The sequence below is a fragment of the Cupressus sempervirens genome, chromosome 10, assembly GCF_028749045.1.
Source record: "Cupressus sempervirens isolate cs-2001-9-10 chromosome 10, ASM2874904v1, whole genome shotgun sequence".
NCBI classification, from domain to species: domain Eukaryota; kingdom Viridiplantae; phylum Streptophyta; class Pinopsida; order Cupressales; family Cupressaceae; genus Cupressus; species Cupressus sempervirens.
In genome coordinates, this window is record NC_143127.1 from 142,013,759 (window position 1) to 142,085,847 (window position 72,089).

Consider the following 72,089-nt stretch of genomic DNA (forward strand, 5'->3'; position numbering starts at 1 on the left):
GAAGAATGATCATATTGATAAGATATAAAGAGCTAAGAAAATAGTTAAATAGAAGTTGAGTAACAACATGAAAGTTTATGCATGATCGAGTGTCAGAACACTCAAGTGTCAAATAGTTTAGTTTTGATATGAGAGTTTGTAATGGCACAAACTCATATGTAAACCATTTTGGCCAAATTTTCTATGAAATTTAATATTTGAGGACCAAAATAAGATATTGATCACACATCATTGCAAAAGGTACTGATCACTAGGCAAATGATTCAACCAATCTAAAAAAGGGATGTAAATGACAAAAATTGATAAAGTGTAAGTCATTGATCAAGATCTAGAACCTTCATAGAACATCCATTTTAGGAGGATTCAAACCTTAGAATTAATATCTAGAGAAATTTATCTATGCATAAGGAATGTATGTACATGTGAAGATGTGAAAATGAAGTTTTAGAGATAGATCAAATAGAGAGAAATCAGAGTAGTGAAGCACTAAATAGAGGTATCATATTAGGAGAATCATATAAGTGATATGGCAAGGAGGAGAGCCAAGATCAGCTTGCAAAGCATACCAAAGGTCAATTACTAAATCAGTTATTGTTATTTGAGTTAGAGTAAATATCTTAATAGAGTAGTCCTAATAGATCTATGTAAACCTTCTAATAGAGTCCTTACTTCATTGTAAGTATAAAAGCCTTTAACAAGGTGAGATGTGATAGTCCCTTAAGCTTTTAATAGGGTAGACCACTCATGGGGTAGATCATATTTTATGATCAAACATTGTAACCTTAATCAGTTAACTTTATTGTTGCAATAGTGAAAATTTTTGGGTTTCATCCCCACCCCAGTTTTACCTTCATCTTGAAATGTTTCTAGGTAACCAAATCATTATGTTATGTGTTGACATTTTCATGGATTTGATGTACTTTATTTATGTTTCAAATTTTTTGTTTTAATAATAGGTAAGTGACATAAAATAGGTATGAATGAAGTAAGGAAAAGAGGAGTTAAGAAAAACCCTAAAGAGAAGAAAAAAGATAACTATTCTAGTAAGTTGATATTGGAGGACTATTGGACAATGGAAAGAATGGTAACAATAATGAAGAAATGAAAAAATTGTTAGAGAAGAGTAGTGTTGTAATGAAAGAAGTAAAATATCTCAAGAGAGAACAAGAAATTCAATTAGATACACTCTATGAAGTAATTGAAGAAAAGAGGAAAGAAATGGAAGACAAACTCGTGGCTAAAGAAGAAAAATGGTTGATGACTAAAACCTTGAAGAAAGATCATTTGAAGTATAGAAGCTTACAAAAAACTAGCTAGATATTGTAATTCAGTTAGTAATTGTAAATGAGGAAGAAAACAATAAAAGGTGTAGAAATAAAAAATCTAAAAGTATAGAATGAGAAATTGAAAAGTGAGTTAAGGCATGAAAAGGAACTCATGGAGTTAATGAACAAACCAAATGAAGCAATCAAGAACTTTGAAATCATAATGAATTCATCTAGAAGAAAGGACACCTTGGGACTTGGATACAACAAGAAATTTTCATCTACTTAAGAATGAGAATCATCCAAAAGTGGAGAACAAAGGAATATCAAATGAAAAGGAAAGCCTACATGTGATTACTATGGGAAAATTGGACACACAACCAAAATCTGCAAGAGCAAAAAAGGTAAGATAATTTCTAAACCTAAACCAAGTGGTAATTGTTCTAATTGTAAGAAAGGAGGACATGAAGAACATGAATGTAGATCAAAGAAAAATGATTCAACCAGAAAGGTATCAAGATTTCAAGGTCATTGATACAATTCTCAAAAGTATGGACATAAATCTCATGAGTGTAGAATTAAGAAAAATTCAAGCTAGTTACCTTAAAAACAAACTCATACAAAAAGGAAAGGAAATTTCTACAATTGGGATTACAGTACATGGTACAGTTGTCACTATTGTGGAGAATATGGACATATTTCAGAGAATTGCATCAAAACACAATTCAAAGGAAATTATAAGGAATGGTTAAATGGGTAGATATCATGTTTCAATTTTCTCAAAGTTGGAGACATAAAAAAGAACTACAAAACTAGAACATCAACATCGACTAACAAAAATGACAAACATGAAAGGAAGAAAACTTGGATAGAGATATTAAGAGATAGAAATAGTAAAGTAGAAGAAATTGTGATCAATTAATTTGATGGATTAGGTGATCATGCCACATATCACTAAAAAAATGATGTATCTAGGAAATGAATATTTGAATGTTATATTTTACATCAATTCCTATCATAGAAGTGATGAAAATTTATATGTACATAACAAAACATGCAATAAGAAATGTTAGAAATAGAAAATCATAAAGTACTGAGCATCAATGGTACAATGTATATTAACTGAGTACTATAGTATAGATTGAGATATCAAGGAAGATAACATATTGACCTAGCGAATTGGTTATGACTAAGTGAATAAACTTGACTAAGCCAAAGTGAAGGCTAAGCTAGCTATCATACAGAAACCAAGTATGAAGACATTAATTGCAAACATTCAATTGAAAGATCAAAGGTATTTAGCTATACCCACCAAGTGATCAAAGAGCTTAAGAGATGATTTCAAGGAAATCAAAGTGATTTCAGTGACTAGAGAAAAATAGTCTTAGTAGATTATAAATAAAAATTTCTGAAGCAAAGTAAGTATCATTCTTAATGCTAAGTAAAGTATTCAGTAAAAATATTTGTAAAAGCTTTGTTGAAAAACCCTAGTTGGAGGTGCAATCTAGAAGTGCAATAGTAAAGGGTAGTAGTGAACAAATCACTAGGAATAATCAAATTTCACCATCAATGTTTAGAAATACAGTTAACATTGAAACCACAATTGATGATGTTAGAGTGTTGTCATCAATTCCACCCGAAGTCTTGTTGTAAGGGCCCTTCCCTAGTACCTTATTACAAACCCTAAATGTTATGAATATGATTAGGATTCAGAAAGAGCAAGGGCATTAGATGATATGTTTTAGTTTCTTGTGAAGAGGATGTGAATTATATATATATATATATATATATATATCCTTACATCTTATAATAAAATGAGGGTAAGGAGGTCTTACAATTTATGTACATCATGAGCGATAATTTACTTATAAACAATGAACTATGATATGTTGCTTGAGATGGATATAGATTTTAGTTATTGTTAGGTTAAATAACCTATTTGGTTGCATTAGGTTGATGAGTTAAGACTATATGGAATGAAGGTTTGAAATGTCATAACCTAGAAACTAGGTTAATGGATTCATGATATTTTGTGATCTACTAGGATAATCAATTATTTAAGAAAGATGAGTCAACACCACCTTGTAAGAATTACCAATAGTGTAGATGGAAATTGTTATCAAAATTGGATAAGGATCTACATGGTAGAACTCAATATGATGTAAACATAATAAGCCAATTATTGTGAAAGTATTATTAGGTGGATATGTTGATATTTACTAGGACAAATTTTATAGCTGAATAAAATGTACTAAATTTGTTCAATGATTGATTTTGAGAACTATACGACTATGCACACATCCTGATTGCCTAACATAAGTGATACACTTTATAATGCATTATCTCATAATGATAACAAGATACTATTAGTAATCAAACTATATTTAATTGAATCAAAGCATGCTAGTTCTGATGATTACATTTAGGTGATTTTGTTCTAAGACATGTATTTAGAACTAATTTTCATGTTGGCTGATTTAACATTGTACATTCCACATTTCATAAATATGATCATAAATGGAATATGATGTGGTTAAGAATGTTAGTTGGATAATTTGATTAGATGGTAATATTGATATGTAGATTTTGATATCCTAATGTTCTAGATACCTTATATGAAAATGATTAGAAAATAAAGTTGGTTAGGACAATTGAGTATGTTAATGTGAATTATTCATAATGAAATTGTCGTGCACCTGTAAACATGCATTTTGTATGGTTTTCCATTGGGTTACTGATGTTCGAGTTTAGTGTGTAGGCAATTGAACCATGGAATTTTATTGGGGAAACAATGTGCAAACTCATGTAAACATAGTTTAGCTAAGGAAAATCTTTGGAACATTCAAAAGCCTCGTTATGATGTATTTTATTTCATAAATGTAAGCTTGCATGTGTGTGAAAATTTTAACATCAAAGATGCATTAGGGACATGTCATGGTGATGTGTAATGTGGTTTAATGTCTCACTTGACACTTGTAGATTGATTTGTGTTAATGATATGTCACTTAGGGTTTTGGTCATGGTAGCATTTAAAACTTAAACTAATTTTTTAAAAAAATGATTAAGTAAACCCACTTGACAAGAGATAAGATGAGTCAATATGGAAGGGAATTTCGAATTCAAACTTGATAAGGATGTTAGAGGGTCAATAGGTGGTCCAATAGTGGCTTTTTTTGTGAAAATGAGCTACCCATATGTTATCATAACATGTTAGTGGCCTAATTTTGACCATTTTACTACTTACCTAGCCTAGGGGATCCACTAACTAATGCATTCTACCACCAATTCGAAAATTGAGTTGTCCCATGAGTCCATCCCCATCTTCCCACTTTGTCAAAAATAGAAAATTTGGTAAGGACAGAGTTTTAAGAGATGGTGGCTTGATGTTTTTGCCAAAAAGAGATAGTGGGAGAGTACTTTTAGGGAACTTTAACAAACTAGTGGGGTTTTCACCCAATCTCTAAGTTTAGAGATAACTAGGGTTGGGAAGGAGCTGTTGGTGTTTGAAAATGCTGGAGGGTTTTCAATTATCCCATTGAGAAAGTGACACATCTAGGGGTAGCTAACTCCAATTTTCAAAATGCCATTTCTGACAACAAGCCAACTATAAGGTAACGCTCCTTCTGAACTTCAGGCTCTGCAAAACCTAGGTGGGTATACCTCAGATTCAATTGATACCATACCAGTGCAAAACATATCCCTAAATCTATTAAGTAGATGAAACCATTATATCTCTTAATAACTCATGAAATGACACAGATCTGTAGTAGCTAAATGCAGATCTAGAATATTCACAAGCTGAGTGAGAGCATTCTATTTAGGTCCTTCAACATAAAATGGAAATAACATTTGATTAAAGATGTTGAATTCAACAAACCCTCAAATATGCAGCAGTAAGACGTAATGATCTTGTAGCTGATCAGTGCCTTAACCATTGGGCAAATCCATGAATCAAATGCATACATATGGATATCTGATACTTATACATATATTCAGATACACGATCTATCTATTCAAATTATAAATAGACATCAATGTTCAATCTAAACCTCATTCTTACATGATATCCCCATCAACAAACTTGCAACCCTATTAATTCCTTCAAGCATTTACATAACTTCTTGAGTCATAAGCAATAATGAAGTACATACAACTTTAAGGGAATGCAACTACAACCTAGGCTCTTTGTTCAAAGGCCATAAAACACTGAAACTCACTGATAAAGGAGACAAGATTCAAGATAAAACTAATGAAATTCTGTTGCTCTTTGTATTAATTTCCTTAAAACTTATACAGTCATATGCATGAAAATGAAAACATGGAAAACACCTAATAGATCTGGACTATCTATATTAACCTCCTTAATGCTGTTCATACAAGAGAGAAATATGCTAAAAGAAAATGGTCTAACAATGCAAAACTAGAACCTTGCTGGTATTACCTAGAGAAAACTGCCTTCCTATTGGTTTCTCAGTAACAAAAACTGGAACCCTTACAATGGGTTAGAGAAAGAAAGATATAGACAAGAAAGAATTCTCAAATTGAATCTACAACTGACATCTATCCACTGGGAATTCAATCTTTTGCAACTGAAAGCCTCTTTCATTTCTTTATCCATTTGATCTGATTTGATTTCATCATCACACTCTAACTGATTTGAAAATATCCTCTGCTCAATCATGAAAACCTGTTTGCCAAAATATCTTATTTGACTCATGAAATGGCAGTGAAATTGGGTTTTTACTGAGTGAACCTGATTAGAATTTGACCCAAATTGTATTTTTACTACCCTTTAACCATATTCAGGTCATCACCATGTTTTAAAAAAATAGTTTTAAACTTTGATTACCAGAATACAGTTACAATTTGAGTACTTGGTAGAAAACCTCCTGTTGCTTGAACAGACAGACTCTTGTGTAGAAACTAACCTCATATTTGGAAATTTTAGATCTTCTCGATTCTGACGGTATATTGGAATGCATATCTAGCCTCCCAAAAACACCCAGAAGGTCCATTTGAAAATGAGTCCCCTGTTATAAATGTTCAGGTTTGAAATTGATTATTTTTTAAATTTTTGAAAAATTAAAAAATTTCTACAGCTAGAACTCTTGATAAAACCCCTTTTTAAAATAAAAACTCCTGAGCATTCATTTTTTCCTAAGAAAAGAATGAAAATATTTTTTATGACTTCCAAATTTTCTCTTGGCTTTTAAATCTGAGGTCAAATCTTTATTGACCAAGCACCACGTGGTGCTTTGTGATTGGCCTACCATCAGTACAGTCACCATCCTGCTCTAGGCCCAGTGCCACATGGCATGATTTCACATTCCCACATAACTTATCTAATGTGCATCTTATTTTTGTAGGGAAGCGCCATCTGTCAGATAGTGACACGTGTTACGATCTGAGCACCTCCTATCTCAACTTGCTTCTGATCACTGACTGGGACCCATCGCCATGCAAGATGCCACCTGGCACTTTTCTACTAGCTGCCTGATTTCTTATCCACCCATCTTGTCAGCACCACTTCACCACTAGTTTGGGCCTCGTAGCCACTTGGCAGAAATCTGCATGCCCACTTTATTTAACTTCCTCAAAGCTTATTTTTGCGGGCATGTGAGCACCACATGATCTCGACATGTGTTAAACTCTTAATGCATCTGGATCTAGGTGCCACATCATCATGCCTATGGATTCATTCAAAATTTTGTAATTAACTCACCTATAACTGGCAACCACCTCCACCCTGGCCACGGGGTCCACCTCACAAGCATGCTTTGTCTTATGAAAGGATGATGTCTTAAGACATTAGATTAGCTATGTGTTATTGTATTTAAAGACAGAGATGCACCCTCTCTCGCTCCATGTGGGATAAATGCAATTTGATGGCTTCTTTCCCTTTGCATGAACTTCCTTCATTCAGTGGTTCACTTTGCATTAGGCTAATGCTTGGCAAATTCTTCCTTTGATGTGTGGAGTGAGAATCCTTGTTGCTTCTTTATACTGCAGGTGCGGACTTCATTTGTTGCATCGCTTCCTCTTTTATAGAGTGCATGGGAGCTCACCTTTACTGTGTTGCTGGCTACATGCATGGCTTTATTTCTATGCTATGGCATCTTTTCTTGTCGAATGAAGAGTTAATTTTCTACCTTAGAATGCGTGGGCAGTTTCTTCCAATGTTGGTACGATCTTCATTGCCTGCACTAGGTGTCTTTGCACTTTAACTAGAGATTACTCCTTGTTTAACTACAAGTTTTACCTTTTTCACCAAGCTGACTACTCTTGCTTTGATGGTTTACTGCGTGAACTTCTCATTGCTTGCATGGGGAGAGCCCTATTCTTTAGCATGAGCTCTGCTTTGAACATGCATGGATGCATGGGAGCTCATCTAGCCTTTTATTATGTGCATATTCTTTATACTATAGACGTGGGCAAAGCTCCCTTTAAAATGTTCTTGCAGTTCCTTCTTAACATGATGTCCTTCAATGTAGAGGTTATTTTCATTGCGTGGGATCTACTTTAAAGGCTACAGTTTTTTCTTTTGTTCACAACGTGGGCTTCTTGTTTTTTCTAGCCGGCTTCTTCTTATGGTGTTGACTGCCTTTGTGATGAATGCATGTGTGGATCTTTTATATGGCATCCTCTACTTAGCAAGCTGTGGACTTTGCACTTAAATGGCGTCTTCATCTATTTCTTTGCACTACCCAGTCTCTTTAACAGAGCTACTCCTATTTTCTTAGTGTGAATTCCTCTTCAATCATGTCGTTGGTTTTGTCTTCTATGCATGATGCATGGGGACTAATGCTCTGCATTTTATTTTGAGAAAAAACCCTTGATTGGCATGATTTTTGTCTACTTTACATCGTGTTTATTCACTAAAAATTAATTTGTTTCATGGTGAGCTTTTGGCCATTGGATATCAAAAATTGTTTCAATACTCTACACAATAAAACCACATAACATGCAAACTTTACCAAGATCTTCTACTATAATAAAGCCATGAACACAATCTTCGGCCTCATCCTTGTCATTTCTGGAAAATTTTCACAAAATTTCATAAATCTTGATAAATTTAGCTGAGCCTCAAAGTGGGTCTGGCTAAAAAAAAAATTGTTTTCAAACAACTAAGCTAGAAATTGATCAACTAAACACTTTGAAGTGATCTAAATCAAGTTTAATCATTGAATCAACATTTGAAACTCTAATTCAATCATCTCTACAAATTGTCAATTTCATGCCAGGGGGTCATTTGGCTGACCTTAAAAACTGACCCAAACACCTGACTAGGCTCCAAAATCTGACCCACTGAATCTCTTTTTTGCATATTTTAACCCCATCAGATCCCATCTTATGATGAATTCACAGTCAAAAGATATTCAATTTCAAAGTCACCCCTCCAGAATTACTTGCACAAAATCATGTTAGAAAGCAATAAACTAGGTTTTGAATTGGCTTGGAAAACTGGGCAAACTGACACTTGGGAAGACGAAAATTGGGACACTAGTTCTCTTTCATGAGGACATTATGAATCTATGATTTTAGATGATGATGAATAATTTGACACAAATGGTGAGCATTCAAAGTGGGCTATTTGGATTTTGCAAATTAGGAACAATGACAAATCAATTTTGGCAAACGAAAATGACCTACAAAAGTGTGCAAACAGATTCATCATGAATTCAAAACTGACACACTTGGAGTATTTTTAGTGGACAACATAGTGGTATAATCCATTCAATCCCACTAATCATAGGTTTCAAGTTATAATATCATGAACAAGGGTTCCAATCAATTTGTGAATACTGACACTAATAAAAAGTTAGAAATTCCATTTGGAATCACGTTCGGAAACTGATCAAACAGATCCATCATAAGCTGAAACTTGAGACATAAAAAGTCTCTGACATCTAAAATGCAATGCAATAGGAATTTTAGTATTTGGGTCAACTGGTCAACAGTTATAGCACGTCAAACAGGGCTTCCTAAAAATGTGTGCAAATTGTAAAAGCATGAAAACAGTAACTGACCAACTTTGAGAGATTCAAAACCTAGTCAAATGGACTCAAAATTTGAAACATAGGTTCTCGAGTATGGACACTAGACACTCCCAAAGTAGAAAGTCACAAAACATTTTTGGGTGTGAGATATTTACTGGAAAGCACAAGCTCCTATCACTATTTGACACTTAGGAGAAAATGCAAATTAGACATTGGCTCAAAACAAGACTTTGCCAAACAGCTCGTAATATCTATTTATCATTACAAAATATGTGAACAAGCTAAATGAAGGGTGTTAGAAACATTAAACACCATTTATGCATTAACTCAGCAGTGGGGTACATAGGCTTCACAAATCATTTATAGGCCTGATTTTCTCAAAAAATTTGAAATGTGACTAAAAATGAAGGATGCAATTTTTAGTCGTAATAGTGGCTTTGTCTGGGGATGCATGCCCCCCACGGACATGGCAAGATTTTAGATCTTTGGGAGAAGTAGAACACACTCCTGAACTTCAAAAACTCTCCTGAATAGCTTTATTGAAAACAAGGACACAACTACAACTACCAAGATTATGTACACATGATGGCTCCAGGCCACCAAACTTTAACAAAACTATTTACCTCTATCATAGACATAATTCTCATCTGAACTTTCATGAGGAAAACTAAAATTTCTTCTCCTATCAGTTTCACCAATCATATTATCATCATATAACAAATCACTTGGCAAAACAAAATCATCACTCTTACTTTCATAATGCATATAAAAACTTGCTTCATTCTCAACTATTAGCTCATTATGAAAATACTGATCAACATGCTCATGAATACTGGTGTCAAACTGAAACTCATCATTACTGACTGATTCATGCATGTTGTCTACTAGAAATGCAAAGTGCTCATTCTCAACTTCACAGAAAAAGTGATATATATCATGCATTTTTAACTCACCTTGACTTTGTATTTCCTCAAGTGTTGCTGTTTGAATTTCAAATGAACAATCAGATTTGTATTCACACATAACATCATCATCACAATCTGAAAATATTTCATAACCTTTTGATGCATTCTCATAATTGAAGTGCTAATTGGCTTTTACCTCATTTGAATCATCATAGAACTTACCATGAAGTGTTGGTTTCTCTTCAAAGACAACTCTGTTGGACACTTCATCTTCACACTCACCAAATACAACATCATTAGAAGATTCAACATCAAAAATAGAAGAACAATAATTTGATATGTTACAGCAACATGACAATGTATCACAATTTGCATCTAACCTCGCTAAACTTGAAACCTCCATGTCATCTTCAAACAATGGGTTAATGACTCCATGTAGTGATCCTTTCTGAGCATTAGGAAAAGCATGCATTGCTCATCCTTAAAAGAATCATCATATAAAACATTATTATAGACTCAAAGTTCACTACCCACCCTATCCTCATGGAAACTTTCAGCGTATGAAGAAAAGTCAGAACTATATGAAGAATCCTTTTCTATTTCTTCTACCAAACATATAGTGTTCATAGTTACACTCTCTTCATTAGCTTGTTTAGGATAACCATTATGAACAGACTTTGATTCATTCCTAAACACTTCACTAAATGCTCAATTTTTATTGTTTGATGTAAAAGCATTTGACAACCTTCTATTGAAGTCTTTATAATCATTAACCTTAACTAGACTCAACATTCTTTTATCTTCATACCTTGGAGACAGATCACTATAAAAATCTTCATTGGCTAACTGATTTGTATGACACAAAAACTGAGATGCACTTTCCTTTTCAGAATCATAAGAAGAAATCATACCTTCACCTTGGGATGAATGTTCACTACCATCATTGCTTTCTTCTTCCCAATCAAAGTCAGATTCATATGACGGTGAACATATAGTGTCTTTTTCCTCACTATGATTCAAGCAACCACTCTCATCATCTCCTTCATATGATGTTTCTTCATTGTACATCAGATAAACAACTTCATTGTCATCATTTGGAAAATAACTTACAACTTCTTCATACCCACTTTGAGATTCATATCTTTCTAATTCATTATTAACATAATGCAACATCACAATAAGAGAATTCAATTCTTTCCTATCTGACTGATTAAAAGAATACATCTTACCATTTATTGCTGAAACATTATCAATATGTACATTCTGTTCTTCTAATTGTGACTGAGATGATTGTTACTCATGCTCTTCACTTTGTGTTAACTCTCCATAACATGTGTGATCAACAACCTCAAACTCATGATCAGAGAGATAACTTTCAGCCTTCTCACTTGCACAAAACTGAGATCTAGGTTCAACAACTTCCAATTCTAAAATGTTAGTTACATCATCATACATATAATTATCATGAGAAGAACTTACTGCTATAACCAAAGCTTGATTCATAAAATCAAGATAATGCTGAACCTTATCAAAGTTTGAGATATTATTCACTGCTATAGCATCATGAAGATGCGTGTTTCTATTTGCAACTGGACCAACCTTTCTCATGCACACATTCTAATTTGAATTCTCAATCACATTATAACTTACAGTAGGGGTGTTGAAATTTTGTTTTGAAATTGAAACATCAATAGTATGTTCCAGTTTTCTTTCAAACACATTATATCAACAATCATTCAAGGAAAAATGACCTCTAGTCAATCCATACTTCATATTATTCTCGATATCTCTAGTGGTCATAAAAGCTTGAGATAATGTCTGTGGTTCTTTATCCCTTAGTAGATAATTCATTTTCTTATCAAATGCATCAAAATAAATAGCTAAACGCATTTGATCATAAGGTCTATAACTCTTAGAGATTTCATTCAAAACTCTTGCAAATCTAATATTAAATTGAGAGACAAGTTCATCGCTCTGAATATGAATCTTCAAGAACTTATCATAAGAATCAGATATGCTTACCCATTCTCCAAATTGCTCCATGAAGGCTGAATGCAACTCACTCCAAGATGAAATAGAAAGTGTTGGTACAAAAGAAAACTAGTCTCTAGCATCACCTTCTAAGGTCTGAACAAATAGCTTCATGTGCACATCCTCATGAGCAATTCCGTAGTCACCCATCAAATCAATGAACAACTCAATATGATGACTGGCTGAAACAAGATGGTTCCCACTAAACTTAGGCAAAATTTTCCTAACATCATTAGGAATGACATTTGGGAAACCATGAATACCATTGAAATTCAATGGCATATACTGCTTGGTAGAAATGGATCTAGGCATTTCATTAATTGGCTGCATCCTAGGTGAAATGAATCTTGACATTCTTAACAAATTTGATCCTCATTCACCTATAACAACTTCTGATTTATATTTTGTAGTAGATCTACACCCTTCTACCCATTTCAACTTCTAAAATACACTTCACCACTTTTAAAACAACCAACTGAAACCGATCTAATGAAATGTATAACCATAAAACCATTCTCCTCTTCTCAATGCTGAAACTTCACTTGATGAAGAACATACTTGTATAACAATCAATTTTCATGAAAAGAAAATACATGAAAATGAGAATACCTTTAGTGTTGTTGCATGAAACCACTTTTCTGCTGATTGGCCTAGTGCTAACATGAATTCCTCACACCACTGATCATAACCTTACAAAGTTGCCATCTCTTTGAGGAGAGAAATGAAATCACAATAGTGATTCACATTTACCATATCAAAAAAATTTAATAGCAAATCAAACAACACTTTGAAACTTACTAGTCAAAAACTTATATTGATCTCTCTTCTTGATTGAAAATTCACACAACTTTCAGATCTGCTTATTTCAACTAAAAACTCTTTGAAAGCAATTATACAACAGATCTACATTGGTTCAAAGATCCTTTAGATAGAGTCGCCACTCACCTATTGTGAGAAATATTTTAAACATGATTCATAACACTACAGATTTGAACTGAATTATCAACTTTGTAAAACTTTGCAAAACTTTAAAAACACTTAAAAGAAAGAAAACATCTTTCACCAATTCTGACTCTAGATTACAATAGTATTTTGAAAACAACAACTGGTTGACATGACTAAAGATGAACACTCTTAGCAACACAATTTGTATTCAACCTTGAAAAATACTACTACAAATGGATAAAAACTTACTGGGTGCATGAATCTTCAGCAAGGAAATAAGAAACACCTCTTGCTATATATTTTTTGTATCCAATCTATTTCATGCTAGAGATTTTAGCTCTTTATATATGAAACTCCCCAAAAAAGTACCCATTTTGTTGGTGTTTGAAAATGCCAAAGGGTTTTCAATTATCCCACTGAGAAAGTGACACATCTAGGGGCAGCTAACTCACATTTTCAATGTGCCATTTCTGACAACAGGCCAACTATAAGGCTACGCTCCTTTTGCACTTCAGGCTCTGCAAAACCTAGGTGGGTATACCTCATATTCAATTGATACCATACCAGTGCAAAACATATCCCTGAATCTATTAAGTAGATGAAATCCTTATATCTCCTAATAACTCATGGAATGACATAGATCTGCAATAGCTAAATGCAGATCTAGAATATTCACAAGCTGAGTGAGGGAATTCTATTTAGGTCCTTCAACATAAAATGGAAGGAACGTTTGATTAAAGATGTTGAATTCAACAAACCATCAAATATGTAGCAGTAGGACTTAATGATCCTATAGCTAATTAGTGCCTTAACCATTGGGAAAATCCATGAATCAAATGCATACATATGGATATCTGATACTTATACATATATTTAGATATACGATCTATCTATTCAACTTGTAAATAGACATCAATGCTCAATCTGAACCTCATTCTTACATGATATCCCCATCAGGAAAATTGTAACCCTGTTAATTCCTTGAAGCATTTACATAACTTCTTGAGTCATAAGTAACAATGAAGTAACATATAGCCTTAAGGGACTGCAACTACGACCTAGGCTTTTTGTTCGAAGGCCATAAAACACTGAAACTCACTGATAAAGGAGACAAGATTCAAGATGAAACTAATGAAATTTTTCTACTCTTTGTATTAATTTCCTTGAAACTCATACAATCATATGCATCAAAACGAAAACATGGAAAACATCTGACAGATCTAGACTATCTATATTAACCTCCTTAATGTTGTTCATACAAGAGAGAAATATGTTGAAAGAAAATGGTCTAACAGTGCAAAAATGGAACCTTGTTGGTATTACTTAGAGGAAACTGCTAACTTATTGGTTTCTCAGTAAAAAAAAATGGAACCCTTACAATGGATCAAAGAAAGAAAGATATAGACAAGAAAGAATTCTCAGATTGAATCCGCAACTGACATTTGTGGACTGGGAATTCAATCTTTTGCAACTGAAAGCCTCTTTCATTTCTTTACCCATCTGATCTAATTTGATTTTATCATCACACTCTAACTAATTTGAAAATATCCTTTGCTCAATCATGAAAACCTATTTGCCAAAATATTTGATTCGCCTCATGAAATGCTAGTGAAATTGGCTTTTTACTGAGTGAACTTGATTAGAATTTGACCCAAATTGTATTTTTATTGCCCTTTAACCATATTCAGGTCATCACCATGTTTAAAAAAAATAGTTCTAAACTTTGATTACCAAAATATAGTTACAATTTTAGTACCTGGTAGAAAACCTTCTATTGCTTGAATAGACGGATTCATTGTCTTTTAAATTTTTGAAAAATCTAAAAATTTCTAAAGCTAGAACTTTAGATAAAACCCCTTTTTAAAATAAAAACTCTCGAACGTGCATTTTTTCTTGAGAAAAGAATAAAAATATTTTTATGACTTTCACATTTTCCCATGGCTTTTAAATCTAAGGTCAAACCTTTGTTGACCAAGTGCCATGTGGTGCTTTGTGATTGGCCTTCCATCTGTACAGTCACCAAACTACATCAGGCCCAGTGCCACATGGCACGATTTTATATTCTATATAAATCATGACATGCAGATCTCATCAGTGCCACTTCACCACCGATTTGGGGCCCACTACCACTTGGTAGAAATCTGCATGCCTGCTTTATTTATCTTCCTTGTAGGTTATTTTTGTGAGCATGTGGGCACCGCATGATCTCGACACATGTCAAACTCTCGATGCATCTAGATCTAGGCACCACATCATCACGCCTATGGATTCATTCAAATTTTTGTAATTAACTCACCTACAGTTGGCAACCAGCTCCACGCTAGCCACAGGGTCCACCTCACAAGCATGCTTTGCCTTATAAAAGGCTGATGTCTTAAGACATTAGATTAGCTATGTCTTATTGTATTTAAAGACAAAGATGCACCCTCGCCTACTCCATGTGGGATAAATGCAATTTCATGGCTTCTTTCCCTCTACATGAACTTCCTTCATTACATGGTTCACTTTGCATGTGGCTAATGCTTGGAAAATTCTTCCTTTGATGTGTGGAGTGAGAATCCTTGTTGCTTCTTTATACTATGGGTGCAGACTTCATTTTTTGCATCGCTTCCTCTTTTATAGAGTGCGTGGCAGCTCACCTTTACTGTGTTGCTGGCTACATGCATGGCTTTATTTCTATGTTGTGGCATCTTTTCTTGCCAAATGAAGAGTTCCTTCTCTACCTTAGAATGTGTGGGCAGTTTCTTGCAACACTGGTATGATCTTGATTCCCTGCACTGGGTGTCTTTGCACTTTAACTAGCAATTACTCCTTGTTTAACTACAAGTTTTACCTTTTTCAACATGCGGACTACTCTTGCTTTGATGCTTTACTGCATGAACTTCTCATTGCTTGCGTAGGGAGAGCCCTGTTCTTCAGCGTGAGATCTCCTTTGAACATGCATGGATGCATGGGAGCTCATCTAGCCTTTTATTATGTGCATATTCTTTATACTATAGACATAGGCAGAGCTCCCTTTAAAATTTTCCTGCACCCCCTTCTTAACATGACATCCTTCAATGTAGAGGTTGTTTTCATTGCATGGGATCTACTTTAAAGGCTGCAATTTTTGCTTTTGTTCACAACGTGGGGCTTCTTATTTTGTCTACCTGACTTCTTCTTATGGTGTTGACTGCCTTTGTGATGAATGAATGTGTGGATCTTTTATATGGAATCCTCTACTTAGCAAGCCATGGACTTTGCACTTAAATGGCATCTTCATCTATTGCTTTGCACTACCCAGTCTCTTTAACAGAGCTGCTCCTCTTTTATTAGCGTGAATTCCTCTTCAATCATGTTGTTGATTCTGTCTTCTATACATGATGTGTGGGGACTGATGCTCTGCATTTTATTTTCAGCAACCACCCTTGATTGGCATGATTTCTGTCTTCTTTGCATTGTGTTTATGCACTGAAAATTAATTTGTTTCATGGTGAGCTTTTCGCCATTAGATATCAAAAAATGTTTCAATACTCTACACAATAAAACCACATAACATGCAAAATTTACCAAGATCTTCTACTATAATAAAGCCATGAGCACAATCTTCAACCTCATCCTTGTCATTTCTAAAAAAATTTCACAAAATTTCATAAATCTTGATAATTTTAGCCGGGCCCCAAAGTGGGTCTGGGTAAAAAAAATTTCGTGTCCGAACAACTAAACCATAAATTGATCAACTGAACACTTCGAAGTGATCTGAATCAAGTTTAATCATTGAATCAACATTTGAAACTCTAATTTAGTCATCTCTGCAACTTGTGAATTTTATGCCAGGAGGTCGTTTGGCTAACCTTAAAAACTTACCCAAACACCTAGCTGGGCTCCAAAATCTGACTCACTAAATCTCTATTCCACATACTTTACCCCGTCAAATCCGGTCTTATGATGAATTCATAGTCAAAATATATTCAATGTAAAAGTCGCACCTCCAGAATTACTTGTACAAAAACATGTTAGAAAGAAATAAACTAGGTTTTGAATTGGCTTGGAAAATTGGGCAAACTAATACTTGGGAAGTTGAAAACTAGGACACTAGTTGTTTGTCATGAGGATATTATGAATCTATAATTTTGGCTCGTGATGAATAATTGGGCGCAAATGGCGAGCATTCAAAGTGGGCTACTTGGATTTTGCAAATTGGGAACAATGATAGAAATCAATTTTGGCAAATGGAAATGACCTAGAAAAGTGTGCAAATAGATTCATCATGAATTTGAAACTAACACACTTGGAGTATTTTCAGTGGACAACACAGTGATACAATCCATTCTATACCACCAATCATAGGTTTCAAGTTATAATATCATGAACAGGGGTTCCAATCAATTTGCAAATACTAACACTAGTAAAAAGTTAGAAATTCCATTTGGAATCGCATTTGAAAACTGATCAAATGGATTTTTCATAAGCTAAATCATGAAACATAACAAGTCCCTGACATCTAAAATGTAATGCAATAGGAATTTTAGTATTTGGGTGAACTGGTTAAAAGTTACAGAATGTTAAACAGGGCTTCCCAAAAATGTGTGCAAATTTCAAAAGCATGAAAATAGTAACTGACCAACTTTGAGGGATTTCAAACCTTGTCAAATGGACTTGAAATGACTCAAGATCTGAAACATAGGTTCTTAGGTATGGACACTAGACACTCCCAAAGTAGAAAGTCACAAAACATTTTTGGGTGCGAGATATTTACTGGCAAACACAACCTCCTATCACTATTTGACAGTTAGGTGAAAATGCAAATTAGAAATTGGCTCAAAACAAGACTTTGCCAAATAGCTCAAAATATCAATTTATCATTACAGAATATGTGAATGGGCTAAATGAAGGGTGTTATAAACATTAAACACCATTTATGCATTAACTCAATAGTGGGGTACGTAAGCTTCACAAAGCATTTATAGGCCTGATTTTCTCAAAAATTTTGAAATGTGATTAAAAATGAAGCATTCAATTTTTAGTCACAATAGGAGCAAGGACTAAGGAGAAGGGAACTCTGCAAAAACTTTCATTTTTCCTTTAGGTTGTATCAAGGTTAATGCCCATGCCATAACTCTCATTCATGTTGTGTTAAAATTCATGTCATGTGTTTGTGTAGAGATTTTTGGATATGTGTCATTGTTGTGATGGATTTCTCTTGCATATTTTTTCTTGTTTTTATGTGTATGAATGTTTATGGGTGTGAAGGCTTCACTCACCCTTGGGAGGGAAGAGATACCTTGGGTGAAGGGGTTAGTTGGGCTCAACATTGAAGTTGATAGATCTTCCCCTTGGAGAGGGCTTTGTTGTTCATGGAGTATGGGCCCTATTGAAGCCATATGCCTTGCTGTCATTATGAAAGGTATAAGCATATTGATGTATCGAGAAGGAAGTATTGATAGCCTTGAAGACACATTTGTATTATGAGGAGGATATATTATGATAGCCTAGAAGAGGCATTATACAATTGCAGATGTATATGTGTATATGAATATGGATATGAAATTCTCCTCTTTCGAGAGCCCACCTTCACCCATTGTTTCATGATTCCAATGGTGAATCATTGTGTTAAAACTTTGAAGGAAGTTTATATGTGTTGAAATGTCATATTTTATGCATTGTTATTACTTGAGTGTAACCTATTTGAGCCTTATTTCCCTAGCTTGGTGGGTGGCCTCTTTAGAGGCCTAGGTTGGGAGGTGAGCCCCCATGGTTTTTGGTTTTGTATTCTTGTTGTATGTTTGGTGCTCTTTGGATTCAAGGAAGAAGTGTGATATCTTTCCATGTGTTGATGAGGAATAAAGGGGGGCCCATGTCAGTTGAAAGGATGAAATCCTTCTTTGTGTTATTGAATATCCCCTTGTAAGGGTAAACCCTTCCTCTATGTCTTTGTGCATTGCATTGCAAAAGTGGCCTCTTCATTGTGTGAACATTGTTGTGAAGGATGAAACTAGGATACATTCCTATATAATTGTCTTGTAAAATTTAATAGTATGCTTAGTTGCATGGGAATGTAACATTCATGTATCATAACTAATGGGATGCAAAGAGTTTTAAAAAAAATTCATTTAGACACTCTATTACTCTTAAGTTTCATAGAAAAGATTAGATATTGATTTACATTGTGCTAATTTTTAATGTTATGAATTGGTACATATAGATGTAGAAAAATACAATAGATCATATGAGGAAAAGGGCTTATTATATATTAGATCAATAAGTCAGTGCATGTAAAACTCCATCTTAGATATGAGAGTGAAATCTAATGGTTTCATATTTGATTTTGATACAAGTGCATTTCATGTGTTAAACTCTTTTCCAAGTGCTTTTGAATAGGTTGAAAATTCTATTCATGTGTAGAAGAGTGTCTAAATGGCATTTAACTTATCACCTAATGAATCACCTTAATATTATAGTTGTAATAGAAGAAAACAAACCAAATATGTGATGTAGTCTAAAGTTCATAAGAAAACATATGTTGTAGATGCACATTCTACTTCTCTAAATTTTGTATGAGAAAAGGAAAAGTATTCCAACCATTATAGAGTAATAAAATATTCATAGGGAATATTCTCTAGAATCTCTAACTTCTAAATTAAGAATATGAACTTTTCATATAAATATTTAACATTCATATGAGATCCCATGAGAAGTCAAAAGTCAAATCTATATAAATCTCAAAACTCTACACTTTTCCCTAGCACAAGAAGTTGACCACCATAATATAAAAAAGTAACTTTAAAAAAGGGGGTAACAATTACATATATAAAGCCTTCCCTAGGAGGGCCACGTGATTCAGATGGGTAACATGACATTGGCTTATAAAAATCAAACAAGCTAAAAAAAATTTAAAAAAATAAAAATTACTATCACTTACTTTATTTTCACTAACCTCTACCTAATCCCCATGACCCTTTCCCATTAATGTACAACTCTCTAAAAGGACACACAATTTGGAGACCATCTTAGAACTTGTGTGATGTGCCATATCTCCACTAAGGAGGGAGCTTGGATTCTATGCAGTAAGGAGGAAGGTGCAATACATTTCAAGGTTGTGAGGTGAGTGTATGGTAAGCTAACAAGTCACCCTCCCTCCTCACATGTGCATCCAACATGGAGATTAATAGGCCTCCACATGCTACTCTAGACTTGATGAGGCTTAGGTAGCACACTTTCCCATGTGTGGAAGTGTTAGGTGTTTGGCGATTAGGGAAATAACATAAGAAGTAGATAGAGTTAAAGTTTAGGTTATGTAGTGTAATTTAGGATTGTTGAATGCTATTTTGTCATTACTATTATTTGCTAATTTTTTTAGTAGGAATTATTAGAAAATAAGTTAGAGATATATGTGGAGAAACAATATAGAGTGCAATAATAAATTTAAAATTTATATAGTGGATGGTAGTCAGTATTAGAAAATAATAGTGGCTTAATAGTAAAAGGTGTTAGGTATCTATGTTTATAAATTGATAATATAATTGTTTTTGAAGTTGAGTAAGTAGTTAGTGATAATGCATTTGGAAGTCCATTATCAAAGTTAAATAATAAATATTATTGAAATTATAATAATACTATATGATATGAAGTGTTCAGTACATCATGTATAGATATCAATTGTAACTATAGATAAAAGATATGACATCCTATGGATTTGTTAGCAACTAGCTTGTTGTTATTTTCTTGAATTGTATCATAACCCTTAAGTAGTATGATATACATCCAATAAATACATGAATTACACTCATAAAATAATTATTAAATCTAAATAAATATATGTGTAAAATAAACTTAAGGGTGTTTCAGATAACCTATGAATGCGTCAGATTTTATAAATATACATTCACAAATATTCCAAGGGAGAAATTCGAGAATGAAGATGTGGAAGCAAGTTGCAACCTTTAGTCTAGTGAAGTGTAGTATGGATGACCTAATTTATCAAAATTGAATTTAACACATGTGCACAAACTCAAACATTTTAGTGAGGCCTTCAAAAAAACTGAGTATGGATCATCTTAGTTAGGGGAATAGTAGCATATTGTCATCTAATGATTTAGTGGATTCTGTAATGTTCCTTGTGTGGATTTCCTAAATGTGCATAAAAAAAAGAGAAGGGAAATGTTAGTAGGGTAATTAAGATTAGTATTATTCAGTTTGCATTTGGTATTTAGGTTTTTTTTAAAGAATTAATAAGCTAGCATATGTTATTGGCTTTTAGATAAATGATGCATTAGAGACAAATAGTGTTATGAGAAGGAATAGTATTTGGGGTTTGAGGTATATTTTAATATTTTTGGGGCAACATATCCTAAATAATAATAATACATAATTAGAAGTTGCCTTAGTTAGTAACTTTAATGATATGAGATGTTAGGAAGTTTTGTTGAGTTAGAATTGCTATAGACAAGTCAGTAATTGATTATGGATATGCTAAAGGTTGAATTAAATGTTGTAATTAGCTTATGGTAAGTAATCAATGTTCTATTTTGTTCAAATATGAACTAATGATGTCATCCAAATTAAATGACATCTAACGTGATATAATAAAGCTATTAACCTCATAATGGTTTTTGACATTTGAGTGCCAATACACTTAACTACTTTCTATATTGGAGCCGAGTACACCATGTATGCTGAGCCACAACAAAAGCTGAGTTAGGAAATACTTCAAGTGCTGATTGATCTTCATGTGCCGAGTAGTCTTCAAGTGCTGAGTGATGATCAGGTGTCGAGTAAAGTTCAAGTTTCGAATGACTTTAAGTGCCGAGCAGATACAAGTGTCGAGTCATAGATGATGTCGAGCAACACAGAAATGAAACAAGTGTTGAGTAAGCCAATTTTTTATTAGTGCCAAGCATCTGGAATTAGCAAGTGCCGAGCAACACAGAATGTACATATGAGTTTGTAACTTCATTGATTCATATGTAAATCATTTTCATGGCCGACATGTGATGAATCTCAAAGGATTAAATGATAAGATCGAATCTTTTATTTTTTCTATGCAATCTACATGTAGCCAATAAGAAAAATGATGAAGGAATGCAACCAATGGAAGAAGTGCAAACAATGAGTGGGAAATAGAGATTGAATATGGATCGTAGATCCATACCTAACCCTCAATCCTCGAATGTCTTTATAAGGAAGACAAAATTTCATTGCAAAATATATGAGTGGATATACAAGGGTGTGTAAGGAAAACTACTTTCAGAGTAAGGACTATCAGATCACAAAGGATCAAGATTAGAGAAAGCAAATCAAGTGCCTATATTCAGCAAGCGAAGGATTGTAATCTATCAGGTTTATTGTACCTAATACTTTCTAGCAATTGTATTAGAATGAAAATCCTATGGTAATAGGTTAGCTTAACAGCTATTTCATAGATCCTTTAAATAGATGATTAAATCCTTTAATAGGGCAACACTTCATGTAAAGTGTTTGTAAATCCTCTAATTAGGTCACTACTGATATAGTGTAAAGCGTTTAATAGGCCAGGCCTTTAACAAGGTAGACCATCAGAAGTGGTTAAAACCTTATTGCTGTAGCAAATTTTGTGGGTATCATCCCCACCCTAGTTTTACCTTCTTATTCCTAGAGGGTTTCTAGGTTACCAAAATCTCAAGTGTTATGTGTTGATTCTTATGTGTTTCTCATAATTGTTTGATAGGTTTGTATGTATGCAATCTACTTTCAATTTAAAAATTTTAAATACATTACTTCTGATTCACCCCCCCTCACAAAAGCATTCTTCCCATTTGAATATTCCAACAATTGGTATTCGATCAACTAGCTCTCACAAAAAGCAGTCTAACAACTTGAAGAAAAAGATCTAAAGATAGAAGTCTTCAAACTTGGGAAGATTATTGAAAATCAAGTGATTGATGTGCAATTGGCTCTACACAGAGTAGAAGAAGCAAGGGAAGAATTGAGAAAATCCTTGAAGAAAAGGAAGGATATAGCCATAGCTGAAAATGATATAAACTATAAGGAGATTGACACCACAAAACTGTGCGCCAATGGAGACACTAAAGAGTTTGATGCAGTAATAGCAGAACTGATGGAGAAAAACAAAGTTCAAGAAAATGAGATAAGATCTCTCAAGATGGAACATGAATCACAGGGCATAATGATATGTGAAATCACTGAATAAAAGAAAAGAGCAGTTGAGGATAGAGTCATGATAGAAAATGACAAAAGAAATCTTGCAAACAGGCTTGAAGAAAAATGTACTGAATTAACAAGGATCTCAAATATGCAAATGGATACACTTGCCCAAATGATGAACCTTCATCATGAACTCAATATGAAAGATATTGAGATCTCTACTTTGAAGATACACAATGAACAACTACCAAATGAATTGAATAGAGAAAAAGAGGTAGTTGAGAATCTCAACAAGTCAAGTGAAGCCATCAAGTATTTTGAACAGTTGCTAAAATCCCCAAAATTTGCCCATGATACATCAATACTAGGATACAATAGCACTGAGGTTGGAGAATCATCAAAGAGTGTCAAGCAAAAAGATGACATAGGTAATAATTCAAAACCCACTTGTCATTACTGTAATAAGAAGGGGCATACTGCTAATATTTGTAGGAATAGGAAATTCAATCAGGCAAATACACTCAAGAGCAAGAGTTACTGTCACAAGTGCAACATGCAAGGAAATATGACACAAGATTGTAGATCTAGAGTTACAAGGACACAAAAATTTGATGGACACTATCATAATTGCAAGAAGTATGTGCATAGAGCATTTGAATGCAGATCAAAGCCTATATGGACATCAAATAAACCAACAAAATCAAAAGGGAATGAAAGTCACTATCATTGGGATTACAACACTAGGTATAGCTGTCATTATTGTCAGGAATATGGACATATACCATAGAACTGCATAAGAACACATTTCAAAGGGAACTACAAAATATGGTTGAATCAAACCACATGTTTTAGTTGTTTGAAAGTTGGTCATATCAGCAGAAACTATCCTACAAGATCAAAGGCACCCAAGACTGAAGAAAATAAGGGCAAAGAAAAGATTGATGTCGAAAAGATAAGGGGGCAAATGAATAAGACTTGGAAAAAGAAAGATGAATGCAACACATCAAGTAGAGGGATCAATTCACCCAATAGGTCAAGTGATCACACTTCATCAAACTAAGCATGAGAAGTATACGGGATTGATATACAAAGCTATATCAGACATTAGTCCCAAGACAAAGAAGCAATGCAAAGTATAAATCTGCATGAGACAAGATGTCAAGACAAAATCTAAATGATGTTGCCAAGCTATCGTTGGATGTCGAGTTAAACTCCAATGCATGCCAAGCTCCTAACAACAACCGAGTTGATAACTAATGTCGAGTTAGGTTAAAAATTTTCAAAAGCTGAGTTGGTAGTTGAGCATTTAATGCAATGAAAATAGGGTATATTATCGTGATTCTAATCAGTTTTCCTCATCGTGATCAAGAAGCAAAGAAGAGAAAGAAAGTAGAGCAACTTCACAGCATAGAATCCAACATTTCAAGCAGATTGCAACATCTCTCAATGTGTTTTCATCGATCTTGAGGTATTTTTCATTTGTGCCGAGCTATGCAGTTTCATATTTTGTAAAAAGGAAACCCTAGTTTGCATAAATGGCATCAAGTTCCAAGAAAAGCGAGCACAAAGAGTCATTTGAAGTTTAGTTAGTGTCCAATGAGGTCAAGCAACTTGATTTTTGCCCCATCCCTAAAGTTGCATACAAAAATGACCCAGTCGGAGCTCTCTCCCAAATACCCCCAAAAGTTGTAATGGTTCAAGACGTGAGGAGATGCTACAATTGTAAGATAGGAGCCCTAGGAGATATGGAAATAAGGCAAGGCTATGAGAAATTGTGCATAGATGGAGTCTTAAAAGATGAATTCAAAATTTTTGAAAGAAAGGGTTTGACTCGAGTTTTGAGCTTTCCCACCATATTCAAGACAGAATGGGTTAAACTTGTGTTAAGAAAAATTCATGGTGGAAGTTTATGGTTAGAGGATAGTCCCATAAAATTAACCAAAGAAATCATACATAGAGTAACATGGTACCCTACCCTAGATCTGTTCAAAACCTTGAGAAGTGAATCGAAGGAGGTTATTGAAAAGAACACTGGTGCTCAGTAGAATAAGAGAGAAATGACAATTCACACAATTCATGATCCTGTAGTTGAGTTTATTATTAGAGTCATTGCCCATAAGTTCTATCAATCTAGTAGACTCAACAGTGTGCCATGTATTGCAGTAGATGTAGGTTACAAATTGGTGAAAAAGGATCATACTTATGATCTTGCAGAACTACAACTACAACAGATTATTGAAAACCTAGCTTCCATAAGAAGGACAAAGAGTGCTCAATGCAAATTTGGAGCAATCTTAATTTGTATATTCTTCTATGTTCAAAATGAGTTTCCCTCTTTTGGAAAAATTAAATGGAGGAATGATAGAACTATCATTGCCCAAATCAATGAATATATAGAACAAATGGGAGAAAATTTTGATACCTTGACGACAAGTTATTTTGAAGATTTCAAGAAATCCATGAAACAAAGGGTGAGAATACCAATTTCTTTGGTAGAATAACATGTTAATGATATATGCTTCTTGGTTGATATTGACTTCACATACATTCAAGTTGCAATTCCAAGAGTGAGATGGCTAAGGCCATTTGGATATGAAATCAATGTTGATGAGGCATCTGCAGCAATAATTGCATTATTCGCAGAAGAAATAGATAAAAGTGCTCCACATTTTGGCACTTATGATTTAGTAAGGTCAAAAATAAAAATGGAATTAAAGACTGCTTCCACATTAAAGAAGAAAGAAAAATTGTTAAAGAAGATTAAGAAGAAATTTGGTGAAGAAATTGAGGTTGAAGTAGAAGAAGAAGAAGATGACAATGATGATGAAGATGAACAAGAACAAGGCCCAATGGAATTAACTCAAGGCCTGGGTGAAGACAAGGAGGAAGGTGCAGAAGAAAAAGATGCCAAGGAAGCACCAACTGAAGCTGAGACAAAGAAAAGAAAGGCAACAGAACAACCTCCATCTTAGCAAAAACCAAAGAAATTTGCCATGCCATCACCTCAAAAGCCTGCAACATGAGCTGTAACAAGGGCCTCGACTCAAAAGGCTAAAGAGGAAGTTACAAAGAAGAAACCAATCACTGAAACACAGGAAGAGTCGAGGAAAAGAAGATATGTGGCTCAACCTAATTCTAATGAAGAAGATCAATCTGAAAAGGTAAGCCATTCTTTAGTTGATACTTTATGTAAAAAGATTGGAAATGGTGATTTAAGCAACTTAAATAAAGTTGATTTCAATAAGTTTACTAAAGAAGAACAAAATAGGATAGAAGAAATAGTTTATGGAATGATCGCATAGTTCAAGTACACTCCAGTTGAACTAGATGTACAATTTCCAAAAGAAATGTCTAAAATTGTAGAAGACAGATGACATTTTTGTTTGAAAATGGAAAAGGAGATGAGGGAATCAACCCTAGCAAGTGTATTGCTGGATTTGACTAGGGAACGAATAAAGAAAGTAGTTAAAAGGCATAATAATAGGTTTACACCTAAGTATAGGGCACTCTTCATACTCCAAAATATGATGGAAGAAATTGTTCAAAGAATAATGAAATCATGGAAAAACTTGTACAAATAGATTTAAGATTTTCTTGAAGAAGAATACAAGGAACAAGCTACTGCTCCACTAGATGAGAGGAGAAAAAGGACAAAAGAGAAGACAATAGTAGAGAAGGGAGAAGAAGAAAAGAAAGTAGAAGAAGAAAATAAGGTAGAAGAAGAGAAGAAAGAAGAAGAAAAGAAAGATGGAGAGGAGGAAGAGACACAAAAACAAGATGTATTGGAAACAGCTGAGAAGGAGCAGCAACAAGATCAAAGTGTGCAAGATAGACAACTGCCACCCTCTAGCCCTCCTCATGTACCCATCACACTTGTAGAAACTATAACTATTGTTGATGTTCCTGATACTTCTGGTTAGAACATCAATCCATTAACTGTAGAAGATCTCAAAAGAATCCTTGACCAATCTACACAACAAGCAATATTATGTGCAGAGCCAGTATTGGTCAGTATGGATGAATTGGAAAAACTAGTAGAAAGCATAGTTAGAGATAAGGTGAATCCACAAGAACCACCTTCCATCATCTCTACAGCTACTAGTGGTCAACTTCAAATGCTAACAGTTATTTCAACAGGCATAGTTGACACTACAATATAGAAGCCGAGTGCAGCTGTAGAAAAAGGAACATAACAAATAGGATAGACTATTACATCTGATCCTATAGCAAAAACACAAGGTGCACTTCCTAAGATTACCATAATTGATCAAGATAGTAGACAGCAGGAGGAGAAAATAGTGGAAACCCCTAAAGAGCAGGAGGCAATACAAACATTGATAAATTTGCCTACCTCGAGAACTCCTTCACAATAGCCATTGCAAATATCTGTACCAACATCTAGTACTACAAAAGTTGCAAGGGTATTTCACTATGGAGACCCTGAATTAGATGAGGAGATAGTCATACCAAGTTATGACTCAAAAATAATAACCATTGATCAAATAAATGAGGTGCAGGAAGCACTGAATAGAAGAAAGAGACAAGAGATACCTAGGAAGGAGTATAAACAAAAGAAAACACTACATGAGATTAAGGACATCTTTATGGATGCTTTCAGTTTGCAATCACCGAATGAGTCAAAGCATATCACAAAGCAATTATCAGATACTGTTGACCAGGTGATGAATGAAGACCAAAAAACAAATGCAAAACTTATGGAATGGTCTGAAAGAAAATTTCAAGGGAAAGTGAATGAGAAAGTATCTAGTGAAATAGCACTTTCACAGGTTGAATTGGAAAAGTTAGTAGATAAAGTGAAAAAGTTACTTGAGAATATATTCTCATTGTACAAAAAGTTGTGTGACTTTTCATACTTCACACAAGAGACAAGCCAAAAGATACTGAGCTTGGAAAGAAATTTAAACATTTCAAGCATACAGTTACCAAATGATCCAGCTCAAAGTGAGAAGTAGTTTTCTCAATCACATCACACTCACAAAGAAATAGCCATATTAATAGTAGATGAGGCCAATATCAAAGCAAAACTGATACAGCTATAGTCCTCCATTACCCCACATTTGAAATTACTCCATAAGGAACAAGTCTATGTAGAAACCATTCTCAAGAAAGATTCTAATATTTCTACATCACATGAACTTATTCATCTTGCTGCAGAGACTGCCATCCAGCATAAGTCACTAAAAATTGCTTTGAACAATTGGGATGCAGCTCTTAGGATGATTATGGAGGTAAATAGCACATTTTTGGCAAAATACGGTCTTAACCCTTAAAATCCTTTGACATAAGTGTCAGAAAGGGGGAGATAAGAATAAAAGGGGGAGATAAGAATAAAAGGAGGAGATAAGAATAAAAGGGGGAGATATTAGCTAAAGAGGAGATACTATATGATGTATGAGGCACAACCAACTCAGGGGGAGTTACAATAATTTTGAGGTATATATTGTAAGTTACAAATTTTGATCAAGTTTTCATTAAAAACTCTGTATATACCAAATAGATTAGTTAATGTACTCAGAAGGTCAGTTAAGTGTTTTTGTCACTCATGTCAAAGGGGGAGATTGTTAACCTCATAATGGTTTTTGACATTTGAGTGCCAATACACTTAACTACTTTCTATATTGGAGCCGAGTACACCATCTATGCCGAGCCACAAAAAAAGCCAAGTTAGGAAAGACTTCAGTTGTTGAGTAATCTTCATGTGTCGAGTGAAGATCAAGTGCCAAGTGAAGTTCAAGTGTCGAATGACTTTAAGTGCCAAGCAGAATAAAGTACTGAGCAAATACAAGTGCCAAGTGATTTTCAAGTGTTGATTCATAGATGATGCCGAGCAATACAGAAATGAAACAAGTGCCGAGTAAGCCAATTTGTTATTAGTGCCGAGCATCTAGAATCAGCAAGTGCCGAGCAACACAGAATGTACATATGAGTTTTTAACTTCATTGATTCATATGTAAATCATTTTCATGGCCGACATGTGACAAATCTCAAAGGATTAAATGATAAGATTGAATCTTTTATTTTTCCTATGCAATCTACATGCAGCTAATAAAAAAAATGATGAAGGCATGCAACCAATGGAAGAAGTGCAAACAATGAGTAGGAAATAGAGATTGAATATGGATCATAGATCCATACCTAACCCTAAATCCTTGAATGTCTTTATAAGGAAGAAAAAATTTCATTATAAAATATATGAGTGGATATACAAGGGTGTGTAAGGAAAACTACTTTCAGAGTAAGGACTATCAGATCACGAAGGATAAAGATCAAAGAAAATAGATCCCTATATTCAGCAATCGAAGGATTGTAATCTATCAAGTTTATTGTACCTAATACTTTCTAGCAATTGTATTAGAATGAAAATCCTATGGTAATAGGTTAGCTTAACAGCTATTTCATAGATCCTTTAAATAGGCGATTAAATCCTTTAATAGGGTGACACTTCATGTAAAGTGTTTGTAAATCCTCTAACCAAGTCACTATTGATACAGTGTAAAGCGTTTAACAGGGCAAGCCTTTAACAGGACAGACCATCAGAAGTGGTTAAAACCTTACTGCTACAACAAATTTTGTGGGTATCATCCCCACCCCAATTTTACCTTCTTATTCTTGGAGGGTTTCTGGGTTACCAAAATCTCAAGTGTTATGTGGTGATTCTTGTGTGTTTCTCATAATTGTTTGATAGGTTTGTATGTATGCAATCTACTTTCAATTTAAAGATTTTAAATACATTACTTTTGATTCAACCCCCCTCTCAGAAGTATTCTTCCCATTTGAATATTCCATCATCCAAATTAAATGACATCTAATGTGATATAATAAAGCAAGATCAACTAAGTTGCTAACTAGGGTTAAACTTGATTGTGACCATGTTGAGGTAGGTTTCTATCCCCATGTCAGGAAGTGATACCATATGAACCTAACTTTACTATTTTATATGCAACATATTTGGGAAACCTAAGGGACTCATTGACTCAATGAAATACCCTTGTAATCAAGAAACTATAGTTTAATCAACCAAACTAAATCTACCCATGCTAGAAGTTCTTGTAGAACTATCACACATGGTTATGAACTGGTGCAGTATGTTTGATAACTGACCCTTCACCCTTATGTAATGTAAATTGAATTTAACTATCTCTCACAACCATGAAAAAAAAATGATTTCTTTTAGTTGCACCCTAATAACACCTACTTACCCTTACTATAATCAAGGTCTTTTATTGGAAGAAATAATAATACTAAATAAATAAGTAAATAAATAAATGAATGAATAAAAAATTTGTAGCTATGTTTTTTCCTTGTAAATTTTTGGCATGACAATTGTCAATTCCAGACATAAGATCTTGCTACTAATGTAGGGTTGGAGAAATTGGAGATTTTTCCATATGACAAGCTATGCAATAATGGAAACCTAAAGGATGAATATAAGATAGTTGTAGAGAAAGGGCCTACCCATTCCCTAGATCAAGATCGTGCTCAATTGAGTTCATCAGATGAAAATATGGTTAAAAGATGAGAGAGTAAAGATTGACAAGGAAAATATTTAGAGGTTAATTAGGTTCCCTACATTGGATCAAGCAAAGAGCATAAGGAGAGGAACAAAGAATGAGATTGAAAAATTGACCAAGGAAAAGTGGAATGGTCATGACATGTCAATTGATGTCATTGCGTATCCATTAATTGAATTTTTTATTCATGTTATTATACACAAATTCTACCAATCAAGCATAATGAACAATATGCCCTATGTTGTAGTTGATCTAGACAACAAAATAGTGAAAAATGATCATTTATATGAGGTTGCTGAGCTATAGCTACACTAACTTATAGAGAACCTAGAGCTAGAGAGAGAAAAAAAGAACACCTCTTGTATGGTTGGTTCCCTACTAGTTTCAATATATTTCTATGTATAAAATTATTTTCCTAACATTGGAGCAATTGGATGGGATAGGAATAGGAATCCTATGGAGAAGCTAAGTGACCTAATAAATATATTGGGAGAGAATGTTGAGGTAGTAATAGATAACTACTTTGAGGAGTTCAAAGTATAAATGAAGAAAAAGAATGAGGATTCCAAAGTCAATTGTAGATAGATATTATGATGAAATATGTTTCATTGTGGACACAAATTTTATGTATGCAGAGGCATTATTACAAATTATAGCATTGCTAAGGCCAATTCCCTATCAGGTAAATGTTGATGATGTAATTGAGGCATTTATTGCGCTCTTGGCACAAGAGATTGATGCCAGTGTCGAACAATTTAGAATATATGAGATTGTTATTACTGAACTGACTATTGAATCTGCCACAACTAATGTAAGAAAGAAAAGGAAAAGAAAGGTTTACAAGGTTAGTATGATGGAACAAGGAGAAGGGTCTAGACAACCCTCAGAGGGTGAGGAAAGAAAAGGAAAAGAGTTTGCAATTGTCAAGCCAAGGGAAACCAAATAGAGAAAGGTTGTTATAATTGAACCTATGGTGTAGGAAGACTTGAAGAAGGACATACAAGAAATGGTCACCCCTCAAAGACTAGAGGGAAAGGCGACCATCACCAAGAAGAGGTCATCATAACCTTGAATTGAGCTATTACATAGAAGTCCCTCAAAGATGAAAAAGAATGTAGAAGATCAAGATAAGTTGAAGAGAAATCTAAACATTGCAAAAGAGGAGGAAGAACATGAATAAAAGATCAAGTTTGATGAGACTACCAAACTTCAATTAGTGACTAGAATCCCTCCAATAATTGTGGATCATGTGTGTGCAAAACTAGTTGAATTAGAAAGCATAATGGGACTCAATGACATTCAATATGAATCTTTCCATAGCAATGATTAAGTTAATCTTGAATGTCCAATGATTGATATGATGATCAAGCTCCGGAACACACCCCTCAAATTGGGAACTAGATTTCTAGTGAGATTATACAAAAGAGTGGATGCAAAGTGGAAATGAGAATTGCCCACTAAAAATAAAGAGAGAGACAACATTAACACAAGTTATTCTAGATTTATGGAACACACACATGTCTATAGCCCTTAAATATTTTGTCAGGAAGTTTATGCGTAGGGATAGGGAATATGAAGTTTTGAAGAATAAAGATTATGATCTTGAGAAAGATAGTATAAGAGTAAGGAAAGAACAATTTGGAGTGCTTACTCCATCTATAGAGGTTAGGGAAGGTTGATCGATGCTATTGAATTTAAAGATGATTATAAAAAAGAAGTGGCTAAGCTAACAGAGGAGATTCACCAACTTGATAATGAGTATTCAAAAAAAAGAATTTGTCACAACTAAATTTGACATTGACATCCCTGCACCTAATCCAAATGTATTGACTAAAGAGGAAATTCAAGGTTTGAAGAATAATTGAAGAAAACTCAATACTATTCCAATTTTGTTACATATAGTTGAATATCCAAAGCATTATTTCAAGAAGATTGATTGAGTCATAATCACATTAGTAATAGAGGCTACAACTATTGAGCAACCTCATAAGGCATTAATTTCATATACACCAATGAATTGTATGCCAATTTTGGAAAAAGAAGAAAAAAATGATAAAGATTCATGTAGTAACATGATAGAAATTGAAGGGAGATAGAAAGAAAAAGAGGATACTATTGTTGAGTGCAAAGGTTGTAGAACCTACCAATGTGACACCTATGCAATAGTTGATTTCTACACTAGTGCAAAAACCAAAGGTTAGATCAACTAAAAAGGGGAAGCAATTGAAACTATCACTACCCAATGATACATCCTTAAGATCTCAAGACATTACTCATACATAAGAGGAAGATGATGAGCCATTGAACCTTCATAAGGTAATTGGGTAAAAGTGGAAAGTTGTATGAACAAAAAAAATTAGTATTTCTATCTAAAAATATATTTTGTTCAAACGTATGATCTAGATAAATTCTGATGTAGGAGCATCTTAGGTTTCCTTGTTACCCTGCACATTTTTTTCACCTAGTAATTCCTTCATGTGCCTAGCAATTCCTTCATGTGCCAAGTTATTGTAGCACTGTTCATGTACTGAGTTATCGTAGAATTCCTTCATGTGCCAAGTTTCTAGTTGATGCTGAGTGATGCTGTGTGCTAGTTTTTAGTTGATGTTGGGTGCTAGTTTTCTAGTGGATGTTGAGTGATGTCGAGTGCCAGTTTCTAGTTGATGCCAAGTGATGCCGACTACTAGTTTTTAGTTGATGTCGAGTACCAGTTTCTAGTGGATGTCGAGTGTCAATTTCCTAGTAGGTGCTGAGCTGTCCAGTGGGTGTCAAGTTGTCTATTTTTGGTTCTTAGTGGGAGCCGAATTGCCTATTTAATTTTGATCATGAATTTAATGATATGATCTTGTGTTGGCCTTCCTCTTATGTAATTATTCTAGAATGATTTGTAAGCCATTTTGGCAACTATAAATAGAGAGTTTAGGCTTAGAGTTAAGAAAGTTTTGAAGAGAAGAAATTTTGGAGAAGCTTTTAAAAAGAAGATCAGAGAGCAGAACTGAAAGTGTGAATTTGCAGTTGGATCATTGAATGTGATTATATTTGTAATTGGCCATAACCCAAAAGGCCTTACAGCTAGGCATGTATGAATATATCTTGATGAATCAATAAAAGTAATTCACTCTTCTTCGTCCTTTGGTTGTTGTCCACTTGTGTTTTCTTCCGTTGTGTTAACTCTTGCAGGGTGGTTTGGATAGCTAGGTGAGCCTTTGGCCCTAGTTATTCATCCTCTTGCCTTGTGTCAAATTCATTCTAGCTAAGTTATATATTCTATGACACTTTTCCAATTAGAAATATCTATTAAATATATATTTTATAGTAGTTTGTATCCAATTACTAAAGAAATAATTTTTTTTAGAAAACTGTTGTTTCAATAACTACTACTATTTTTTATGATTTTTTTTAATAACATATAAACACCATTTGATAGAGCTTAGAGTCAAGAATGTTCTCATACATAGCTTATATTATTGTAATTAGATATAGTATATTTTAATTAAAAAATTCTACAAGCACATATTTTAACACTTGAAAAGGATGTCAACATTGAGAAAGAAAATAATATTAAATCATATAAAAAAATTAAAAAGTATATGATGTTCTAGAGGAGAGAGTTCTCTTATAGAATGTATAATGTTTTTCCTCATTAGAATATATATGTTTTGAAAAAGTTGGTGGGAGATGAAAATTATTGATTTTGGGTGAGTTGGAATTTGAATCGTTATAAAAGAGAAAATATAGGTCCAAAGCCAATTTTTATTTTTAATTGTTCTAGCTATTTATGTTATCTATAACATTGTCTGAGATAAAAGGGAAATAAATTTATTTCTATATAGTTTTGTGGTTTGAACTAGACCCCTAATTTTTAGTGTTTTTTAGTAGCTAAAAAATTATCTATAAAAATTAGGAAAATATATCAGTGATTATTCTAAATAATTATTAAAAATAATAATCCTAAACTTCATCTATTTCTACACATTTCATTAGTTTACATTATTTTCAAATTCAAAGTAATAATAACAATTTTATGTCATTGAAGGTGAATAGTTATACTTTTGTTAGCCTTTTACATTACCTAAATATGTTTTGAATAATCTTACACTAGAGAAAATGAAAGAATGACAAATCTTGTTGAGTCGTAAGGAAAAATAAGAACAACTAAGAAAAAAGAAAAAGAGAAGACATGTATTACATACTATCAATGATATTTTTATAGATGTCTTTTGAATCACATATGTAAACAATTAGCATAGAATTATAGATCAACTAGTGTATATAGTTGACAAAATTTAGACAAATGATATAGAGAAAAATGAAAAGTTATTACAATGAATTGAAAGGAGAATGGAGCATAAGGTATTATAGAAAGTCTCACAAGAACTTGTACAAAGACAATTTTGAAAATCATCAATTTTTTTATATTTGAAATTGTGTCATATAGATTTCTTTATAGAGGATACTACATGCTCATTAGAACTATTTCATGTAGATATAAGAGGAAATTTGATCACATTAGGAAAGAACACAAGTTCAAGCTCATCCTCTTATAGTGAATTGACATTTAGTCAAAAGAGGTTAGCCGAGCTCGTGATTACAGATGCATAGATAAAGCACAAGTTAGCATTGATTCAACTTGAATTATTTCCACATATGGAGATAATTTTGAAGGTAATCTTTTCTGCTAGAGATATTTTAAAGAAAGAGACAATTTTTTCTAATATTCCCATAATTATTGATCTAGCTATTGATATATAAATTCAATTTCAAATTTTGGAATAGGTATAATAGAGATGGAATAAAGGCTATTCCTATATTCTTGCAAGTCATCAACTAATTTTTTACAAGTATTAGTTAACCCCAACAACCTCAAGTTCCATCAGTGACAAAAACAAGGGGGGATGAATATAAATGGGGAATGAGAATAATTATGAAGGGAATGTAGAGATATGAGGATATAAATGAATAAGAAAAGAAGAGTCAACATGCAAATCAAAGATAAAATATCATTATGGTCTCAAGCGGAGTACTCAGTTTTGAACAAAATGATTTCATAACAATGCTTTTTTTTCTACTAATGTCAAAGGGGGATGTTATTAATTTATCTAATCCTCTTTCTTTCAATTAGTAAACAAACACTTAGTTATTTACAAGGAAATATTACAAGTTCATCGCTATGACCGAGTTATATAGTAAAGGTCAAGCATACACTACTTATACCAAGCAAGATAGTGATTGGCAAGCATTTAGTAGAGACTAAGAAAAATAATGAAGTATGAGCATATTGATAAGCTATAGAGAGCCAAGGAAATAGTTATAGAAGTTGAACAAAAAGATTAAGGTTTATGCATGACTAAGCATTAGGATACTTACTACCAGGTAATTTAGTTTTGATATGAGGGTTTGTAATGGCACAAACTCATATGTAGACCATTTTAGAGAACTTTTATATGATATTTAATATTTAAAGGGCCAACTAAGATGTTGATCATGGGTCATTGAAAAAGGTATTGATCCCTAGGAATATGATTCAACTAATCAAAAAAGGGATCTACATAGAAAAAGTCGATGAAGTGTATGTTGTTCATCAAGATCTAGAACCTTCACAGAAAATCTATTTAAGGAATATTCTAAACCTAGAATAAATATAAAAAGGAGTTGAGATGTGTAAGGGATGTATGTGCATGTAAAGATGTGAAAGTGAAGTGTTAGAGATAGATCAGCAAGAGAAACAATTAGAGAAATGAAGGACTAAACTGAGGTATTGGATTAGGAGAATCAAATTAGTAAAACAATAAGGAGGAGACCCAAGATCATCTTATGGATCATACTAAGGGTAAGGTACTAAATCAGTTATTGTTAATTGAGATAGGGTAAATCTCTTAACAGAGTGGTCCTCATAGGTCTATGTAAACCTCCTAATAGAGTGCTTACTTCATTGTAAGTGTAAAATCATTTAACATGGTGAGACCTAATAGTCTCTTATGATTTTTATAGGGAAGACACCTCATAGGATAGATAATATTTTATGATCAAACATTATGACCCTAATAGGTTAAATTTGTTGATGCAATAATGAAGATTTGTGGGTTTCATCCCCACCATAATTTTACCTTAATCTTGGAGTGTTTCTGGTTAACCAAATAATTGTGTTATTTGTTTATGTTTTCAAGGATGTGATATATTTCATTTCTATTTCAGCATTTTAGTTTTAATGATAGATCTATGACATGAATTAGGTATGAATGAAGTAAATTAGTTTTCAAGATAAAAGTTTAGGATCCTAATTCACCTATCAGAAGATTAGGGAGATCGTTAGAAGATTGGTTGCAAGCATGAGTGATGATGATATTCCTTTGAGGGAGTCTAATAGATATGCTACTATGATGATATGTTACATTCATGACTATCTTTGTCATTGATGTCAACACAACAGATTTTTGTGGTATTTGAAAGAAGAACAATAGAAAGATCAAGTTTTTTACAGATGGCTAGTTGAGTATTATAACTATCTAGGGTTATGGGAGTTACTTTTGAGTATCTAGTATATGTAGTTAATGTTAAATGAAGAAAGGATAAGTCTAGAAGAAGTTATGAGTATCTTGGTAATGTCTATTTTGAGATAGAGTTCGTAGAGGCATGTTCTGGTAAGCTTGTTATATCTCTTAGCAGATTTGATATTTTGAGGATTGAGGTTGAGGACATGAAGAATACATGTTTCTAACAATGTGGCTAAGCTCACTCAACATAATGTTTCATGTACAAAAATTTATTCAAGTTGCAAGATAGAAGATTAATGTTATGGCTAAGTGTAAATTGTTCTTAATGAGGTCCTATAAAAATTAATTGAGAAGGTCTAACAACTAACTCAGGGAATTTTTTTATGGAATCAATATAAACAAAGCATATTTATCTTTATCATGGGGATGTTATAATGTGTATTTGAATTGATGATAAGAAACCATGAGTACAAAATGTGAAGTTAAGAAAAGTAGTGTGGAAGTGACAGAAACTTCATTGTCGAGGTTGTGATCTGAAGTTTGGTAATTGGATCTGAGGTTTGTGACCTGGTCTACAAGATCTTACAATGATTGGTCTAGTTGATAGGATAGAGGAAAGAGGAAAGGAAAAGATAAAAATAAATTACTTGTTTGAGTAGCAAGCTCTTCATGTAGTTTAAATTGAATGTTTGGGTAGTGGGCTCATCTTACATACATTGTACTACAACTCCTAATAGGGATTCAAAGTCTCCTAAGAGGGACTTATTGTAATAAATGTTCTAATAGAATCCTAATAGGATCCATCTTCTAAAAAAGAATATTTATATTAGTACATCGTATTGTGGGCATGAGTCCCACCAAGGTTTTCCCTCTGATCAAGGGTTTCCCTAGTCAACATATCTGGTGTAATTGTGTATGAACATTTTATAATGGCTATTGTTTACTTTGGTTGAATGGTTAAGTTTGTTCAAAGAAGATAAATCTTTTAATTGTTGGATAACTAATTCAACTCCACCTCCCCCCCCCACACTCAATTATCTTGGTTCCAGACTATTGTTTCTAATAATTGGTATCAAAGCATAAGGTCCTTGAAGATAAAGTTTTTCAACTTTTTGAGATCCATGGAAAATATATTCAAGAAATTGGATCAAGAAGTTATATGGAACAAATTATGATAGCTAGAAGGAAAAGATGAAGACACATCTATTATGTATGGGTCTAGGATATTGGATCCTGACAAAATTGGAGAAGACAATCATTGCTAAAGAAGACTTGGAAACTTCTACTGAGCTAGAAAGAGATCTTTTCATGTGTGACATGAGAGCTAGAGAAGCACTATTGACTGGACCTTCTGAAATTGAGTACAATGAGGTAAAATCATTTGTTACTTCACATTTGACTTGGAAAGCTTTGGAAAATAGTTTTGAAAGTGATGCACATTCTCAGAAGTTGAGGCTATAATGTTGGATTTGTGCATTTCAAGATGACAAACTAATGGAAGATGAATCTATAAGAACATATATAGGAAGGATATCATAAATTACTATAGGAATTAAATCTAAAAGAGAAACCAAAGAAGATGATGAGGTTATATGGAAGATATTGAAAACTCTAACACCACCATTTAAGTCAACAATTTAGATGATATAGTTGTTGATATCTTGTACCAAAGATTTTACAAAAGAGAATTTTCTTGGAAGACTTGAATTAGTTGAGAATGAACTTAGATAGTTTAGAGAATTGACTAGAGTAGAGACAACATTCAGTGCCTTGAATATTCAACCTAGTCTATCAAGAAGAAAAAATCCTAGAGGAGATTTTTCTAGTCGCAATAGATTTGAGGAGGACAAAAAGATTGAAGAAGGAGTAACCCTTGTATTCAGAAGAGAAAAAGGAATTAAGAAAATTTTTTAATGTTGGACTTGTGATGAATATGGTCATTATGCATCCAAGTGTCCTAAAAGAGAGAAAAATTATAAGGGAAATCATAAACTTAAAGAAGATATAGAGAGTGTTTGTATGTAAATGAAGATAATGATTCTAACGAATAAGAATTAAGTGCTAGTGATGATGAAATAGGATTTGTGGCAATTAAAAAAGAAAGTGCAGAAAGGGTAGCTTTGGTATCATAGGTTAAGAAGAAATCTAATTGAATAATTCAATAATTGAATAATTAAAAAAGAAAGTCCAGAAAAATAAGCTTTTGTATCATATGACTGGTGATATGAACAAGTTTGTTGACTTCAAAAGTTAGGATAGAGGAATTGTCAAAGTTCAAAACAATGCAACATGCCAAGTTAAAGGTATGGGATCTATATCTCTTGATGGTAAGACTAACAGTGATGATGTATACTCTGTTGATGGTTTAAAGTACAATCTTTGGAGTATTGGACAACTAGTAGACAAAGGTTTTCTGTTATAGCTCACAAAAAAGATGTGCATGCTCAAAGACGAAAATGGAAAGGTAATTGGAATAGGAACCATATCTAGAGATAATGTATTTCAGTTGAATCTTAATGAAATGACATGTTCGGTTGCAAAGGTAGATGATGGTTGTGGAAGAAGTGATTTTTTCATATAAACTTTGACAATATTGTAAGTACTAGTAGAGTGTTTGCAGTTAGAGATTTGTCAAAGATTGTAAAGCCTACTAACACAACTTGCAAAGACTGTGTTTTGGAAAAGCATAACAAAACTTATTTTCCTAGGAAGAAGTTTACTGGACTATAATGACTAAAGGATTCTATGGTGAAAGGTATTTTATGATTCTAGTTGATGGTTTTTCTAGAATGATGTGGGTTACATTTCTTAAAGAGAAATTTGAGGCATTTGATAAGTTTAAGATATTCAAGATTAGGGTAGATAATAAATTTGGTATGAAGATTAATTTTTTAAGATCAGATAGAAGAGGAGCATTTTCTTCAAATGAGTTTGACATGTTCTATGAAGAAAATGGAATTAAAAGATAGCTATCAACTTCAAGTACCCTTGAAAAAAATGGCATTGTAGAAAGAAGAAACAAGTTAGTTACAAAAGCTACAAGAGCTATCTTAGCAGTGAATGATGTAACCAAGATATTTTGGAGAGAAGCTATGAATACAACAGTCTACACTATGAATAGAGTGCAAGTTGGGAAAGACACAAACAAGACACCTTGTGAACTATGGTTTGGTCACTTGCCTACAATTAAATATTTCAAAATCTATGGGAGTTTAAGTGTTATATCAAAAGAGATGATGATATTGGTAAGTTTGATGCTAGAAGTGACGAAGTTATGTTTCTTGGTTATTCATTAAAAATAAAGGCTTGTAGATGTTATAATCAAAGAACTAAGACTATTATGGAAAGTGCAAATGTGAGAATTGATGAGAAATTCAAGATACAAGAGAGAATACTTTATTACAATTCAGAATGAAGGAGAGCCAAGGTAGGAACAAAGCTCAAAACCTTCAATAGAGCCAAGAGTTGAGATAAAAAATCCTACTTTAGGAAATAATATGATAAAGAATCACCCATCCAAATAGATCATTAGAAGCAAAGACAAAGGAGTAATGACACGAAATAGATTTAGTGAAGAACTATGCTCGATATCTCAAGTTGAGCCAAAGATGCAGATGAAGCATGCAAAGATGATTACTAAAAACAAGCTATGAAAGAGGAATTGGATTAGATAGTAAAGAATGAAACATGGGAATTGGTCTACCTATAGACAAGAATGTGATAGGAATGAAATGGGTATTTAGGAACAAGATGACTGGACAAGGAAAAATTGTAAGGAACAAAGTAAGATTGGTATGTAAAGGTTACTTATAGCAAGAAGGAATAGATTATGAGGAGACTTATGCTTTAGTGGCTAGAATAGAAGCAATAAGATTAGTCTTGAATGGAGAACTTGAAGAAGAAGTGTACATTAAGTAACTTCAAGGATGTCCTTTGAAAAATGACAAGGACCTAGTGTACAAACTAAGGAAAACATTGTATGGATTGAAGAAAGCACCAAGAATCTAGTATGCGAGGTTGGACAAGAATTTGACAAAGCTTAGATATATAAAAGATATGGTAGGCAATAATATGTATTGGAAAGAAACTAATGATGGCTTGATGACTTTGGTAATATTTGTTGATGATATCATATTTGGAGGAAATGATAAAGAAAGTGAAAAGTTTACTAAAGAGATGAAGAAAGAATTTGGAATGAGTATTATAGGAGAGATAAAATATTTCTTATGATTGGAGATTGTACATAATAAAGAAGGAATATTTATTTCTCTAACTAAGTACTTGAAGGATTTACTAAAAAGGTTTGGTATGGAAACATACAAACTCATTGGAACACCAATGTTAATTGGATACAAGTTATCTACAAAGGATGAGACACCTATTGTTGAATAGAAGAAGTAAAGATCCATGATTGGAGGATTGCAATATCTAACTCACATAAGGCCATATATAGAAAACATAGTTGGAATTGTTGTGAGATTCTAGGATGATCCCAAAGAAGCACCTTATGCAGTAGTAAAAATGATAGTTAGATATCTGAAAGGAACTTTAGAATTTGGATTGTGTTATGATAAATCTAATGATTTCACTCTAAGTGCTTATAGTGATCTAGATTGGACAGGCAATATGGATGATAGTAAAAGTACTAGTGGTGGAGCTTTCTTTCTTGGAGGAAGATTGGTTTCTTGGTTAAGAAAGAAGCAAGATTGTACATCACAAATTTTAGTGGAAGTAGAGTATGTTGCAGCAACAAATAATTACAATCAAGTCATTTGGATGGAGTAGATGCTAAAGAATATAAGGGTAGAAATCAATGAACCTATTGTCATACATTGTGACAACACAAGCATGGTAAACATTTCTAAGAATCCAACATTGCATTCTAAGACTAAGTACATTTCTATCAAGTATCACATGTTGCGAGAGAAATTTTGTAGACAAGGAAATTAGATTGGAGTATGTGAGCACTAAAGAGAAGATTGTAGATATATTAACTAAGTCTCTTACCAAAGAGACTTTCGAGTATTTGTGAGGTATGCTTGGGATTATTCCCCTTCCTACATTAGAGTAGAAGATGCAAGAGTGCATTATTCCAGGGTAACTAAGCACCATTGTTTGTTTGAACTGAATGTTGATGCTTCCTATATGGGGGACTATCTATGATGGATAGAGTCATCTTGGACTATTGTTGGATATTGTTTTAAATAGTATATTTTGACACTCAATATAGTAAGTATCAATTTTTGTAGAGTTTGATGTAGAGATTTTGGTTGTAGAAACCTTTGACATTGATTTCAATGCAGGAGAATATTGTATGAAATATATTATATTGAGGAAGATGTTCTACCTAAGCATAGCATGGAATGACAATTTGGAATAAAGTACATTAAGGTATATCAATGGGGTAGAATGATTGATGAAGAGGATTTGAAAAGATGATTAGTTGTCTTTTGTTGGTATTCTTGGAACTAGATGTTTTTTCATCTATGTTGCCATCAATGCCGAAGGGGGAGATTGTTGGAAGATTTGGGAGATTGTTAGAAGATTGTTTGCAAGAATGAATGATGATGATATTCCTATCGGGGAGTATTATAGATATGCTACTATGATGATATGTTACATTCATAACTAAGTTTTTCATTGATGTCAATGTAGCAATTTTTACTGGTATCTAACAAAAGAAAAATGGAAAGATCAAGTTGGTATAGATAGCTAGTTGAGTATTATAACTATCCAAGGTTATGTGAGATACTTTTGAGTATCTGGTATATGCAATTAATGTCAAAAGAAGAAAGGATAAGTCTAGAAGAAGTTATGAGACTTTTGGTAATGTCTATTCCGAGATAGTGTTTATAGAGGCATGTTGTGGTAAACTTGTTATCTTGAGGATCGAGGTTGAGGACATGAAGAAGACATGTTGGTAATGATGTGTTTAAGCTCTCTCATCATAATGTTGTGTGTAGAGAAAGTTATTCAAGTTGTAAGAAAAAAGATTAATGTTATTGCTAAGTGTAACATGTTCTTAATGAGGTCTTATAATAATTAATTGAGATGGTCTAACAACTAAATTAGGGAATTTTTTTATAGACCTAGTAAAAAGGAAGGAAATTTTCCTTTATCATGGGAATATGAGAATGTGGATTTGAACTAATGATAAAAAGTAGTGAGTAGAAAATGTGAAGTTAAGTAGAGTAGTGTGGAAGTGAATGAAATTTCATTGCTAAGGTTTGGTTGAGTGATCCAAGGTTTGGTATTTGTAGCCAAGGTCTGTGAGCTAATCTACAAGGTCTAATAGTGATTGGTCCAGCTAGAAATATAGAAGAAAGAGGAAAGGAAAGGAGAAGATAACAATAAGTTACTTGTTTGAGCAGTGAGCTCTTCATGTAGTTGAAATTGCATGTTTGGGTAGTGCGCTCATCTTGCATACATTGTACTAAAACTCCTAACAAAGTTGGAATCTCCTAAGAGGGAATCATTAAACTAAATGTTGTAATAGACTCCTAATAGGGTCCATCCTCTAACAAGGAATATTTATATTAGTACATCATCTTGTGGACATCACTCCCACCAAGGTTTTCCCTCTGACCAATGGTTTTCGTAGTCAACATATCTGGTGTAATTGTCTATGAGAATTTTATTATTATTTTTATTTACATTGGTTGAATGGTTATGTTTTTTTAAAGAAGATAAATGTTTTAATTATTGGATAACTAATTTACCCCCCCCCCCCCCCCCCCCTCTCAGTTATCTTGGTGGACTAGTTTTTCCAACATCACTCCATTCTTCCCTCTTAGTATCTTAATTCTCATATACTAATTTGAATAAAGAGGAGGGAAAGTTAATGTCTAAAGATAATACTTCTATTGGATGTGATGTTTAGGCTCTCACAAACCAGCTCAATAAAGAGAAGAAATCTAAATTGAAAGGGAAAAAGAAACATATAGATTACTCTAAAATGTATGCTTTGGATGTGACAACTATGTTCACTTAGCATATAATTATTGCTAATAGAATAAAACATCAAGAAAAATTTTCTAAAGTTGGTAATTCTAATATATATCAAGAGAAATGTCCATTCTAAAAAAACTTCAAAATTTCCATAACATGTGTGAAATATTGGAGTAAGTTGGAGTTCTCTATTTTTCTTTGTTGGAAATATAAGATAGGCTAGTTTACTGAGAGGGGAGGGGTGAATTAGGAATTGATAAAGCTTATTCTTAATTCACCAATTAATCCTTTATATGTATTATGATATAATTACATACATGAAAAAATAAAAGCATTAAAGCATTAATAACACTTTAACACAAGATATGGTGATAAAAAAACCTCCCTAATAGAAAGTAAAACTGGGGTGGGGATGATACCCACAAGCTTCAGTACTATAGTATAAATTTGGCCAGTTAAGGCTCACAATGATCATTTCTAATGATTTTCCCTATTATGAGCAATAAGTATAGCTAGGTTCACCTTGTAAAAGGATTTACAAAACATATAGTGAAGTATGCAATCAGTAAAGAGATTTACAAAAGACTATTAAGTCTACCTTGTGAAAGCATTTAATTGTTCCACCTACTACAATGAACTAGTGGTTGATCTCTAATCTACAACTTTGATTTTCTAGTTGAGATTCCTTTGGAGTATAATGATCACCTTTTTGTGATAGATAAATATTTTTTTCTCCTTATACTACTCGTAGCCTTCTTACTTTACACTTCTGCTCTTAGTGTGTCTCACATTCATACCATTCATATCTTTGGATGTGATACAATACATTACATATATACCAATCTAAATCATAATTCATCAAAATCAGCTATAATAAAAGTTTCACCATAATACACAAAGTGGGCCCAACTGCTAGTACTTGGGTTCTGAAGATAAACTCGGTGAGGTTTTGATACATGGCAACCATTATCAAGACTTGACATTGTCATGCTCTTGTTAGACATAGAAGCTTGGTTCATACTAATAACTCCCAAGTATTCTGAACTTGGTAAATATAGGTGACTCAATGAGCACTTCAAAATTAGGCATATAAACATAATCACTTGGTTGACACTACATAGCTCAATCAACACTATCATTATGAACTTAGTATAAACTGAATCACTTGGTTGACACATCCTAGCTCAGTCAACACTAGATTCACATCACTGGAACTGTGAACTTAGTAAACACTGGAGAACATAGTTTGAACTAAGAAACATGTAAACACTATGAACCTCAGTTTACACTAATAATTATCAACTAAGTAGATATTGTTTGATGCAAACTAAATTCTATTTTTGGAACTTAGTATCAACTATAGAACTCGGTAGGGCTTGAATTATTGGTTAACAATTTAAATTGCAAGATAATTTTGGTAGTTGCTAACCATTTAATTAAGTGTATGTCACTAATGTCAACAATCTCCCCCTTTGGCATTAGTGACAAAAAACCTTATCAATCAAACTAAATTCTCAAAATTTTAAGTTTAGAATAATCTTTAGTCTCCATTCTATGTGTTCAACTTAGTAACATACTCTATTTTTGAGATTCATCAAAATTGCTTTTGTAATAGATGTTTTTTGATTATCTATACATGTATATGTATAATATTATATTGGTCCACCATACATATATATACATTTTTCTTACTATATATCTCATGCCCTTATATTACATTTTCTCTTTTCATCTTCTCCCCCTTTATTGCATCATCTCATTTTCTTGCATCACAATATTACATTACATCTCCTCTTTTCATCTTCTCCCCCTTTAATGCATATTCTCATTTTCTCCCCCTTTTTGGCATTAATTCCCAAGGTGTATGCTACATGGTAATACCAAAATGTGACAAGAAGTTAGAATGTACCTTCAAAATCAATGACATGGTCTTGTCCCAATTTTCTTGTAACACCTTTCTTGCATGTAATGACATGTACTTCTACTGATACCTCCATGATGTGATTAGCTATGGATAAATTATTTTCATGGATGAGAGTTTTTGCATGTGTAGTATGTTTATGCAATGCATCCATGTTTGGAATAATCATACCTTGAATGTCTACAAGTGTGGCACTCATCCCAACTTCTTTCATTAGTAATTCCTCCGACATATTAGTTAGAAATATCATCTTTGAATAATGAGAAGAACTGTAGCTCGAGTCAAGTGACAATTGGTGTGCAGTTGTCTTCATGTGTTCATCTATCTGAGATAGTTTATCTTTGAATTCCTTAGTGAAGATAGATGTATCACATAACTTACTAAACAATTAAGTAACATTATTTGTAGAGGTTTTCAATGAGCTGAGAATAATAGACAAGTCTACTTGATATATAACAATTTTCTATGCAACTATCTCCAATACTTTAATCTCAAATTTATTATCTTCTCTTTGCAACAACTTGTCTTGCCCATTCAGATCTTCATTGAATTTATAAAAAACTTCTACTAACTAAACCAAAATAGATTGAGTACTATCAACCTTGGTATTGAGTGCATCTGCAAGTATGTTCTTTGCATCTTCTAGCACTTGGTTTTCTCTACTTTTCTCCTCTGTAAGCCTCAGTTGCTTAGCTTTCTTCTACAATGGTTCATCTAGTGTGTACATTTCATTAGGATTTAGAGTAGATATATCCCAATTTAGGATAACTATATCATCATCAAGATCAATTTCTTCATGTTTTCCTTTGTCCTTGCTTGAAGCTTTGGTACTTGGTTGAGGCTTTCTCTCAACTATCCTTGTACTGACTATTTGTACATTTGGGATTGTAACAACAATATAAATAGAAGGAATAGAAAAAAAGTAGATATTGCATTGATAATAGAAATACCTAGTTGTTGTGTAATCAAATTTGACGAAGGAGGAAGCAAAAACTACTTGGTAGATGAAGTGTTGATCATTTTAGTCAATGTAGTACTTAGTTGAACAGGTGTAAAGATTGGTTGGGTGCTTCTAATTAAATTGGTTGCCACAACCGACTTAGTAGAAGATTTATCTAGCTTTATGGATTTAAATATTTTCTTAGAGAGTGAGAAAATGAGGCCATAACTGCTACTAAAAATTTCTTTGCGTCAATTTCCTCAATACTCTAAATCTGAGGGAGATTCTCCTCGGTGGCTTCTTGTTCTTGCTCCTCATCATCTAGATTGACATAATTAGTTTCTATATCTTTGAAATGTCCCTTTTTTTATTTTACATGATATTTCAAGCCTCAAATCAGATTTTTTAAAACCAAACAACCAATATTACAAAGATCCACCAATTTCTCAAATAAACCCAAATTGGGTATGTCCGAAATAGTGCCAAAAAACTTCACAACTTCACAAATTATTAATAAATATGAAAATGGAAAATTTTACAGAAATTTCAGCAGCATAACGGCCTACAAAATGAAATTTCTAGATCTGTATAGCCTTTACACAACAACTCACAAATGTAGGATAAAAACTATGTTCATCGGGCTCCCGAAATTAACATAAAAATGTCCGGAAACACCACAAAAATACTAATAATCTATCTCAGAAGTTTAATCACATACCAATACATATATTCAGCTCTATTTTAATATTTTAAAGTCTGAAATACAGCAGAAATCCAAACTGATATGAAATACTCAACTGAAAACACCAAACTCATACCAAAAAAAAACCCCAAAAACCCACAAATCTGCACTATTCAGCACAAAGGAAAATTATATATGAGCATGCACATGGAATGGCTTCAAAATTGTTAGAGTAAATAATTAATATTTAATTATTTATTCTATTGCTTAAGCTTACTTAGGTCATGCATTTATTTAATATTTTGTATTTAATGCATGTAGTGGTTAGTTGTTGACAACTCGGGAGTTTTCTCCTTTTTTAGCATATTCCACTTTTTGTGGATATGTGCTGAGTTGTCATTTTTGTCCTCTACCTCCTTCCAGCTTGTTCTACAAGCTTCCATGAGCTCTTTATATTCGGGCTCTCTCTCATTGTAACATTAATCAGATCATCATATCATTGTGAAGCCATTTCTTATTGTAAATACATTTCTTATGGTGTTTGCATTTTTGGCTCTCATGTCCGTTTAGGGTTTTTGCCCGTGCTCCATGCTCTTCCCTTCTTTGGCTTCTCTTTGACAGGTTCGCATGCAGGTGATCTTGGTGTCTTTGGAGTTGGCTTTTCTCAACTCCAACATGGTATCAGAGCCTTCCTGCTGCTGCTTCGTTGAAAAAATTTTGAAGCCGTGATTTGAAGTCACAAACCCTAGTTTGTTTGTGCATTTTTTCTTCAAATCAGGGGATCAGCAATTTTTGGAGCACTTTCAGCCCAAACGGACATCACCATTGGATCCGGAAGGCCGTTTGCAGTCAGGATTCATATAAAACTTTTCGATTTCGGACACAGGGCAATTTTGGCGATTTTTTGAGGAGTCCAAGAGTCTGCCGTACGGATCGTACGGATGCAGAGCGTAAAAAATTTCAAAAAAAAAGGGTTTTCGGGCGCCGCCGCCGCGCCACCGCGGGGCCACCACCGCGCCACCTGCGTGCCACCCGCAGCGGCCGCAGCAGGCAGCGCCGCCTGCGCTCCGCCGCGGCTCCTCCCGGCTCCGCCGCTGCCCGGCCGCCGCTTGTCTGCCGCCCTCCGCCGGCGGCTCTTCTCCAGCCCGCCGCCCTGCGGCCACCTCCGCCGGCGGCTCCTCCCTGCTCCGCCGCCCGTGCGGCCGCCTCCGCCCACCGACAGCTCAGCCGGACAGCACTGCATAGTCAGCGACACGTATTCAATCTGCGCGTGACACGTGGCAGGCGTGCCACGTGGCACATTGGCACGTGGCCCTACCACGTCATCGTCCGTACTGCCATATGGCAATGCCACGTGGCACACTTTTTTTGCGGCGATGGCCTCCAAGCTGTCAAATTTAATCGCATGACTTGCTGACGTCAGCGCGATGTCATCAACCTGCCTTGCACCTCTCCTGATTTGGTTTTGGACCTACTTGTGGTTTTTTGGCCATAACTCTTGCATACGGAGGTATTTTTCCGATCCGAAAGAAGTGCCGGAAAGCTGGTTCCGAGACGGAGATTTTGGTGCAGGTATTTTTTGGTTTTGATGCTTTTTTATTGCCTATTTTTTCAGTTAAAGTTCGAAGTCCTCTTTTTGACTCCGGCATGCATATCTTTTGCGTCCCATGTCTGTTTTTCGAAAACTTTATATTTTTGGAAAGCTGGTTTTCTCATCTTTTCAGAATTGTCATCTTTTTTCCTCACTTTTGGCCTCTGCTTTTTCTATCATCATTTTGGCATTTTTGCTCTATGGTGGATATTTTGAGTATTTTAGGCTCGAGGATCGTTTTCCTGGCATGGTTTGCTTTCTTTTCGGCTGTACATTCTTTTGGTTCAGCTCTTTTTCATTTTTGATCATTGTAGCTATCTTTTTGAAGCATTTTTCTTTTTTGCACTGAGATAAACTGTCACTTTTACATTCTGGGAGTCATGAACATTGTTTTGAGTCAGGTGTACTTGCACTATTTTCATAAAGCACCATGGGGGGGATTATTTGTTTGCTATTTTAGGCATTCTCCCTTTGTCAAGTGAGTGTCCCTTCCACGACATTAGCCCATGCAGAGTCAGTTAGACCGTGTCTTTATCGGTGTCTGTACTTCTTTTCCTCTCTCCTCGTTCTTGGTTCTTTTGCAGAAGATTTTGGCTCACCTTCTCAGTTGCCTGTCATCACACCCCGTCTGCATTAAGGGGGGATTATATTGTGTTCTAATGCATCCGTGGTTCGATGGTTCGATAGTGTGAACTATGTATTCAGTGGTTGATCCTACATACAAGGCGATTGCAGTGGCTGGCTACCTATGCATTTCGGTGAGATGGATCATCTACCATATAGACATGCTCGGCTCATGCCTTCTTCTTCCATGGAGGTTTCTTCAGATCAGCAATTTGGTAGATTTGCGACTTCTTCATGCTTCAGTGATGCTGCTTCTTCATGATCACTTCTTGTTCCTGTTTTAGGGGACAATTTCCCTAGTTGGAGACTTCTTCAGCTCTTCACTGGGTTCTTACCTCTTTTTGGGGGAGGGTTTTTCCCATGTGGTTTTCTCTCTTTCCTCGCTTACAGAGGTTTCATCTTCTTGCATTGTACTTGGGTACCTAAAATGGCCTCGTTGCCGGGACCCATTATGCATTTCATCTTTGTTTTGTGAGCTTAAGGCATTTCCCTAAGTTGCACTTAAGGGGGGGTGTTAGAGTAAATAATTAATATTTAATTATTTATTCTATTGCTTAAGCTTACTTAGGTCATGCATTTATTTAATATTTTGTATTTAATGCATGTAGTGGTTAGTTGTTGACAACTCGGGAGTTTTCTCCTTTTTTAACATATTCCACTTTTTGTGGATATGTGCTGAGTTGTCATTTTTGTCCTCTACCTCCTTCCAGCTTGTTCTACAAGCTTCCATGAGCTCTTTATATTCGGGCTCTCTCTCATTGTAACATTAATCAGATCATCATATCATTGTGAAGCCATTTCTTATTGTAAATACATTTCTTATGGTGTTTGCATTTTTGGCTCTCATGTCCGTTTAGGGTTTTTGCCCGTGCTCCATGCTCTTCCCTTCTTTGGCTTCTCTTTGACAGGTTCGCATGCAGGTGATCTTGGCGTCTTCGGAGTTGGCTTTCCTCAACTCCAACAAAAATCCCATCCTTAGCCTTCTTAGAAACCTACAATATCCCATTCTTGGGTCTCCTTCTCCACAGGTTTGGCAGCCTCTGAAGAAAAACAAAGAAATGAGCAAAAATCAACTTCTGGAATGAGTCCAAAATGCCACCAAACCCCTTAAAATAGGGCATAAACCTACCTCATGTCCAAGAGGGGTTAATAAAATATAATTTAATAATAATTTTTATTCATTATTCCATTAGTTTCAAAATATTAGCCCCTTTTGCCGAAACTTCACCTTTTTGGAGCCTAGCTGCCTTAGCAAAGTTTATTATTTTTAATTATTTTGAAAAGGGGACATGAAAAGTCCTCCCCTCCCAAATATTTATTGTCCTCAAGAAATTAAGGTTGGAATTCTCAAGAATATGTGCTCCTTCCCAAGTTGCATCCTCTAGTGGTAATCCTTTCCATTTGACCAAATGCTCTATGACGCTCCTGTTTCTCAATCTTTTCTCTCTCATATCCAAAATCTCTTCTGGTATCAAAACTAATTTCCCTTCATCATCAAGAGGTGGTAATTCTGTAGATACCATGGTTTTCTAGCCTAGAACCTTCTTTAGGCAAGATACATGGAAAATATTATGTATTTTTCTATTTGGTGGGAGCTCCAATTCATAAGCTACCTCTCCTACCTTCTTGAGGATCTTATAAGGTGCTTTGCTTATATGGCTGCAACCTAACAAATACTAAATCTCCCACTTCAAAAGATCTTTCAATACTTTTCCTATCAGCATATAACTTTTGTTGGTTCTATGCATGTTGTAGATTATCCTTGAGGGGCCTTATTATGTCTTGGCTTTGCTTGAAAAAATCACTTGCTGCAGGTACTCTGCTATTAGAAAGTATTAGATCAACAAAGGAAAGGGCATCATAACCATAAAGAGCATGAAAATGAGGCATACCAATAGACATGTAATGAGATGTATTGTAACAATATTCCCTTAGGTGTAACCATTTCACCTAAGCATGTTGTTGATTTGAAACATAGTTCATCAAATATCCCTCTATCCATTTATTAACTATCTCTATTTGTCCATCTGTTTGAGGGTCATAGCTAGTACTGGAAGTGAGTTTAGTTCCTGCCAAATGAAAGAGCTCCTTCCAAAAAGAGTTGAGGAATCTACTATCCCAGTCACTAACAATGTTTCTAGGCAAGCCATGTAATCTAAAAATTTCCTTGAAGAACAATTTGGCCACTTGTGATGCCTTGAAATTAGATGTGATAGGAAAGAAATGTGCCTACTTAGTTAGTCTATCTACCACCACATATATGCAATCCTTACCTTGAACCTTGGGCAACCCAGTGATGAAGTCCATGGAAATACTTTCCCATTTTTGTTCAGGAATAGGAAGTGGCTGCAACAACCCTGCAGGAAAAATTTGCTCACTCTTGCTTTGTTGGCATACCATACATTATTTAATGTGTTTAAGGACATCCTCCTTCATAAGCTTCCATGAAAACCACTCTTGAATTTTCCTATATGTCTTGAAGTATCCCTGATGACCAACCAAAGGTGTGTCATGAAAGGCCCTCAATATCCTGTCCTTAGTTTTTGATCCTGGCACTAAGAAGATCCTGTTCTTGTAATAGATAAATTCATCAACAACCTTGTACCTATTATCATCCACTAACTTATCCAAAATCTTTGTGGCAAAGTAATATTTATCATACTCTAAAATTAGGGAGACTTTCCAATCAGCAGAGATAGATGATAAGAACACAAAGTGGGCTTTCTTGAAAGAGCATCAACAACCACATTATTCTTTCCTTTCATGTATTCAATATCAAAATCATAAACTTGCAATTTGCTTACCCATTTTTGTTGATGATCATTCAAATCCCTTTGGTTCAAGAAGAACCTAAGGCTATTATGGTCTGTCTTTACAATGAATCTCCCACATACCAAATATTGTCTAAACTTATGAAGTGCATGCATGATTGCCAACATTTCCTTATCATAGATGGAGTAACCTTTCTCTGATTGATTTAATTTTCTACTCTCAAATGCTATTGGATGTCCCCTTTGAGTTAGGACAGCCCCTATACCTTCTCCAGAAGAATCACATTCAACAAAAAAAGGTAAAGAGAAATCTGGAATTGCAAGCACAGGGCATGAACTCATTACCTCCTTAATCTTATCAAATGTTTTTTGTGCCTCTTCTGTCCAAAAAAAAGCTCCTTTCTTTGTAAAATCAATAAAGGGGGTATAAAGCTGAGAAAATCCCTTGGAAAATCTCCTATAGTAGCTACACAACCCAAAGAAACCTCTCAACTGTGTAAGATTAGTGGGTGGAGGCCAATCCAAAATTGCCTGAATTTTTTGATGATCAACCTATACTCCTTTAGAACTTATAATATGTCATAAAAATAGGATCTCTATCAAACCAAACTCACATTTAGATAGCTTAACATAGAAGTATTTTTTCTCCAAGATTCCCAAAATAGTGTCTATGTGCTTTAGATGTTCTTCCCATGTTTTACTGTAAATCAAGATATCATCAAAAAATACCAAAACAAATTTTCGAAGATGCTAGCTGAATACCTTATTCATACAAGATTGGAATGTTGCAGGTGCATTAGTGAGGCCAAATGGCATAAAAAGAAATTCAAATTGCCCAAAGTGACATCTGAAAGTAGTCTTTTCCACATCTTCACTCCACATTCGGATTTGATGGTACCCTGATCTTAAGTCAATTTTTGAGAAGTATACAACACCATGTAACCCATTAGTGAGTTCATCTATGTGTGGTATGGGATACCTATTTTTTATGGTCTTCTTTTTTAGAGCCCTATAGTCTATACACATTCTCATTGTACCATCCTTTTTCTTTACAAGTACCACATATGATGCAAATGGACTAGAGCTAGGGCTTATGAATCCCATGTCTAGGAATTCTTGAATAGTTTTTTCAATTTCTTCCTTATAACCTCTTGGATGGTGGTATGGGGTTGTTATAATTACCTTGGCACCCTGTTCTAACTCTATAACATGCTCAAAACCTCTATCTGGTGGTAATCCTGGAGGCCGATCATTGAAAACTATACTATGCTTATCAAGAATATTTTGAATTTCAAAATAGAAATTACCTTAATTCTTTGGAGAGCTTGTTGGATGGATTATGACTCCTACTACCCATGCTACTTGTTCTCTTCGAAAAGTCCTCTCCAACCTCTTTACAGAGACCGCCTTAGGTGCTCCATTTGATAAACCTCTCAATATGACATCTTTCCCATTGGAATGAAATTTAAACTCCATAGTTTGATGGTTTATGTAATAGCCTCCAATAGAGTGCAACCATTGAACACACAATACAAGATCTGTCTCCCCAATACCAACCACATAGAAGTCATAACATAACTCATAATCTCCTAAGGTCATCTTGAGTTGTTTCACCACCCAGGTGCAAGGCATAGTGAATCCATCAGCTACAGTAACATTGAATCCCTCAAAATCTTCTACTTTAAGCCCTCTTTTCATGAAAAATATCTCATCAATGAAATTGTGAGTTGCCCTACTATCAAGAAGAATTGTCAACCTTTTGCCCTACTAGTACCCCTTGAATTCAGAAGGGATGGTATCTTGGGACTCCTGATAATATTGCTAAAGTGCCATCCTTGCTGATTTTTTTTTCTTTCTCTTCTTCAACCTCCTCCTTAGTATCATGAAATTCCTCATGCTCATCTGAATCAGATTTTGAAGCAACTTCAATATAGTGCACTTGACCTTTCCCCAAACATCTGTGTCCTGGAACCCATGGTTCTCTACAAGTAAAAAAAAGCTTTTTCCTTCGTAATTCACTCCTAGTCTCTTCATCTACCTTCTTTTTTGCCAGATTTATCACATCTTTTGGTGGTAGTGTTGGGAAAGTCTTTTTTTGAAAATTTCCCTTATGTTGCCAAAGATTTGGGGGTTTTTGATTAGTGACTGATTTTATAGGCACACAAGTTTCAAGTTGCAAGCTTCTTTTGATAGCTTCTTGTAAGGTTAAGGGTGAGAAAGCCTTAACCAAACCCCTAACAAAAATCTTCTAAACCATCAAGAAAAAGATAAAAGATCCTCTTTTCACTCATATCAGGTACCATAATAGCCACTTTTTGAAATTTTTTTATATACTCATTAACTGATTTGGTTTGCTTCAACTTTGATAATTCTTTAAAGTACTCTTCATAATCCTTGAGGTCAAATCTATCTATCACTCTTTGACTGAAATCATCAAATGTAGTTACCTGATCATAACCTTGAGTAGTCATTCAATTATACCACCAATCATAGGCTGCATCTTCCAAGTGTAGACTTACAAATTGAATAGCATCACTCTCCTTCATGGGGTTAAGTGTGAAGAAAGTCTGTAATTTTTGTAGCCATGCTCTAGCTGAAATTTTATTTGTTCCATCAAAAGTAGGCGCTATAAACTTGCTTATTTTATTCTTGATCTCTCTTCCACTTATGTCATGCTCCCTCCTATTCTCTTTCTTGGGCATCAAAGTGTTCATCATATCCACATATTCTCTAAAAGGAACCGAACTACGAAAGTCATCATCTAAGCCATTGTAAGTAGCTCTTAATGTAATCAAGTTACTTGTAACCTCTTCCATAGGATTAATGGCTAGATTTGGTACTGGTGGCTCATCTACAGACAAGAAAATAGTTTTGGTTGATTTAGATGGTGTGGATCTTAGATTTCTTGGCTCCTCTGAAGTGTTCCCTTTCTCATTAATAGATGCAACTCCTTGTAGTTTTTCTGTCAATATTCGCAAAGCCTCTCTAGTTTCTACCAAACTATCCACTATTTTCTTTTGAGTATTTTGGATGTCTTGGAAGAATTTCTTTGCCATCTCATCTGGATCAGCCATACTTTTCCCTTCCTTGGATTTTGTACGTTTACTTTCAACTGGAGGTTTGATCAAAATTTCTTTATTGTTTTCTCACTGCAAATATCTTTTTTCTCTTTCACTTAGTTGCATGAAACCATAAATTTTGACATGCAACTAATTATAAGCAACATGCAACCATAAATTATGACATGCAAGATTTGGGTAGTTGTCAAAACTGACATGCAAGATCTGGGTAGTTGTCAAAACTGACATGCAAGCTTCTACAAACCCTCAGGCTGGCAAGATCATGGCTCTGATACCATTGAAATGTCCCTTTTTTTATTTTACATGATATTTCAAGCCTCAAATCAGATTTTTTAAAACCAAACAACCAATATTACAAAGATCCACCAATTTCTCAAATAAACCCAAATCGGGTATGTCCGAAATAGTGCCAAAAAACTTCACAACTTCACAAATTATTAATAAATCTAAAAATGGACATTTTTACAGAAATTTTAGAAGCATAATGGACTAAAAAATGACATTTCTAGATTTTTATAGCATTTACACAACAGCTCACAAATGTAGGACAAAAACTATGCTCATCGAGCTCCTGAAATTAACACAAAAATGCCCAGAAACACCACAAAAACACTAATAATCTATCTCAAAAGTTTAATCACGTCCCAATACATATGTTCAGCTCTATTTTAACATATTAAAGTCTGAAATACAGTAGCAACCCAAACTTATATGAAATACTCAACTGAAAACACCAATCTCATACCAAAAAACAACTCCGAAAACTCACAAATCTGCACTATTCAGCACAAAGGAAAACCCTATATGAGCATGCACATGGAATTGCTTCAAAATCCCATCATTAGCCTTCCTAGAAACCTAAAAAATCCCATTCTTGGGTCTCCTTCTCCATAGGTTTTGCAGCCTATGAAGAACAACAAAGAAATGAGCAAAAATCAAGTTCTTGAATGAGCCCAAAATACCTCCAAACCCTTTAAAAGAGGGCATAACCCTAACTCACATCCAAGAGGGATTAATAAAATATAATTTAATAATAATTTTTATTTATTATTCCATTGATTTCCAAAGATTAGCCCCTTTTGCTGAAACTTCACCTTTTTGGAGCCTGCTTGCCTTAGCAAAGTTTATTATTTTTAATTATTTTGAAAAGTGGACATGACAATCTTCCTCATCATTATTTTCCTTTTCTTCCTTGTTATATTCATCATCATCTTTATCACTAACATGAACAAAAAAATCACTCTTTTCATGAAGATTGTAGATATTTTTTCACGTAGTAGTAGCTAGCTTCACCACATTTTCAATGTCATTCACCAATATCATGCAAGTGTGGAATTTTAAGGTAAGTTTTTCTTCATTTATCTTTGTGGAATATTTTACTTATTTATCATTAAAACTTGGCATGAGCTACCTCAGAGTTTCTTCAAATATATCCTTTGCAATTTCTTGGCATGTTCTCATCTTGGTTTGATTATTTCTATTGGTTCATTGGGAATTTGCTACACAAGTTGATATAGTGAATATTTCCATTTACCTAACATGTGTATAATCTATTAACCTCATAATTTTTTTTGACAATTGAGTGCCAATACACTTGATTATATTCTACATTGGAGTCGAGTACATCATGTATGCTGAGCCACAACATGAGCCGAGTCAAAAAAGACATCACGTGTCGAGTAATCTTTTGGTGTCGAGTAGCCTTCAGATGCTGAGTTAAGATCAAGTGTCGAGTGAGTAAAGATGTTGAGCATGATCCAAGTATCAAGCATCATTCAGGCACCAAGTCTTAAAGGATGTTGAGCAAGATAGGAGCATGTATAGAAGCCAAGTTATAGAAGATGTCGAGCATCAGGAAGTAGTAAGTGCCGAGTAACTCAAAATCAACATATGAGTTTGAAACTTCACAAACTCAGATATAAACCATTTTCATAGCTGACATAAGACAAATCTCAAAGGATTTAAGTGATAAGATCAAATAATTTATATTTCCTATGCAATTTTCATGCAGCCAATAAGAAAAATGAAAAAGGCATGCAACAAATAAGAGATGTACAAGGAATAATCAAAAATTAGAGACTAAATATGGATCGTAGATCCATACCTTACCCTAAGTCTTTGAATGTCTTTATAAGGAAGATGAAATTAGATTGAGATTATAGAGAGCATGAAAAAAGTGTTTAAGAAAGTCTAATATCAAAGAGAAGAGAATCAGATCATAGAGGATCAAGATCACAAAAGAGTTTATCATACCTAATACTCTTTAGCCATTGTATTAGAAAGTAAACCCTATGATGATAGGTTAGCTTAACAGCTATTTTGTAAATCCTTTCAATAGGTGATTAAATCCTTTAACAGGGTAAAACTTCATGTAAAGTGTTTGAAATCCTTTAACCAGGTCACTATTGATATAGTGTAAAGTCTTTGACAAGGCAGGCCTTTAATAGGGTAGACCATCAGAAGTGGTTAAACATTATTACTGCAGTGATTTTGTGGGTATCATCCCCACCCCAGTTTTACCTTCTTATTCTTGGAGGGTTTCTGGGTTACCAAATCTTAAGTTTTATGTGGTGATGCATATTTGTTTCTTATGATTGCTTAAAGTTTAAATGTATGCATTCTCATTTCAAAATTATGTTATTAAGGATGTGAAATAGTTAAAAAGGCTAGTGCTTCTGATTCATCCCCCCTCTCAAAAGAATTCTTTCCAATAAGAAAATCCAACAATTGGTATCAGAGCCTAGTTTCTCTCAAATAGAAGCCTAACAACTTGGAGGAAAAGATCTAAGGATGGAAGTTTTCAAACTTGGAAAGATCATTGAAAACCAGGTGATAGATGTGAATCTTGCTCTACAAAAGGTAGAGGAAGCTAGAGTGGAATTAAGAAAATCTTTAAAAAGAAGAAAGGAGATAGCCATAGCTGAAAATGACATACACTACAAGGATATTGATACCACACAAGTGTTTTTCAATGGAGATACTAAATAATTTGATGCAGCAATAGCAGAATTGATGGAGAAAAAAAAAAGATCAAGCAAATGAGATAAGATCTCTCAAGATGGAACATGAATCACAGGCCATAATGTTATGTGAAATTATTGAACAAAAGAAAAGAGTAGTTGAGGACAGAGTCATGATGGAAGATGACAAAAGAAATCTTGCAAACAGACTGGAAGAAAAAAGTACTGAATGAACAAGGATCTCAAACATGTAGATGGATATACTTGCTCAAATGATGAACCTTCATCATGAACTTAATATGAAAGATATTGAGATCTCTACTCTAAAGATACAAAATGAACAATTAAAGAATGAATTAAATAGAGAAAAGGGGATAGCATAAAATCTCAACAAGTCAATTGAAGCCATAAAATACTTTGAACAGTTACTGAAATTCCCAAGATCAACTCATGATACATCAAGACTTGGATACAACAGCACCAAGGTTGGTGAATCATCAAAGAGTGTTGAGAAAAGAAGTGACAAAGGTAAGGATTCTAAACCCACTTGTCATTACTGTAATAAAAAGGGACATACTGCTAATATTTGCAGGAATAGAAGAATCAATCAATATAACACACATAAAAGAAAGAGTTACTGTCACAAGTGCAAAATGCAAGGACATATGACACAAGACTGTAGATTCAAAATCCCAAGAACACAAAGATTTGATGGACATTGTCATAACTGCAAGAAATATGGACATAAGGCATTTGAATGCATATCAAAGCCCATGTGGACATCATATCAACTAGCAAAAGCATATCAACTAGCAAAAGGGAATGAAAATCACTACTATTGGGATTACAATACCAGGTACAATTGTCACTATTGCCAAGAATATGGACATACACCCAAAAATTGCATAAGAACACATTTCAAGGGAAACTATAAAAGATGGTTGAGTCAAACTACATGTTTTAGTTGCTTGAAAACTGGTCATACTAGTAAAAACTATCCAACAAGGTCCAAAGCACCAAATATTGATGCCAACAAAGGAAAAGAAAAAATTGATGTCATAAGAGGACAAATGAACAAGACTTGGAAGAAGAAAGATGAGTGCAGTACATCAAGAAAAGGGATCACTTCACCTAATGGGTCAAGTGATCACACTTCATCAAACTAAACATAAGGGAGATGTATGAGACTGATATATAAAGTTATATCATTCATCAGTCCCAAGACAAAGAAGCGCTAAAAAGAAAAATTAAGCATAAGATAAGATGCTAAGACTAAACTCGAACAATGATGTTGAGTTGTCTTTGGATGTCGAGTGAAACTGCTTTGGATGCCGAGTAAGCATAGTTGCCGAGTGTATGCCTAGTTAAAGAACATTTGGAAGCCGAGTGATAGGTGTAGGTACTAAAATGCATTAAATGCAAAATTTTCTTCTGTTGTTTAAAAGTAAAATTTAATTCATTTTTGAGTCATTCAAATGAAGAGTGATTATTTTGAGCATGTCTGAATGATTTTCAAGCTTTCAACCAGTGATTTGCAGCAAATCAACATCCACCTAAGTGATCAAAGTATCTATTCAGGTATTTCCCACAAGTGCCGAGTTTTACAATTTGAAAAGTTTTTCTTTAAAATTGTTAAAACCCTAGTTTGGATACAAATGGCGACAAGCTAAAAAATGACCCAAGAAAAAATGAGTCATGAAATTCAACTTGTCAGCAATGAAGTTAAGCAAACTGAGTTTGGACCAATACCAGAGGTTGCATACAAAAATGATCCCGTTGGTGCCCTATCCACGATTCTTGAAAAAGTCGTTATGGTTCAGGATGTGCGAAAATGCTACAAATGTAAAATAGGAGCCATAGGAGATTTGGAAATCTTCAATGCCTATGAAAAACTCTGCGAAAATGGTATTCTAAAAGATGAGTTTTCTATCATAGAAAAGAAGGGTTTAACCAAAGCCCTAGTTTTCCCAATCATATTCATAAATGAGTGGATACGCATTATACTCAGCAGAATCCATGATGGATCATTCTAGTTAGAACAAGGGCAAGTTAAGATTACTAAGAAAATGGTTCCTAGGGTTACTGGTTTTCCAACCCTAGATTGGCCAAAAACATTGAGGAGAGAAAAGAAGGAAACAATTGAGAAAAATATAGGTGCAAAGTGGAACAACAGAGGAATGACCATAGATACTATTACTGATCCTCTTTTAGATTTTGCTATAAGGATCATATCGCATAAGTTCTGCCAATCCAACAGGTTAAATAGTTTACCCTGCATAGCAGTTGATGTGGCATACAAAATTTTAAAGAAAGACCACACTTATGATCTTACAGAACTCCTATTGCAACAGATTAATGAAAATCTTGGAGCTATTAGAAAATCCAAGGGAGCACAGTGCAAATTTTGTTCAGTGTTGGTTTGCATGTTCTTCTATGTAATGAAGGAATTCCCTTCATTTGGAAAAGTCAACTGGAGTCAAAATAAAACAATTGTTGATCAAATTAATGATTTCATTGTACAAATGGGAGATAGATTTGATGATCAAATGTCTATCTATTTTGAGGATTTCAAAAATGCAATGAAGAGTAGAATGAGAATACTAGTCTCACTAGTAGAAAAGCATATAAATGACATGTTTTCTTGTTGATATTGATTACACCTACATACAAGTAGTCCTTCCTAGAACAAGATGGCTAAGACCATTAGGATATGAGCTTGATGTTGACCAAGCTTCTGCAGCCATGACAACTTTAGTTATAGAGGAAATGGAAAAAATTGCCCAGGCATTTGGGACATATGACATTGTAAAATCAAGAGTTGTAACAGAACTCAAGACAGCCTCAGCAGTAAAGAAAAAGGACAAGTTGGTAAAATAGATAAAGAAGAAATTTGGTGTTGAAGAATCAAGTGTAGCAAGTCAACAAGAAGAGATTAGTGAAGGAGAAGAAGAAGGTGAGCCAGAGCAAGAGCCACCTGAACTAACTCAAAAATAAGGTGAAGAGAAAAATGAGAGTGCCAAGGAAACAAAAATCAAGGAAGCACCTATCAGAGGCAAGGTCATTAATAGGAAAACAAAGACCTCTCCTGCCTCTCAGCCCTCACCAAAGAAAGCTGATGTGAAAACACCAAAGAAGCCAACAACCAGAGCTACAACAAGGGCCTCTACCTAGAAGGCTAAAGAGGAATCCACAAAGAAGAAAAACACAAAGGCACAGGAAGAGCCAAAGAAAAGGAAAAGATATGTGGCCCAACCTAATACTAATGAAGAAGATCAGATTGAAGAGGTAAGTCCTCCTAAATCCTCAACTGGTATATTATGTAAGAAGATTAGGAATGGAGACCTAAATGAAATTAAAAAACTTGATTTCAACAAGTTCAGTAAAGAGGAACAAAATAGCATAGAAGAATCAGTCTATGCATTTATGGCACAATTCAAATATACACCTCTTGAACTAGATGGACAATTGCCAAAGGAATTGTCCAAAATTGTAGAAGATAGATGGCATTTCTGCCTAATGATGGAGAAAGAAATGAGGGAATCAACCCTAGAAAACTTACTACCTAATTTGACAAAAGAAAAGGTAACTCGATCAGTCAAAATGCATAATAAAAGGTTTACACCCAAATATAGGGCATTCTCCATCTTGCAAAACAAAATTAAAGAAGTTGTGCAGAGAACAACAAGATTATGGAAAAACTTGTACAAAACATTTGAAGATGTTATTGAAGAAATATACTTGAAGAAGAAGTTGTTGCTAAACTGGAAGAAAGAAGGAAGAGGAGAGAAGAGAAAATTGAAGAAGAGAAAAAGGTTAAAGAGGAAAATAAGAAAGAAAGAGAGGAGGAAAGGAAAGATGAAGAAAAAGGAACTGAACAACAACAAAGTGTGCAAGACACACATCCTTCACCTCCTAGCTCGCCTCACTCACCTACCACACCTACAAAAATCATAAAGATTAAGGATATTGTTGACACCACTTGTCAAAACATCAATCCACTAATTGCAGTAGATCTTACTAAGATCCTTGACCAAAAGAATCTACAAGCACAATTATGTACAAATCCCATTTTGGTTAGTGTGGATAGTCTGCAAAAGTTAGTAGATAAACTTAAAGAGGTCAAGGCACCATCACAACAACTACTTCAAATCACTCAAACTACTGGACTTACATTTATACCACCTCCATCACCACCAAGATTAGTCACTCAAACTCATCAAGAGTCGAGTGCAACAATAGAGGTCATTAGAGGGACAATAGCCCAGATAGTGAGTACACCCCTAGCAATAGTAACACAACAAGAAGAAGACAAGCAAGAAGAAGAGGAGAAGGAAGAAACCCAGAATAAAGAGGAGTCTGCAATACAAACTTTGATAGAATTACCAAAAATAGCAACTCCCACAAAACCCAGTCATGAGCAGAGTATTGAAAAGATAATTTTATATGCCAGTACACCAAGTTCAAGTTCTACAAGGGTAGCTAGGACCATACAATATGGTATTCCTGAGCTTGATGAAGAAATCAAAATACCGTATTATGATTCAAGCACTCTCAATGAGGAAAAGATGAATGAAATATAGAGTGCATTGGATAAAAGGAGGAGACAAGAGGCAATGAGAAGAGATTACAAATACAAGTAGGCATTGAATGAAATAAAATATATATTCATGGATGCTTTTAGTCTTCACCCTCCAGATGCAAATAGGCCAATACTTGAGCAATTATCTGATATAGTTGATCAAGTAAATAATGAAGACCATGATACTAATGCAAAACTATTGGAATGGTTAGAAAAGAAGTTTTTGGGAAAATTCAACTAGAAAATAGCTAATAACATAATTTTGGGATAGGTTGACCTAGCCAAGAAATTAAAAAAATGTAAAAAGTATATTAGGGAACATATTCTCCCTTTACAGTAAATTGTGTGATTTTTCAAAGTTCACACATGAAATAAATCAGAAAATTTTGAATCTTGAGAGTAAATTAAAACTCTCTAGGATGCAACTACCCTTTAATCCTACATAGAGTGCAACACAATTTTCTCATACCTTACACACTCACAGGGAATCAGTTGCATTATCAGTAGAAGAAGCCACTATCAAAGAAAAGTTGATGCAAATTCAAGCCTCCATAACTCCTCACTTAGAAGTATTGCACAAGGAGCAATTGTATGCAGAAAAAGTCCTAAAGAAGGATCGCAATATTTCCACACATGAAGGACTTGTTGATCTTCTAGCAGATCTTGCCATCCAACAAAAGTCATTGGATATTGCCTTAAATAATTGGGATGTAGCTCTCCAAATACTCCTTAAGGTAAACAAGACATTTTTTGCCAAACATGGCATTACTATTTAGGACCCTTTGACATAAGTATCAAAAAGGAGAAGATAATTCTCAAAGGGGGATATAATATGTTGAAGATATATTAAAAATAACATTAAGCATAAGGACACAAGGCATTGGCACAATCAACTCAGGGGGAGGTACACAAATTTTGAGGTATATATACATTTTGCAGTTCTGAGTAAGGTTTTTTCAACCTCTGTATATACTGAGTAAGTTTAGTACATGTAATCATAAGGTCAGTTAAGTGTTTTTGTCACTCATGTCAAAGGGGGAGATTGTTAACCTCATAATGGTTTTTGATAATTGAGTACCAACACACTTAATTACATTCTACATTGGAGCCAAATACATCATGTCTGTCGAGCCACAACATGAGGCGAGTCAGAAAAGACATCAGGTGCCGAGTAATCTTTAGGTGCCAAGCAGCCTTCAGATGTCGAGTGAAGATCAGGTGCCGAGTGAGTATAGGTGCTGAGCATGATCCAAGTACTGAGCATCATTTAGGTGCCAAGTCTTAAAGGATGCTGAGCAAGATAGGAGCATGTACAGAAGTTGAGTTATAGAAGATGTTGAGCATCAGGAAGCAGTAAGTGCCGAGTAACTCAGAATCAGCATATGAGTTTGAAACTTCACAAACTTGGATATAAATTGTTTTCATAGCCAACATAAGACAAATCTCAAAGGATCTAATTGATAAGATCATATCATTTATATTTCCTATGCAATCTTCATGTAGCTAATAAGAAAAATGAAAAAAGCATGCAACAAATAAGAGATGTACAAGGAATAAGCAAAAATTAGAGATTAAACATGGATCATAGATCCATACCTAACCCTAAGTCTTCAAGTGTTTTTATAAGGAAGATGAAATCAGATTGAGATTATAGAGAGCATGAAAAAAGAGTTTAAGGAAGTCTAATATAAGAGAGAAGAGAATCAGATCATAGAGGATCAAGATCACAGAAGAGCAGATCAAGTGCCTATATTCAGCAATCGAAGGATTGTAAGCGATCAGGTTTATCATAGCTAATACTCTTTAGCCATTGTATTAGAAAGTAAACCCTATGATGATAGTTAGCTTAGTAGCTATTTTGTAAATCCTTTCAATAGGTGATTAAATCCTTTAATAGGGTAACACTTCATGTAAAGTGTTTGAAATGCCTTAACCAGGTCACTATTGATACAATGTAAAGCCTTTGATAGGGCAGGCCTATAATAGGGCAGACCATCAGAAGTGGTTAAACATTATTACTGCAATGATTTTGTGGGTATCATCCCCACCCCAATTTTATCTTCTTATTCCCAGAGGATTTCCGGGTTACCAAATCTTAAGTGTTATGTGGTGATGCATACTTGTTTCTTATGATTGCTTAAAGTTTATATGCATTCATGCTCATTTCAAAAATATGTTATTAAGTATTTGAAATAGTTAAAAATGCAAGTGCTTCTAATTCACCCCCACTCTCAGAAGCATTCTTTCCAACAAGACAATCCAACATAATCATGTCTTCAACATGCTTCTTCTCATCTGCATTCCTACTCTCATATTTCAGAGATTTAAAATTTTCTACACTAGCTCCTACATTAATAGCTCCTACATTAATCTCATTTAATTTCTCTAGAAATGTAGGTGGAGTCCTTTTGAAAATAACACCATCTATTTTTTATTCACCTAATTTAAGCTTATTTCTTGATCTAGATGCTCTTCTAGTGAATATTGTAGTACTAGATTTGGTAGGTCTGGTTATGATAACCTTACTTTTCTTCCTGATTAGCTCATCTTTTTCTGATTTAGTTTCTTCATCTTCATCTTCTACATCATCTTCTTCCACATCATCTCCTTTTCCTTCTATTAGTAGGAGAGTAGAACTTGCTTGCCTTAGTTTTGATATCCTCTTCTTTCCTTTTTTGACTTCTTGAGGAAACTTTATTTCAAGTTCGATTCTAGCCTTGGCTTCATCATAGGTACTAAAATATGTAGCCTAGGGATCCACAAGTTCATTCATCAATGCCTCAATGATGTATTTGGTGTCATCAATAATAACCTCATAGCTTAGAGTCTTAACCCACACTAATCTAGGTTTGACTTCTTGAATGTATACCTTATCATAGTCTACCATGAAACAAACATCATCCTTGTAATCTTCTACAATTTTCTTAGGAATTTTGAATCTATTATTCATCTTTTCCTTGAATGAATCAAAATAATTGTCCATGATACTGACAAAATTCTCACCTATCTCTGCTATATACTCATTAATGTGATATAATATTGGTACATCTTTTCTCCATATGACTAAAACTTTTGAAGGGAAAAACTTTTACACAAAGAAGAATAAACAAGTTAAAAGTGAACCAAACTTACATGGGTTATTCTTAAAATTTTTTATGCTCTCCATGTTCTTGTTGAATTAATTTAGCATCAACTTGGCAAGGTTGAGGGACATGGTTTTCTTCACCACCTTGAGAGCTAGATCAATTGCCTCACATGACACACTGTTGAGACGACTAGAGTTGTAGATCTTATGTGCTATCACATGAATTTCAAATTTTAGCTCTATTTCAGTTACATAGCTGATCCTCACACCTTTTCCATCCCACTTAGAAAGTGTTTTGTCTTATAGTTCTACCCAACTTAGGGTTTTGGTAGTCTTTGCCTTGTTCAACATTGGGAACCCTATGATTTGATGAATCACTTTCTTCATTATTGGAATAGGCTACTCAAACCATATCTTTCCATTGTGTATATAGCTAAGGATAAACCTTACCCATTTTATCTAGAAGTCTTGGGGCATATGTGGAATGTGGGTTAAACCCTTGGTCTCCAAGTGTTGATGCTTGGGCTTCAACATTCCATTCACACATAAATTTTCTAGAGCCTCATCCATTTCTATGGTTCCAATGTCTTGAATTGAACAACAAAAATATGAGAAAATATCATTAATCAATACTACCTTTGGTCGAATCTTTGATTGAGCTCTAGTTGGATCAAGTTTTTTCATAATTTTTGGACTTAACTTCAAGTCTTGTGCCTTCCAATAGACTCCTCAAACCAACATCTTGGATCCTTTCTTTCTTTTTCTACTGGAGGATGCCATGCTTAGTAGGGTTTATGAAAACATGAAAATCTTTAGAAACAAATCACACAAATCTCTTGGGAGCATAGAAATTTCTCTCAGCAAAATAGCTCTTCAAAAATTCATAGTGATAAATGAATTTGATTCATTCCCTTGTTAACAAATTTCACTTTTCAATTGCCATAAATGCTTGGTAACATCTCTTGCTCAATGAAAAACTAACTTCAACTCAGTTTAGTCTTAGTGCTCGATAAAGTCATCCACAACTCAGTGTCCATGCAATGTTTAGTTACTCCTAACCTTTCTTAGTAGGGCTTTGTAACCCAACCTAGCCTGATAAGGTCTAGATTTTCCTTAGACACTCAGTGATCCCATTGTATCTTGAATGCTAATATGGATCTTTCCTTCTAGCTGACTGAAACTAATGCAAGATGTCTACTTTAGAGTCTTAGTTCTAGTTGTCCATGTGGGAGATCAAACAAAAATTCTTGAGTAAACCAATTCTTGAGTGACATGTGCTTCATGACTCAGACTTGCATTCTAAAAACATTTTAGAATAAATTGTTGTCTCATGTACTTTCTAATGTAATCAACCTTGGCTTTATTTTCATCTTCTATCATTCTAGTGTTTATATAGTTCTTGGCAATATGTCTAACTTTTGTAAAAGTAAAACATCTTCTAGTGGTGTCTCTTGTCCGCATGTGACATTTGACACAATTTTCTCCAATGTGTCCAAATTCTCCATAGTAGTGATATTTACACTGTGTGTTGTAGTCCCAACCAAATATAGCTTTCAAAATTTGTTCTACTACGTTAAATATCTTGGTTTTGTACTCAAAAGATTTGTTCCCACGCTTCTTGCATTTGTGACATTTGCCTCCAAATTTTGGTTTCTATTATATTCATTAGCACTATGACCATGCTTATCGAAATTGTAACATTTTCCATTGAATATAGATTTTCCATTGCTCCAACATTTGTTTGACATATGACCTAACTTACCATAGTGATTGCAAGTAGGTCTTTGATTCTTTTTAGCTCCTTGCTTGGATGTTTCACCTTCTTCTATGTATCCTATCCTTGATTTTCCTTTCTATCTATATTGACTCTACTCATTCAACTAATTCATGTGTACTTCATATTTCATCATTCTTTCATTGGTTCACTTTTTAGTGTTTAGATCACATTTCAATCTTTCATTCTCTGATCTTAGATTCATGATTTCTTCATTTGCATTAGTAAGTTGATCAATGAAGTCTACTTATTGAAGGGATAGATGTTGAATTCCATTATTCTTTTCTTTTATCTCTTCTTTTGTCTTATCTTTTTCTTCCATTACTTCACACAATCTTACTAACCAAATTTCTTATTCTCTTTTTAGTTTTTGAACTTATTCTTGAAGGTTACCATTATTTTCTAATAGTTCCTTGATTTCCTCATTAGCTTCATCTAAATTACTTGAATAGATATCTTTAATTCTTTCTTTAGTGTAGAGTTTATCATTCATTTGTACTGCAAGATCTTTTCTTCTTTTGAAGGATTGAGGGAGTTGCTTCTTTTCTTTCTTAAGTTTCCTAATAACCAATTCCAAATCTAGCTTTTCATTTTCAATAGCTTGGTCAAGTCTAAATACCTCCATTACCTCTAATCTTTGCTCAAGTTCTTCAACCTTTTCTTTGAGAACCACAATGCTCTGATACCAATTGTTGGAAATATAAGATAGGCTAGGTTACCAAGAGGGGAGGGGTGACTTAGGAACCAATAAAACTTATTCTTAGTTCACCAATTAATCTTTCATATGTATTATGATCTAATTGCATGCATGAAAAATTGAAAGCATTAAAACAATCATAACACTTTTACACAAGATATGTTGACCCAGAAGCCTTCCAAATAGAAAGTAAAACTTGGGTGGAGATGATACCACAAGCTTTTGTACTGTAGTCTAAAGTTGGCTGGTTAAGGCTTACAATGATCACTTCTAATGATCTTCCCTATTAGGAGCAATGAGGATTGCTAGATCCATGTTGTAAAAGGATTTACAAAACATACATTGAAGTATGCACTAGTTAAAGAGATTTACAAAAGGTTGTTAAGTGTACCTTATGAAAGGATTTAATAGTTTGACCTATTAGGATGATCCTGTGCTTGATCTTTGATTTGTAGGTTTGATTTACTAGTTGAGATTCCTTTGGAGTGTAATGATCACCTTCTTGTGATAGATAAATCTTCATTGCTCCTTATATAGCTTGTAGCCTTCTTACTTTTCACTTCTTCTCTTAGTGTGTCTCATGTTCATATCATTCATACTTTAGATTTCATACAATATATTACATATATACCAATATAAATCACAATACACCAAAGTCATCTATAATAAATTTTTCACCAAAATACAAAAAGTTGGCCTAATAGTGAGTACTCAGGTTCTGAAGATAAACTTATTAAGGTTATGATACTTAGAAACCATTGTCAACACGTGGCATCATCATGCACTTGATAGACTTAGAAGTTTTGTTCATACTAATTAGTTCCAAGTAGTCTTAACTCAGTAAACACTCGTGACTTGGTGAACACTATGAAACTTGAAATATAAACTAAATCACTTGGTTGATACATCCTTGCTTGATCAACACTAGATTAACATCACTGGAACTATGAACTCAGTTTGCACTAAGAAACTTGGTAAACACTATGAAGTTTGATTTACACTAATAATCATTAGCTTGGTAGATACTAGTCGGTGTGAGCTAATTACTATTTCTAGAACTTTGTAGCAACTATAGAACTTGGTAGAATCTGAATTAATTTGTTAATACTATAAACTATAAGATAAGCTTGGTAGCTACTAACCATTTGATTAAGTGTGTGTCAAGTTAATAAAAAAACTTGACCATAATGTCAACAAAAATTGAAAGTGAAAAAGAAACATATAGATTACTCTAAAATGCATTGCTTTAGATGTGACAACTATGTTCACTTAGCATATAATTATGGGTGATCCCACAATAATGGGTTCCACTTTTTGACCAATTTTGACACTAAAATCAATATTTTTAAAGAAAACCTCATGTTTGAATGACTATATCTCTAAAACTATAAATAATTTCAAGATGACATAAAATAGTGATTTTTAGTACTCTGTTCTTACTTTGTAACTATATTTTTTAATCTAAAAAATATATTTTTTATGTCAATTTTTTCTTCTCCTCCAAAAAGTAGTACATAATAAAATTCAATATTTTTAAAGAGTGATAGTCCATTTGACACACAACTTTGTTTATAGAAAAGATAATGAGGTAATTCTTTTAGCATTAGATTTTAACATCAATATCCAGAGGATGCATTTGGTTTGATTTGATTTGGTTGAATATTGTATAGTTTATGAAGTTTTGAAGTGACACCAATTTTAATTTAGACATATGTTCATTTTGACACAGATAACTTGAAGTCAATTTATCATAAATTCTTTTTTTTTTTACTAGAAAGCTAACTCAATAAGCTATTTCCTAGATTTTTTTCAAGATTTTTTTGACATAATTTACTAATTTTCCTGAAGTATTGAAATTAGGTGATGTTCAATTAGTAATGAACCTATGATGAGTTAAAGTCATATTTGAAAGTCTTAATGATTAAAATATTTATTATAATTATAGTCATTGGAAAGCTTGCTCTGAGTAGCACATTTTGGCAGTTTTTAATTTTATAGTAGGAGATCATTTATCTACAATTATGGGTGTTGAAAGAGAAAAAAAAATTAAAAGAAAGAAGGGCCCAAAAAATGTAATTTTGTATGTTCATAGCAAATGTAATGTTTGCTGCAAACATATTTTGTATGTTTGCTGTGAACATATGTTTGCTGCGAACATGTGGCCCAAAAATTGCTGGCAGCCAAAAATTGAACTAGATATGTTTGCACAAACATGTATATTTTTTTACATTCACACAAACATAAAAAAAGAAAAATTGTTGATGTCGGCTTTAGACAAGTCAGCTTAAAAATAGTGAAGTCATACTACTAATTTGTACAATAAAATTTTTATATAGTTATTGCACAAAATTTATGTTGAGGCAAGGAATCAATTTTTATTTTTTTTAATTTTATAATGGGAAACAAGAAAGGAAGGCAAAACAAATATGTAAGGAAGAGATCTAATGAAGCAAAACAAAGAAATCTTTAGAAGATTGTAGCATGTTATCATCGAATTAAACAAGGTATGTAACTATATATATATATATATATATATATATATATAATGATTTTGAATTTAATTATGTTTCAATCTTACTTTTTATCTAATTTTATTTATTTATAAATTTGTTGCAGCCAATCAACCAGGTGAAGGAAATGTTGAAGAAGGTTCGACAGAAGTAGAAGTGGAGATGGGAGAGAGGTCAGGAACACTCCCTATGGAATCTCAAACAATGAATGTTGAAGAAGGTTAAAGATTGCACACTACAAAGGCTTTAATAATAGAAGTTAGAGAAGGGTTAGAATCTTTCCTTGTAGAATCTCAAACATTGAATGTTGGAGAAGGCTCAAGATCGCTCCCTGTAAAAATTTCAATAACCAAAGTCAAAGAAGGGTTGGGATCAGGTGTAGGAACTAGTATGGGTGAACTCCTAAATATTGCCCAATCTATAAAGAATGCTAATTATCCAAACAAATTAGATCATTTACTTAAAATGGATGTGGATAAATTGAGAAGACTTGCAACTACTATTCAACCATTAAGTTTTTCTAAGAAAAGGTCAATGAATAAGAAAATAAGAGAAATTATGACTCAATTTGATAACATTGAAACACTTGAACAAGCTTAGTTACTTTCACTTTTTCTTACACAAAAGAAGTTGTAA